Here is a 67,246-nt window from a genome sequence, read left to right as displayed (position 1 = left end):
AAGTTGTAACTGGGTTCAGGTAGAAGCAGCATGGAGTTCCGGCAGAAAATGATCCAGGAGATGTACACTCCCATTAAGAAGTGGAGACAGAAGTCGGGGAGCAGAGAGGACACAAGGAGTCAGTGTTGAGGTGGTGTAATATACCTGTGGGGTACAACTGACTTATTAAATCGGTTGTCTGAGAATCCCAAAAAATTAGGAGCTGGGCTGGGGCGGGCTTTTTAAACAAAATACATGTGTACTCACCTCTTCCGTCGCTACTGATGTCCCGCGCCATGATCCGTCTGAACTGTGCCCCTGTTTGTTTACAGGGACATGGGAGCTGTGCTTGGGGAGCTTCCAACCAGCCAAGGTTGCCAGCCACTCTCATCCGTCACCATATCCCAGCTCCTGATACAGTGCTTAGTGATAGGGATGGATGGGAGTGGCCGGCCACCTCAGCCAGCTGGGAGCTCCCCAAATACAGCTTCCATGCCCCTATAAACAAACACGGGCACGGATCAGACCTTAGGAGCGATAGAGGCTTTTTTTAAAGCCCAGCCCAGTTCCTAATTCTTGGGAACTCTGGGACAACCCCTTTGAAGAAGGTACCCCTAGACTGGGGGCTGACCTGATTAGTTATAAAAGGGTTAAATATTTGGGTACTATTATACTTTAATAGGATTGATGATCTATGCCTTTAAGTTGTGCTCTAACCCCTCCCCTGTTGCTTAAATCATGACGTCCTCCAATCTTACTGGACGTGTTAGTAATGTTTTTTCTTTGTATTTTATAGTCAATTTCAAGTCACAGCAGGCGGAATGGTGGAAGATGTGAGATAGTGGTTACTCGGATGGCCGACTTTCCAGCTGGGAGTCCAGCTGGGCATATAGCTTCCAGGGCTCAAAAATGTTTGAATATTTTTGAATATTATGGGTTAATATATAAAATAAAGCTGTGACCTAAATTTCTACCCAGAAAGAATTGTCTGTCATATTTTGGAAGTTTCTTATACTGTTAAAGTTTACTGATATTTGTCTTACAGGTAATTTATTCAAGTGCCCTTATAGGTGGATTACATAAGGTGTTCTGCTGCCCTCCAGTCTAAATGTAAAAGAGAGATGACCAGTACTGCAGAGCCAGCCCAACCAAGTCAAGCTTCAGAACCAGATGTTTTTAGGTCCATCATCAGTTCCAACAAGCCGCCTCCATGTCCTGCTGGTCAGTTCTACCTCAATCCTGTGCATCTCACCTGCAGCCCCATATAAAACTACAAACAAATTACATGTCACAAAGTCCACTACATCAATATTTTCTGCTTAAAACCCAATAAAAAATTAATATAAAATAGACATATGTGAGAATTGGTCTCCATTTCTCAGTTTTCCATATACATTTCTGTTTAGTATTATTAACTTCTCATAATGTGCAAGAAGCATAGAATTTTTATTGAGGTATTTATTTCCCCTAATACCGGATTACACTTCCATGACCTCCGCTAAGTCTTGTATTCAGTGTTCAGCTGCCTACACACGGCAGCTAAGTATCCACGGTCAATGCCAGAAGGCAGCGATAAAGCCTACGTATTTAATAGAGCATGAAGATGGAGTCATAGAAGTATCCCAGCTGGACAGGACATGCTCCGCAATCAGGCTTATATCAAAGGAATTACAGAGATGGATTTCATCTTGGTTCATTGTGTTGACCTTTTATTCTTCTCTGGGGTTTAGGATCCGGCATGAAATCTGATGATGAACTGAATATTGTGATTTTTTTTTTCTGTTTCTAAGGAAATTCCATCCACAAGCTTTGTCCGTCCTTTTGGTAAACACCGATTCATAAAAGTAACAATGGTTAGTGCTGTTGATAAAGGGAATGTTGAACGTTATTCCTTGAGGACACACTGCAAGGGTGCAGTCATATTATTGCTCCGCCTGTGCAAAGTCACAGGTCATAAGCCTGTTGCTTTATTTGCCATTGTGGGGCAATGTGACTAGTTTATACTGTGTAGTTCCTGTTACTACATTGACTACTGTGGAGGCACTGTTACTGTAGTGGCTACTGTTGGGGCACTTTGACTATACTGGTAAAATAGGTGGGCACTGTGACTATATTGGCTACTGTCGGGGCACTTTGACTACATTGGTTATTGTGGGGGCCTTGTTACTTAATTGTCTAATGTGGGGGCATTGTTACTATGGTGGCTACTGTGGGGGCACTTTGACTATATTGGTAAAATGGGCGGGCACTGTGACTATATTGGCTACTGTGGGTGCACTTTTACTATATTGGTTATTGTGGGGGTACTGTTACTTTATTGGCTACTGTGGGACACTGTGAATGTTTGCTACTGTGGGGCCCTGTTACTAGATTGGCTATTGTGGGGACTCTTTGACTATTTGCCCCCATAATAGAGACCTACGATAATCAATAATAATAATAATAAATTATGATACTTTATGATAATTTGATCATGTATAATGTGGCAAATTCTGCAATAGCCATAATTTTTGATTATGGGGGTTAATTTATGGGGTAAAATATATAAATTATAGAAGGTAAGTTTATTCTGTTTATTATGGGAAGAAAATAAATAATTGTTTAATATGTTGGTCTCTTTTTATACAATTTTTTGAATAATTATGTAGGGGGAGTTGTGTTGTGAAGAGTATATGTTATTTAGGAGCACAGTGTTGTTATAGATGTTGGGTAGCATAATCCAGAGAGTGACATATTTTTTGTTGCACCGTGTGGGGGATACACTGTACTGAGCTGACCACATATGAAGTTGAATACAGCAGTAATAAGCCAGGACTAGAGATGAGCGAGCACTAAAATGCTCGGGTACTCGTTATTCGAGACGAACTTTTCCCGATGCTCGAGTGCTCGTCTCGAATAACGAGCCTCATTAAAGTCAATGGGAGACTCGAGCATTTTTCAAGGGGACCAAGGCTCTGCACAGGGAAGCTTGGCCAAACACCTGGGAACCTCAGAAAAGGATGGAAACACCACGGAAATGGACAGGAAACAGCAGGGGCAGCATGCATGGATGCCTCTGAGGCTGCTTAATTGCACCATTATGCCAAAATTATGGGCAACAACATGGCCATGACAGAGTGACCGAATGAGGCTAGATAGCATCTAAAACATCCAATAATTGACCCTGACACTATAGGGGACGGCATGCAGAGGCAGCGGCAGCAGCGGCAGGCTAGAGAGTGTCATGGCGACATACCCTAAATGGACTCAGGCTTCACCAAAGGAGGTGAGCAAGAAGCGCTGAAATGATTTCCTATGTGAACAAAAGGTTGAGGGTATATTTAGTCGATAACACAGCATGGTGACGACATAGTGACCAAGTTCCATAACGTATCTGGTGAAACACCCGAAAAATGAGCCTGACACAGCTCTTTTGATAAGGGGACGACATGTGGAGGCAGCCATGGAGACGACTTCCATGATTAAGAGCGACAGTATGGGGCATTCATATTGCGCTGCTATGATTGCAACTTCAGGTCTCCAGCATGGCGGCGACAGATGGGCCGAGTTCCACTATGTATCTGGTGAAACACCTGAAAATTCTGCCTGACACAGCTCGTTTGATAAGGGGATGATGTGCTGCATATCCTCTCGTGCTCCAGCGTCTGGGGTATAGAGAGTTGAAATGAGACATTGGTGGACGCTGTGGAGGATCGTGGAGGCAAAATGGACAGGAAACAGCAGGGGCAGCATGCATGGATGCCTCTGAGGCTGCCTAATCTTGGGATGGAGCTGGCGGTCCACTGCCAGGCGAGCTTTCGCCTGTCCAAGCCCCTGTCTCTCGGCTCCTCCCCACCCAAAATGGGCCTGGGGGCCAGAAGCGTTTACTTTGAAAAAATTATAATTTTCAAAGCAGGCCGGGTCGTTTGAATATTTCACTTAGGAATAATGGAATAGCATAGCGGTTCTATTTTTAATTGTTTTTACGGAAATGGTTCCATGATTAAGAGCAACAGTATGGGGCATCCATATTGCGCTGCTATGATTGCAACTTCAGGTCTCCAGCATGGCGGCGACAGATGGGCCGAGTTCCACTATGTATCTGGTGAAACACCTGAAAATTCTGCCTGACACAGCTCGTTTGATAAGGGGACGATGTATGGAGGCAGTGAACTAGTAGTAGATTAAAGTTGCTGCAGTTAAAACTATGTTGGTTGGATCTTGAGATGGAGCTGGCGCTCCGCTGCCAGGCGAGCTTTCGCCTATCCAAGCCCCTGTCTCTAGGCTACTCCCCAAACAGCACTTCTAAGAACCTTTTGTATAAGATCAAGTGTAGTAGCGTTCTTATAAGTTTGGGTTATGGCGGGTGAGGGGAATGTAAACAGATGCGCAAGAAGCGCTGAAATAATATCGGTAAATGATAAAAGTTTGCCAGTATATTTTGTGGATTACACAGCAGGGTGGCGACAAAGTTAACAAGTTTGATGTGGAATCCATGAAAACAACCCAAAATTCTGCCTGACACAGTTCGTTTGATAAGGAGACCATGTATGGAGGCAGCTATATGGACGACTTTTGGAGGCAGCTATGGCGATGACGTGTGGAGTTAGCAATGGAGACAACGTGTGGAGCCAGCTAAAAAGACGACATGTGGAGGCTGCTATGGAGACAATTTAATTTGGATAGTGCCTGTATGTGGCAGTCCAAAAAAGTTTTCAAACCAGAGGAGCAGGTAGGTGGTCCTCCAGAAAAATTAAATAAATTGAGTGCCTGTATGTGGCAGTCCAAAAAAGTTTTCAAACCAGAGGAGCAGGTAGGTGGTCCTCCAGAAAAATTAAATAAATTGAGTGCCTGTATGTGGCAGTCCAAAAAAGTTTTCAAACCAGAGGAGCAGGTAGGTGGTCCTCCAGAAAAATTAAATAAATTGAGTGCCTGTATCTGGCACTCCCAAAATTTGCTTAAAACAGAGGACCGGGTAGGTGGCCCTCCAGAAAAATTAAATACATAGAGTACTATAGCTAGAGCCAGTTGGCCCTGGCAAAAAATAGCCAGTTTCCTCTGCTTTAGTTTACAAAGAGGAAGAGAAGGAGGACAATGAGGAGGAGGAGTGCATACATTATTCAGGTTGAGCTTCTTTCACCTGGTGGAGAATGAAAATCCGGAGAAATCCAGGCTTTATTCATCTCAGTTGACAGGCGTGTACGCTTATCGGTGATGATGCCACCAGTTGCACTGAAAACCCGCTCGGACAACACGCTAGCGGCAGGGCAGGCAAGAACCTCCAAGGCGTACAGCGCCAGTTCGTGCCACATGTCCAGCTTTGAAACCCAGTAGTTGTAGGGAGCTGTGTGATCATTTAGGACGATGGTATGGTCAGCTACGTACTCCCTCACCATCTTTCTGTAAAGATCAGCCCTACTCTGCCGAGACTGGGGACAGGTGACAGTGTCATGCTGGGGTGACATAAAACTGGCAAAGGCCTTGTAAAGCGTACCCCTGCCAGTGCTGGACAAGCTGCCTGCTCGCCTACTCTCCCTCGCTACTTGTCCCGCAGAAGTACGCACTCTGCCGCTAGCGCTGTCAGAAGGGAAATACTGTTCCAGCTTGTGCACCAGGGCCTGCTGGTATTCATGCATTCTCACACTCCTTTCCTCTCCAGGGATGAGAGTGGAAAGATTTTGCTTGTACCGTGGGTCCAGGAGAGTGAATACCCAGTAATCGGTGCTGGAATAAATTCTTTGAACGCGAGGGTCACGGGATAGGCAGCCTAGCATGAAATCTGCCATATGCGCCAGAGTCCCAACGCGCAAGAATTCACTCCCCTCACTGGCCTGACTGCCCATTTCCTCCTCCTCCAACTCCTCCAACTCCTCTTCTTCTGCCCATACACGCTGAACAGTGAAGGACTCAACAATGGTCCCCTCTTCTGTCTCGCCGACATTCTCCTCCTCTTCCTCCTCATCCTCATCCTCCTCCACCTCCTCCGATATGCGCTGAGAAACAGACCTGAGGGTGCTTTGGCTATCAACAAGGGAATCTTCTTCCCCCGTCTCTTGTGACGAGCTCAAAGCTTCCGACTTCATGCTGACCAGAGAGTTTTTCAACAGGCCAAGCAGCGGGATGGTGAGGTTGATGATGGCGGCATCGCCACTGACCATCTGTGTTGACTCCTCAAAGTTACTCAGCACCTGACAGATATCAGACATCCACGTCCACTCCTCATTGTAGACTTGAGGAAGCTGACTGACCTGACTACCAGTTCTGGTGGAAGTTGACATTTGGCAGTCTACAATCGCTCTGCGCTGCTGGTAAACTCTGGAAAACATGGTTAATGTTGAATTCCACCTCGTGGGCACGTCGAACAACAGTCGGTGAGCGGGCAGTTGGAGGTGGCGCTGCGCTGCCCTGAGAGTGGCAGCATCTGTGCTGGACTTCCAGAAATGCGCACAGATGCGGCGCACCTTCGTGAGCAAATCAGACAGATTGGGGTATGTCTTAAGGAAACGCTGAACTATGAGATTTAACAAATGGGCCAGGCATGGCACATGTGTCAGTCTGCCGAGTTGCAGAGCCGCCACCAGGTTACGGCTGTTGTCACACACAACCATGCCTGGCTTCAGGTTCAGTGGTGCCAGCCACAGATCAGTCTGCGCCGTGATGCCCTGTAATAGTTCTTGGGCGGTGTGCCTTTTATCGCCTAGGCTCAGCAGTTTGAGCACCGCCTGCTTAAACGGGCTTGGTGCCATTGAGTGGGATGTTTAGCATTCATATGCCTGCGCATACTGGTGGTAGTTAAGCTAGTAGTGGTGGAACCCCTGCTGATCCTGGTTTGGCAAAGGTTGCACACCACAGTCCGTCGGTCATCCGGTGTTTCTTTAAAGAACCTCCAGACTTCTGAAAATCTAGCCCTCAACACGGGAGCTTGACTACGGGCAACATTTGGCGCTGATGCACCAGCTCTGGCCCTGCCTCTCTGTCTGGCCCCACCACTGCCTCTTCCAACCTGTTCTGTTATAGGACTCGCCTCCGTCTCAGAAGCACTGTGTTCACCCGGCCTATCAACCCAGCTTGGGTCTGTCACCTCATCATCCTCCGATCCCTCAGTCTGCTCCCCCCTCGGACTTCCTGCCCTGACAACAACTTCACCACTGTCTGACAACCGTGTCTCCTCATCGTCCGACACCTCTTTACACACTTCTTCCACTACGTCAATAATGTCATCATCACCCAGAGACTGCGACCGGTGGAAAACCTGGGCATCGGAAAATTGCTCAGCAGCAACCGGACAAATGGTTTGTGACTGTGGGAAGGGTCCAGAAAACAGTTCCTCAGAGTATGCCGGTTCAAATGCCAAATTTTGCTGGGAGGGGGCAGACTGGGGGGAAGGAGGCTGAGGTGGAGGAGCTGGAGGAGTGCTGATTTCGGTGACATGGGTGGACTGCGTGGAAGACTGACTGGTGGACAAATGGCTAGAAGCATTGTCCGCAATCCACGACATCTCCTCTTTGCACTGTTCTGGCCTCAACAGTGCTCTACCACGAGTCCCAGTAACTTGAGACATGATGAACCTAGGGAGTGTAGCTCTGCGGCGTTCCCCTGCTCCCTCATCAGCAGGTGGTGTCTCACCCCACCCAGGACCATGGCCTCTGACCCCTGCAGTAGTTGGACGCCCACGTCCACGCCCTCGTCCACTACCCCTAGCCCTCGGGTTAAACATTTTCAAAATTAAAGTGTAAACTTCAAATTTTTTTTTTTGTGTTTTTTTTTAAACAAAACGATGCTATCCTATTGCTATGGCTAGTTTCTAACCTACACTGACAGCATACAACTGGATTTTGTGCTGTGCCTGATGACTTTGAGTTATAAGATAAATAAACGTAAAAAATAAATAAATCAGCAGACTCTGCCTAATTCTACTCAAGCCCCTAATAAATTGTCCCACTTCGGTGTTTGAGGTGGATATGTGTGTCACTAAGAGCTAAACACAAGTCTCCCAGCAAATTCCTCACAATATGGTACTAGCTGCACTACTAATGCCAGCAAGCCCAGCCACAAGCAAACAAAAAAAAGTAAAATATAACGCTATTGTAGGCCTAAATAAGCTGTTGGGGTTCTCCTATGGCTATTTTCTAGCCCACACTCATAGCACACTGCTTTGGCAGATTACTGTGAGTTCTAAAAAGAAATAAACGTAAAAAAAAATAAATCAGCAGACTCGGTGTAATTCAAATCAAACCCCTATTAACTTGTCCCACTTCGGTGTTTGAGGTGGATATGGGTGTCACTAAGAGCTAAACACAACGGTAGCAAGTCTCCCTGCAAATTCCTCACAATATGGTACTAGCTGCACTACTAGTGCCAGCAAGCCCAGCCACAAGCAAACAAAAAAAAAAGAAAAAATAACGTTATTGTAGGCCTAAGAAGGGCTGTTGGGTTCTTGTAGAATCACTCCTGCCTAACAGTAAGCTAATAGAACACCCTAACGCTTTCCCTGACCAGCAGCAGCTCTCTCCCTAGCGGCATCCAGACAGAGAATGATCCGAGCAGCGCGGGCAGGGGCTAGTCTATTCCAGGGTCACCTGATCAGGCCAGCCAACCACTGCTATCGACGTGTAAGGGTACCACATCATGCTGGGTGGAGTGCAGAGTCTCCTGGCTTGTGATTGGCTCTGTTTCTGGCCACCAAAAAGCAAAACGGCGGGAGATGCCATTTTCTCGAGCGGGCGAAGTATTCGTCCGAGCAACGAGCAGTTTCGAGTACGCTAATGCTCGAACGAGCATCAAGCTCGGACGAGTATGTTTGCTCATCTCTAGCCAGGACACATCATCATGGCCATGAGAAGTCACCATGAAGTTCTGTACTGAAAGGGGCAGATCTTCACTTTTAAGATACTAGATGTCACTTCTACCGTAGTCACAGTGGTAGACTGTAATGTGAGCAATGGGATAGTGGGGGTAGGGCTAATTTGCTGGTCTGTTGCAGATGTTGAGGTGCATTGCTACAAAGTAGGAAGATCACAATCATTGGTGGAGGAGAAGCAATGACTTGGGAAGACCTGAATGAATTTCTTAACATGTCAAGGAGCATTACTTTAGTTTGAACATAATTATTTTTGGACAAGGGACAATATCTTCTGAGGACTACAACGATCATTTTAAGAAACCAAGTGGGTTTCCAGAGGAAAAATAGAATAATCATTTTAGAGGTCCAAAATTAGGAGTAGGAGTCTTAGTATGAGAAAGAATATTTGGTAGGAAACCAAATCCCTATAGACCAGTGATGGCAAACCTTTTAGAGGCCAAGTGCAGTGGCGTAACAACCGCCATAGCAGCCGTAGCGGTTGCTACGGGGCCCGGGAGGTTAAGGGGCCCGGGATGCACGGACTCCGTGTGTCCCTGCAGTGTCGTTGCCTACCGGATCGTGCCCCCAGGCCCCTACCTCTGTGTCCATTCCTAAACTGACCCCCTCCGGAAGCCGCCGCCCCCTCCGTGAGCTGTCCGCCCCCTGCACAGGAGACTGTCTGCCCCCCAGCCATCCCCCTGCGTGCTGGCAGGGATGCCCCTCCTCCCCACTCTACCGCCCAATCTAAAACCCCATCCTGCGGTCAAACAAGCAACCGCCCCACTAACACACCCCCCGCCCCGGCGGACTTACAAGCACCCGCCCGAACAACCCCCCGTGCGCGGTCGAACAAGCGCACGTCCAACTACCCCCCCAGGGCCGAACAAGCAAAGGCCCCACGCGCCGTGGAACAGGCACCCGCCCGACTCCCCCAAAGTGTGTGACCCCCTCCCGGCCGATCAAGCCCCCGTCCGAACCCCACTCCTTCCAGTGCACGTCCATCTACCCCTCCCCCCCAGGGCCGAACAAGCAAAGGCCCCCCGCGCCGCGGAACAGGCACCCGCCCGACTCCCCCAGAGTGTGTGACCCCCTCCCGGCCGATCAAGCCCCCGTCCGAACCCCACTCCTTCCCTGCGGACGAACAAGCACTGATCCGATCACCCACCTACACGCCAGAACACCTGCCTATTTATCTGTGTGTATATGTGTATATACTATGTATATGTGTATATACTGTGTATATATGCATATACTGTGTATAAATGTATATATGTGTATATATATATATATATATATATATATATATGTATATCTACTGTGTATGTACTGTGTATATACTGTGTATGTATGTATATACTGTGTATATATGTATATACTGTGTATATACTGTGTATGTATGTATATACAGTGTATATACTGTGTATGTATGTATATACTGTGTATATACTGTGTATGTATGTATATACTGTGTATATACTGTGTATGTATGTATATACTGTGTATGTATGTATATACTGTGTATATACTGTGTATATACTGTGTATGTATGTATATACTATGTATATACTGTGTATATACTGTGTATGTATGTATATACTGTGTATGTATGTATATACTGTGTATAGACTGTGTATATATGTATATATGGTGTATATACTGTGTATATATGTATATACTGTGTGTATATACTGTTTATGTATGTATATACTGTGTATATACAGTGTATATGTGTATATACTGTGTATGTATGTATATACTGTGTATATACTGTGTATATGTGTATATACTGTGTATGTATGTATATACTGTGTATATACTGTGTATATGTGTATATACTGTGTATATATGTATATACTGTGTACATACTGTGTATATATGTATATACTGTGTGTATATACTGTGTATATATGTATATACTGTGTGTATATACTGTGTATGTATGTATATACTGTGTGTATATACTGTGTATGTATGTATATACTGTGTATATACTGTGTATGTATGTATATACTGTGTATAGACTGTGTATATATGTATATATGGTGTATATACTGTGTATATATGTATATACTGTGTGTATATACTGTTTATGTATGTATATACTGTGTATATACTGTGTATATGTGTATATACTGTGTATGTATGTATATACTGTGTATATACTGTGTGTATGTGTATATACTGTGTATGTATGTATATACTGTGTATATACTGTGTATATGTGTATATACTGTGTATATGTGTATATACTGTGTATATATGTATATACTGTATGTATATACTGTGTATATGTGTATATACTGTGTGTATATACTGTGTATGTATGTATATACTGTGTGTATATACTGTGTATGTATGTATATACTGTGTATAATCACCAAAATAGGCAGCACTCCAGCATTAGCTGAAAAAAATGTTCTTCTTTATTCCACGTTTAAAAAATACAACAAAGTACGGCGACGTTTCGGCTCACTAGGAGCCTTTTTCAATCATGGAATAAAGAAGAACATCTTTTTCACCTAAAGCTGGACGTCTTGGAGTGCTGCCTGTTTTCGTGATTATATATTGAAGGAACTAGGACCTGGTCCTATTGAGCTTGCACCCGCTACTCTCTACTTTTGTGTGCTGTTTGTATTTTCCTTGAGTATATACTGTGTATATGTGTACATATGCATCTACTGTATTTATAGACGCACATATTTATATAAGCATATATATGTGCACATTTAAATATATGCACATACATGATGTATGTGTGTTTTTGCATATGCTGTGTATATGGTATGCATGTATATGTTCTATATACTGAATGTGTGTGTATTTCCCGCATGTGTGTGCTTATGCTGTATATACTGAATGTGTGTGTATTTCCCGTATGTGTGTGCTTATGCTGTATGTACTGAATGTGTGTGTATTTGCTGTATGTGTGTATAGTCTGTATGTATATGCAGAAGTGTATGGTACAGTGTATACTGCATAAATGTGTGTGTATAAGTGTATACTTGTATGTATACAGGTGCAAGTATACGAGTGTAGAAATGTATGTGTTTGTATATAAGTATATAAATGTACATAAATAGGAGTGTATTAATGTGTGTAATTGTATAAACATGTCTGTATAAAGATACATTCATAGGAACGCATGAGGGATGTATATCTGACTGCAAATTTGCTGCCGGATATACTTCCCCCATAGGCGTCTATAGCGCCTGGGCTCGGTACAGTGAGCACAACGAGTACTCACTGTTTCGAGCTGTGGCTGCAAAATAGATAGAGCCTGAACTATCTATGGCCATAAGAACGACCATGCGGCTCCATTCTCTATGGAGAGGGGAGGGGTGAGCCGCTATCGCCTCTCCTCCTCTCCAGCGTGCCAGACTTGTGCCTGCCAGGCTATAGCCGGGCGGACACACGGTTATGTGAATGCTGCCTAAATATGTATATATTTTTATGGGGAAGGGGGGCCCCGTATAGAAATCTGCTATGGGGCCCAGCCTCTCCTAGTTACGCCCCTGGCCAAGTGCCCAAACTACAACAAAGACCCGCTTACTTATCGCAAAGTGCCAGCACAGAAATTTAATTTGTGATTTATACTTCCTTTTCTGTCACAGTTTTCATTGATGCCAGCCCCTGAGGACACCAATAAAGCAGAAAATAGTCCCAGGTACAGCTGTCACTTTAAAATATCTCTGTGCACAGCAAGTCCTGGGCTGTCTGGGACTGCAGGAAGATACCTGGAGTCATCTCTGGTGATGGCCTGAGTGCCCACAGAAAGGGCTCCGAGTGCCACCCCTGGCACCAGTGCCATAGGTTAGCCATCACTGCTATAGACTAAACAAAGAATCAAAGTTGACACGTAAATCAAGGTCATCATCTTGGGTCATCAACTTTTCAGGTGCAACTTTCTATCAGATGACCACATCCAAAAGTTTAGAAGCTTCTCTTAAGAAGACCAGGATGATGTTTTGAAAACTGTTTGATGTTCCTCAGAATCTTGTCACATGGTCTTTGTGAAATGCCAGTAGTAATTTTACAGTACAGCTAGGACCAGGTTACCACAGTGAAGGTCCTCTGCAGATGTTCAACATTATCTTAAAAGAAGCGTTGGGTTTCCATGATGAGTAGGTCCATGAGGAGTGTCACGGGTGGTCCTGCGACCCATATCGCGGGTCGCGGGCTCACCCGTGCTGCCCAGCCCCCGCCAGCGCGCCGCCAGCGCGTCTCACCTGGCCCGGCTCCCGGCTCGCTTCCCTCCGCGGTCCTAGCAGTCGGGGACGCGCGCGGCTCCTTCTCAAGATTTAAAGGGCCAGCACGCCATTAATTGGCGCTGGCCATATTGCCCAAATCTATGTAAGCCTGCCTCTTCCTGCAAGCCCTGCCAGATCTTTGTGCCTCACAGCCTGAGAGAAAGCTTTACTGCGATTAGCCTGCGTTCCTGTGTCTCCTGCGTTCCTGTGTCTCCTGCGTTCCTGTGTCTCCTGCCTTCCTGTTTCCCTCCGTGTTCCTGTGTTACCTGAGCTCCTCCGTGTTTCCGTATACCTGTGTTCCTCCGTGCTGCTGTTCTGTGTTCCCGTACCCCCTGCTTGGACCTCCTGTTGCTGACCTCGGATTGAACCCTGACGTTGCATCCCTGCCGCCTGCCTTGACCTTGACGAGATTGATTGCCGTTCTTGTACCTCAACCTTGGCCGCCACTGCAGACAAGTCACGCCTGAGGAACGACCTGGTGGTACCACGCCGCAGCTTGTCTAACCCGCTTTGCGGAGGGCTCTGGTGAAAACCGGGTACCACTTAGACTCCGGTCCCAGGTAGTGGCTTGAGTCATCGTCTGCAGTGGTCCAGTGGATCCACAACCCGCAAGCCTGACAAGGAGTAAGTTAGGAGGACATGGAACATGGACTATGATGAGGACTATGATATCTGCTCCACCATAGTTAAACCCTTCCACCACGATTTTTTTGGTTTTATCATAAGAACCACAGGACAATAATATATAAAAAAATATCATGATTTTATTTATGTAGAAGACGCTCATCTGTAGAGACAATATATCACCAGTATGTCCGGCCTGGCCCCAGAGGGTCCGTCAGTGCATTCACTCATGATTCCCGTTTCCGTATGTGTGCCCAGATCCTATTACAAAAAAAGTATCTCCAATATATTTTTGGAGTGTGGGTGCTTAAGAGTCACTGTGCGTATAGTAATGTATAATACTCTCAAGTGTTAAAAGGGCTTTTCCAGCTTAATGCCATGGAACTATCCTTGGGCTGGGCCAATAATAGTAGATCGACAGGAGTCACAAACACAGGACCCCCTTATATCAACTACATGTGGTGTCTGAATAGCCATAAAGATACCAGGAAAAACAGCTCCATTCTATGTGTAGTGGCTAAGCTGTGTTACTGCAGCTCAGCTCCTATTCGTTCCTGAGTGTTGTGCCTCCGCAGATTTTAGGTGTTTTTAAGATAGAAATCCTCTTTAAGTGTAAATATAATACATAGCAAATAATATATTTTTTGTTCACAATATGTAATGATGTGTAATGGCCTAATACCGTATTTTTCTGACTATAAGGCGCACCAAAAATCCTTTGATTTTCTTAGAAATCAAAGGTGCGCCTTAACGTCCAGTGTGCCTTATATATGAACCATACTTACAGACAAAAGCTGCCTTGAACTGTGCACAGGTCTGCCACCTGCTGGTCATTCATCCTTATAATCAGGTGCATCTTATATATGAACCTAAACGTTTTAGCAGGCATTTATTGATGGTGCGTCTTATAATCCGGTGCGCCTTATAGTCTGAAAACTACGGTAAATGTCACAGCTGAACACTTTATTAACCAACACTGTACCGAATACACTTCAAGTGATTGGCCCTGTGTTCCTGATCGTTATGATGTTTGTTTTATCAAAATCCGTCTTGTCGTTCACAAGATATGACCTCTGGAACTTTCAGTGAATTAGTGTAATATACTCAGGGGGAGGCCACCTTTTATTTTCTCTAGGGCGGGTGACTCAGCATGCTGTACCGCCCCCTTGGCTAACAAGAGATGATTCTAGTTTGAACTTCCGATGGCTCTATCTTGTGAACAGATTGTTCGATTTTTAAGTAACAGACACCAAAACGATCAGGAGCACAGCGACAATCAAGTCATTTAGGATTTTTTATCCCTTTTGTGTAGAGAAAGGGGATCAAAAGTTTAGTACAAATAAGGAAAAATACACATATCCCCCATGTACCGTATCAAGATTTCCTGGTAAAAAAAAAAACAACACATTACAATAACTTAAATTATTAAAAAATTCTAAGAAAAAAATATTTACAAACTATTAAAAGTGTATGTTTTTAACTTTTTTTTTTACCTTTTACCCATTAGTATAACTATAAATAATACATTTCTCATAATCATAAAAAATTGTCACATCAAACATAAAAAAGCGGGTACAAAAATGATTTAGAGACTGTAGCACAAGAAAATAAAAAGCTAGGACCTTTAAACCATCGGACTGGAAACAGAGTGAAACGTTATAAGGCTTCAAGGGGTTTTCAGAGAGATTGAAAAATCTAATAAAATCTTATGGATTATTAGACATTTCATATATTTAGCAGTTAGGAGAACACATAAAAATAAAAGTCATATAGAAAATTGGAAACCGTCATCACGCTGCTTGTTCCTCGGTTTTGTGCTCTTTTGACCTTTTTTTTTTTTACCTTTGTCTCGTCTGCTGGTACCATGTGACAAAGCACAACTAATGCCCCTATACCCCACCATAAAACTGATCACAACTACTGGGAAGAGTATCGTAGACATCATCTAAAGTTTCCATTGCCGTTTACGAAAATTTGCACTGTAACCGTGTGCTTTACGCATGAATAAAGGGGCCCATTGTACCAACCTTTGCTCAGGCTCCCCATTCCCGATACGCCTGATATCTGGCAGCTCAGCCATAAATGTGTGGGGCTCACAGGACCCGGTTCCGTGGGCTCCGTGGGCTCCTTGGACCACCGGACGTCACTTGTTACCAGTAATAGATTATAATATAGACGGTTTGGGTGGTAGCCTAGGGCCTAAGCCTTCTTGGCCACCAAGACCCCCCACCAAATTTTATACTAAGAAGGGCCTTTCCCCATTAAATCCTCCTACATCTGTCCCTGCTCTGAATACACAAGAGTCATCTCATGACCTTTGAAGGCTCTCAAAGGTCCTGAAACCACAGACGGAAAGCAGAAGAAGGGACACGTCCTCCATTCCATAAGAAGCTTCTAGTTCCAGTTGTAGTGCGTTCTGTTCAGTGCCGTTTCTATTTTGTAGCGACAATTGGCTTTTATCTACATGACACAGAAAACTATTTCTGTTCACCAATTTCTGTTAGACTCCACCCTCTTATCCTATTTTCCTAAATGGACACCATGTGGATAGTCGATACAGTCATGTGACAATTAAACTCCACCCAGTGTAGGATGGACTTGGCATGTGGAATTAAGGCCTTATAACGAATAGTTAATATAAAAATATTAGGATGTCCTTTCTAGATACTCCAATCTCCTTGATGTCCTCCTGGGAGTCACCTATAAAAAATTTACGAGATGACTGTAGTGCAATTTCAAGAAGCCAGTAAAGGCACAACACATCTTGAGATCAAGTTCTAAACTGAGGTCCGATTTCTTAATCCCAGGTAATACCCATAGGGCAAAATAAAAAAGATGACAGTCAACACTTTTCATCTTCAGTTCGCTCCATCGCTTCCCAATATAATACAATTTGTTGCGGTGGGATCTGATGGGACGTTACCAAATTTCGGTACGCACATACCGAGAATTGAGGTCTGTCGGGATGGAAAGTTATCTTGCTATGAAGTTCTTGCAAGGGGATTTTAAGTCGGTCAAGGCACATACCTACGTAGACATCCTCCAGCTTGAAGTAGGGAACCGTTGAAGATATGTTGTATATCTTCTTTGCCACATCTACTGAGAAAACGTAGCCTGTCCCTGAACAAAATGGTGGGTAATTCTGTTCTTGGTACTCGTCTTTACTGACGTACCACTTGCTGAAGATGTAGCGGATAGGTCTATCATTGGGTTTAACGAAGCCAGTGAAGAAGTTAGAAGTCTGATTTTTCTTCAGAAGAAGTTCCACCAGATAGAACGGATTAACAAACATATCCGAGTCTGTCTTCATGGCATAAGTGGCCTGGGGGCAAAAGTGGGTAATCCACTCTAAGCCCATTAAAGTTTTTATGGTCAAGTTATGATACGTATCCTGGAACTCCTGTTGGATGATGTCTTTGTGGAGATCACTTTCTCGGAGCAGGTCTTGCTCATCTTTGGCATTGCCATCTGTTTTTATTCCAAGAAGAAAGTAGGTGACCACCTTCTGCCCTTGGATCACTCTCTCCTTACCCCAGGTTTGCCGAATGGCTTCTCGAGCCTCCCTTCTGTCATGGGTGTTAGTAACAAGAAGAACCAGGAATGGAGGGTCTTCTGCGCAGTGTACTTTTGGAAGGATCCTGAAGTCATTCTTACTATAATCATATGTGTAATGTACTGGACGGACAATGCAGCCGGGACACATGTACCATAGTTTTGGATCCTGCACCTTGATGAAAAGCCCAAACAGGAATATGACAGGAATAATCAGCAAAGATAAGAAGATTACCTTTTTACGAGTCATCTGCAATGAAAATAGAAAGATATGGTCAATGGTCTCAATAAGCATGTATGATGGACCTTGATATCAAGGCATAACAATACCCCCTGTCCTGTACTGCCCTCTACCTGTATTACATGTATTGTACTGCCCTATACCTGTACTACATGTACTGTACTGCCCACTACCTGTACTACATGTACTGTACTGCCCACTACCTGTATTACATGTACTGTACTGCCCTCTACCTGTACTACATGTACTGTACTGCCCCCTACCTGTACTACATGTCCTGTACTGCTCTCTACCTGTACTACATGTACTGCCAACTACCTGTACTACATGTACTGTACTGTCCCCTACCTGTACTACATGTACTGCACTGCCCAATACCTGTATTACATGTCCTGCACTGCCCTCTACCTGTACTACCTGTACTGTACTGCTCTCTATCTGTACTACATGTCCTGTACTTCCCCCTACCTGTACTACATGTCCTGCACTGCCCTCTACTTGTACTACATGTACTGTACTGCCCTCTAACTGTACAACATGTACTGTACTGCCCTCTACCTGTACTACATGTATTGTACTGCCCTCTACCTGTACTACATGTACTGTACTGCCATCTACCTGTACTACATGTTCTGTACTGCCCTCTACTTGTACTACATGTACTGTACTGCCCTCTAACTGTACAACATGTACTGTACTGCCCCCTACCTGTACTACATGTACTGTACTGCCCTCTACCTGTACTGTACTGCTCTCTACATGTTCTACATGTACTGTACTGCCCTCTACCTGTACTACATGTACTGCACTGCTCTCTACATGTACTACATGTACTGTACTGCCCTCTACCTGTACTACATGTCCTGTACTGCCCCCTACCTGTACTACATGTCCTGTACTGCCCTCTACCTGTACTTCATGTCCCGTACTGCCCTCTACCTGTACTACAAGTCCTGTACTGCCCTCTACCTGTACTACATGTATTGTACTGCTCTCTACCTGTACTGCATGTCCTGTACTGCTCTCTACCTGTACTACATGTCCTGTACTGCCCTCTACCTGTACTACAAGTCCTGAACTGCCCTCTACCTGTACTACATGTCCTGTACTGCCCTCTACCTGTACCACATGTACTGTACAGCTCTCTACCTGTACCACATGTACTGTACTGCCCTCTGCCTGTATTACATGTACTGCACTGCTCTCTACCTGTACTACGTGTATTGTACTGCCCTCTACCTGTACTACATGTCCTGTACTGCTCTCTACCTGTACTACATGTCCTGTACTGCCCTCTACCTGTACTACAAGTCCTGTACTGCCCTCTACCTGTACTACATGCATTGTACTGCCCTCTACCTGTACTACATGTACTGTACTCCTCTCTACTTGTACTACATGTACTGTACTGCCCTCTACCTGTACTACATGTCCTGTACTGCCCCCTACCTGTACTACATGTCCTGTACTGCCCTCTACCTGTATTACATGTACTGTACTGCCCCCTACCTGTACTACATGTACTGTACTCCTCTCTACTTGTACTACATGTCCTGTACTGCCCCCTACCTGTACTACATGTCCTGTACTGCCCTCTACCTGTACTACATGTCCTGTACTGCCCCCTACCTGTACTACATGTACTGTACTGCCCCCTACCTGTACTACATGTACTGTACTGCCCTCTACCTGTACTACATGTCCTGTACTGCCCTCTACCTGTACTTCATGTCCTGTACTTCCCTCTACCTGTACTACAAGTCCTGTACTGCCCTCTACCTGTACTACATGTATTGTACTGCTCTCTACCTGTACTACATGTCCTGTACTGCCCTCTACCTGTACTACATGTATTGTACTGCCCTCTACCTGTACTGCATGTACTGTACTGCTCTCTACATGTACTACATATACTGTACTGCCCTCTACCTGTACTACATTTACTGTACTGCTCTCTACATGTACTACATGTACTGTACTGCCCTCTACCTGTACTACATGTCCTGTACTGCCCTCTACCTGTACTTCATGTCCTGTACTGCCCTCTACCTGTATTACATGTCCTGTACTGCTCTCTACCTGTACTACATGTACTGTACTGCCCTCTACCTGTACTACATGTACTGTACAGCCCTCTACCTGTATTACATGTCCTGTACTGCCCTCTACCTGTACTACATGTCCTGTACTGCCCCCTACCTGTATTAGATGTGCTGTACTGCCCTCTACCTGTACTACATGTACTGTACTGCACTCTACCTGTACTACATGTACTGTACTGCCCTCTACCTGTATTACATGTCCTGTACTGCCCTCTACCTGTACTACATGTCCTGTACTGCCCCCTACCTGTACTACATGTGCTGTACTGCCCTCTACCTGTACTACATGTATTGTACTGCCCTCTACCTGTACTACATGTACTGTACTGCCCTCTACCTGTACTACATGTCCTGTGCTGCCCTCTACCTGTACCACATGTTCTGTACTGCCCTCTACCTGTATTACATGTACTGTACTGCCCCCTACCTGTACTACATGTATTGTACTGCCCTCTACCTGTACTACATGTACTGTACTCCTCTCTACTTGTACTACATGTACTGTACTGCCCTCTACCTGTACTACATGTCCTGTACTGCCCCCTACCTGTACTACATGTCCTGTACTGCCCTCTACCTGTATTACATGTACTGTACTGCCCCCTACCTGTACTACATGTACTGTACTCCTCTCTACTTGTACTACATGTCCTGTACTGCCCCCTACCTGTACTACATGTCCTGTACTGCCCTCTACCTGTACTACATGTCCTGTACTGCCCCCTACCTGTACTACATGTACTGTACTGCCCCCTACCTGTACTACATGTACTGTACTGCCCTCTACCTGTACTACATGTCCTGTACTGCCCTCTACCTGTACTTCATGTCCTGTACTTCCCTCTACCTGTACTACAAGTCCTGTACTGCCCTCTACCTGTACTACATGTATTGTACTGCTCTCTACCTGTACTACATGTCCTGTACTGCCCTCTACCTGTACTACATGTATTGTACTGCCCTCTACCTGTACTGCATGTACTGTACTGCTCTCTACATGTACTACATATACTGTACTGCCCTCTACCTGTACTACATTTACTGTACTGCTCTCTACATGTACTACATGTACTGTACTGCCCTCTACCTGTACTACATGTCCTGTACTGCCCTCTACCTGTACTTCATGTCCTGTACTGCCCTCTACCTGTATTACATGTCCTGTACTGCTCTCTACCTGTACTACATGTACTGTACTGCCCTCTACCTGTACTACATGTACTGTACAGCCCTCTACCTGTATTACATGTCCTGTACTGCCCTCTACCTGTACTACATGTCCTGTACTGCCCCCTACCTGTATTAGATGTGCTGTACTGCCCTCTACCTGTACTACATGTACTGTACTGCACTCTACCTGTACTACATGTACTGTACTGCCCTCTACCTGTATTACATGTCCTGTACTGCCCTCTACCTGTACTACATGTCCTGTACTGCCCCCTACCTGTACTACATGTGCTGTACTGCCCTCTACCTGTACTACATGTATTGTACTGCCCTCTACCTGTACTACATGTACTGTACTGCCCTCTACCTGTACTACATGTCCTGTACTGCCCCCTACCTGTACTACATGTGCTGTACTGCCCTCTACCTGTACTACATGTATTGTACTGCCCTCTACCTGTACTACATGTACTGTACTGCCCTCTACCTGTATTACATGTACTGTACTGCCCCCTACCTGTACTACATGTATTGTACTGCCCTCTACCTGTACTACATGTACTGTACTCCTCTCTACTTGTACTACATGTACTGTACTGCCCTCTACCTGTACTACATGTCCTGTACTGCCCCCTACCTGTACTACATGTCCTGTACTGCCCTCTACCTGTATTACATGTACTGTACTGCCCCCTACCTGTACTACATGTACTGTACTCCTCTCTACTTGTACTACATGTCCTGTACTGCCCCCTACCTGTACTACATGTCCTGTACTGCCCTCTACCTGTACTACATGTCCTGTACTGCCCCCTACCTGTACTACATGTACTGTACTGCCCCCTACCTGTACTACATGTACTGTACTGCCCTCTACCTGTACTACATGTCCTGTACTGCCCTCTACCTGTACTTCATGTCCTGTACTTCCCTCTACCTGTACTACAAGTCCTGTACTGCCCTCTACCTGTACTACATGTATTGTACTGCTCTCTACCTGTACTACATGTCCTGTACTGCCCTCTACCTGTACTACATGTATTGTACTGCCCTCTACCTGTACTGCATGTACTGTACTGCTCTCTACATGTACTACATATACTGTACTGCCCTCTACCTGTACTACATTTACTGTACTGCTCTCTACATGTACTACATGTACTGTACTGCCCTCTACCTGTACTACATGTCCTGTACTGCCCTCTACCTGTACTTCATGTCCTGTACTGCCCTCTACCTGTATTACATGTCCTGTACTGCTCTCTACCTGTACTACATGTACTGTACTGCCCTCTACCTGTACTACATGTACTGTACAGCCCTCTACCTGTATTACATGTCCTGTACTGCCCTCTACCTGTACTACATGTCCTGTACTGCCCCCTACCTGTATTAGATGTGCTGTACTGCCCTCTACCTGTACTACATGTACTGTACTGCACTCTACCTGTACTACATGTACTGTACTGCCCTCTACCTGTATTACATGTCCTGTACTGCCCTCTACCTGTACTACATGTCCTGTACTGCCCCCTACCTGTACTACATGTGCTGTACTGCCCTCTACCTGTACTACATGTATTGTACTGCCCTCTACCTGTACTACATGTACTGTACTGCCCTCTACCTGTACTACATGTCCTGTGCTGCCCTCTACCTGTACCACATGTTCTGTACTGCCCTCTACCTGTATTACATGTACTGTACTGCCCCCTACCTGTACTACATGTCCTGTACTGCCCTCTACCTGTACTACATGTACTGTACTGCCCTCTACCTGTACTACATGTCCTGTACTGCCCTCTACCTGTACATACAGATTTGTGCAGATTTGATGCATATTCTCACATGCCCATAGATTTCAATGTAAAAAAATGCATTCAAACATCTACAAGGAGGCCCACAATAGCGACATGATTCATATTTTATTCTCTGAACTGAGCAACAATTTCTTGGCAGAAATAAAACACATCGTCTACTTCAATTTTTCCAAATCACATTCACTTTAATTTCACTGCATTAAGCTGCGGATTTTCCTGCGCCACAACCTGTACATAAAATCTGCAGTCACCTGCATCTACCCTCTACCTGTACTACATCATAGTTACTTAGAGTTTCCATAACTAATTATTATGATGAGTTACGGGATGAATGAATATACAAGCGGAATAATAAGTGGAAAAAGAAGAAGAACTGGATAAGTAAATAAAAAAAATGAATAAAACAAATACAATAATCCTCCCGGTTCCGGATTGTTGGTTCTGATTCATGTTCTTGCTTTAATCCTCCTTGTGGGATTATGCAGAGAATCCTGATACTGTTATAATGATCTGTTATGGAAATGTATCGCACAATAATAGTGAAAGATACATGAGGGTTATTAGAGGTCACTGGCTGCAGATCCAAGGAAATTCATACTAAAATAATCTATGTCTAAATTAACATTTTACCAGCCATATAATCGACCCCGGCCGCACAAGTAGACGAGAACTCTATATTATATATATATTACAGTAGCTATTATAACACTAACTGTTGTTTACAATTCAGTTATTGTGGCGCTGAAGAAGTTAAAAGGACAAATGTATCCAGTGTCAGTGATCGTCACACTCCCCGGAGGATCACGTACACACAGAAGCGTCTTCTATTACAAAGAGAGCGCCACCGCTGCCCTCAGGCTGTGTCTGGTATTGCAGCTCAACTCCATTTACATTGATGGAGGCGCAATCCCAGAGCCAACCCAGACACAATTCTGCAGCACCGAAAAATAATGGTGCCCACTGAAGATTCATGAAGACCCCTGCGTCACAATTTTATGAATCTGGCGCCCCCTGCACACTACACAGGACACTGCACATACTGCAGACCTCACTAATGTGACCCAAGGTTTCTATGAACAACCTGACTGCACAAAAAAGTACTAATATCTCCACCGCAATGTAATATAGGTTCCAAATATGTTCTGCTGCTTCCTGCTTTCTCCAATAGGGGGCAGTGTTGTCACCGTTCTGCCAGACGCATTGTCCACATGAAGGTTAATGGATCTTGGCAAGTAATTAATCGGCATGCAATTAAAAATGAACTAATTGTTAGTCACAGCGGCCCCTCACACCCACACTAATCATGTTCTAATCCAGCGCAGAGTTATGTCATCAGGAGACAGCGACATGTGACCCGGGAACAGACAACATCACCCCCAAACCTTGCGAAAAAGTTTCTCATACCAGAGCCAGAGCATGGGAAATGTGCCCAATTATACACTAATATTCAGTATTGCTTGTTTCTGCACTAATTCTGAGTTATCCTCTGGAGTATAATACAGGATGTAATTCCGGATCAGTACAGGATAAGTAATGTCATGTATGTACACAGTGACTGCACCAGCAGCAGAATAGTGAGTGCAGCTCTGGGGTATAATACAGGATGTAACTCAGGATCAGTACAGGATAAGTAATGTCATGTATGTACACAGTGACTGCACCAGCAGCAGAATAGTGAGTGTAGCTCTGGGGTATAATACAGGATGTAACTCAGGATCAGTACAGGATAAGTAATGTCATGTATGTACACAGTGACTGCACCAGCAGCAGAATAGTGAGTGCAGCTCTGGAGTATAATACAGGATGTAACTCAGGATCAGTACAGGATAAGTAATGTCATGTATGTACACAGTGACTGCACCAGCAGCAGAATAGTGAGTGCAGCTCTGGGGTATAATACAGGATGTAACTCAGGATCAGTACAGGATAAGTAATGTCATGTATGTACACAGTGACTGCACCAGCAGCAGAATAGTGAGTGTAGCTCTGGGGTATAATACAGGATGTAACTCAGGATCAGTACAGGATAAGTAATGTCATGTATGTACACAGTGACTGCACCAGCAGCAGAATAGTGAGTGCAGCTCTGGAGTATAATACAGGATGTAACTCAGGATCAGTACAGGATAAGTAATGTCATGTATGTACACAGTGACTGCACCAGCAGCAGAATAGTGAGTGCAGCTCTGGGGTATAATACAGGATGTAACTCAGGATCAGTACAGGATAAGTAATGTCATGTATGTACACAGTGACTGCACCAGCAGCAGAATAGTGAGTGCAGCTCTGGGGTATAATACAGGATGTAACTCAGGATCAGTACAGGATAAGTAATGTCATGTATGTACACAGTGACTGCACCAGCAGCAGAATAGTGAGTGCAGCTCTGGGGTATAATACAGGATGTAACTCAGGATCAGTACAGGATAAGTAATGTCATGTATGTACACAGTGACTGCACCAGCAGCAGAATAGTGAGTGCAGCTCTGCAGTATAATACAGGATGTAACCCAGGATCAGTACAGAATAAGTAATGTCATGTATGTACACAGTGACTGCACCAGCAGCAGAATAGTGAGTGCAGCTCTGGAGTATAATACAGGATGTAACTCAGGATCAGTACAGGATAAGTAATGTCATGTATGTACACAGTGACTGCACCAGCAGCAGAATAGTGAGTGCAGCTCTGGGGTATAATACAGGATGTAACTCAGGATCAGTACAGGATAAGTAATGTCATGTATGTACACAGTGACTACTCCAGCAGCAGAATAGTGAGTGCGCTCTGGGGTATAATACAGGATGTAACTCAGGATCAGTACAGGATAAGTAATGTCATGTATGTACACAGTGACTGCACCAGCAGCAGAATAGTGAGCGCAGCTCTGGAGTATAATACAGGATGTAACTTAGGATCAGTACAGGATAAGTAATGTCATGTATGTACACAGTGACTGCACCAGCAGCAGAATAGTGAGCGCAGCTCTGGAGTATAATACAGGATGTAACTTAGGATCAGTACAGGATAAGTAATGTCATGTATGTACACAGTGACTGCACCAGCAGCAGAATAGCTCGTGCTGACTCATTTTGCTGTGAACTGCTGTGGGTGTGGTTGTGTGCTGCTGAGCTCCTGCACCACCTGGAGCAATCTCCATCCACCCAGGCCTGCTCTCTCCTCCCCAGGGAGGGAGTGGGTTTTCTGGGATGAATCAAGCAGGAAAGTCCCAGGCTCCTGTCTCCCGGACCAGGCCGGCGGGGGGCAGGAGAAACAAGTTACCGGCCAAAGCAGAAGGGGTGAGAAGATCTGCCCGGAGCCAAGGACGCAGCGATGTGACCTCGGCTGCCACCCCCAAGACCCAGGGAAGCCGCAAGGTCTCCAGTTCACAGAAGATCAAGGCAAGTAACATCAGCCTGAGTGCTCCTCCTGGAAAGCTGAGTGACTGTGCGGGAAAGCTGGGTGGTTCAGCTGAAAAGCTGGGTGCTCACGGAGGTGTGCAAAAAGCATGGGGTGATCTTAAGGCCCGGGAGTCTGCTTCCATCTATGGCTCCCGGATTGCTGAGCACCTCCGTGAGTACGAGGAAGCTGGCAAGGCGATGAATAGGCTCCAGGAGGAGATAAGGGAGACCTTGGCCCTAGCGGGGGTGGCCACTAAGAAGAAAAAGTCTGATCTTCTTACTACCATAGACAGACTAAAAGCCGAGGTCACCGCTCTGCAGGAAAAGCGTCATCTTATCCGTGAGCACAGCGGTCCGTTTCGTGAAAAACTTGAAAACGACGCCAGGTTTGATGACATGCGCCAGGAGCAGCTGAGAAAGCTGAAGGGGCTTCAGATCCAGGCGGATGATGGCGATGATGAGGAGGATGAGGAAGACCTGCCGTGTCCGTCTGGTGGCCTGCGCCAACACCAGCAGGCCTCGCACGACAGGCTGCCTGCAGAGCAAGCGCCATTACCATCAGGCTGCGGCTCTGCCAACCTGGAGGAGGAAAGTGATGACAGCGGCCAGGGGGGGGCGCTAATGGCTCAGATCCGTCAGCTTGAGTCCCCAGTTCACCTCCAAAACTTCTCCTTCGGCGATGATATGCCAGGTGACGACCTAAAGAGAAAGAAGAGAGCCAAGAAGATCAAGGCGTCTCAGGAGGTGAATCTGGTGTTTCGTCCCCTCCCTGTTCCCTCCGGGCGGGCAGCAGTGCCAGCCTGTCGTGTAGGCCCCGTTACCCAGCCCAGCACGAATCCTGCAGTGGACTCGGTGCCAGGGTGCGGGGAGATTGCAAAGCCACGTTCCATCATGGCGCAGAGCACCAGCCTTGTTTGCAGTAGCAAGGATGGTGCAGGGAAGGCATCGGCCGAAAGGCCGGACAGTGAGGGCGATCCAGCAGGTCCTGGTACTGTGCGCTGCCCCCCAGTGGGAGGGGGGGGTGGCCCTGTGCCAGGGGCAGTGGCGGTGGCTCCTGTGGCTCCTAGCGCTGTGGCTGCATTTAGCTCCGGTGAGCAGCGGCAGTGTGATGGGGCTGCTGGGGCTTGTGGTGCGGCGCCTCCCAAGCGTCCTGTGCAGCCTGCGGGAAAGAGCGCAGGAAAAATGTTATTTTGTATCGGTGCATCAGACCCTGGAAATGGCGATAAGAGACTCTCTGGAATTAATAAAGATAAGAGACTTCTTGCATCCAGCGAGCAGCGGTGGACAAATATTAAAAGAAAAGCAGGACAACAAGGGGTTAATGCCAATGAGGCAGAGGGCACAAGTAAGATCGGGGTTGGAGCTGCCTCTTCTCAGGCTGAATCAGCTATGGAGGTGGCTCTATCCCCAGTGCCCAGTGACGCCGAGGCAACCCCAGGTCCTCCTGGCCCAGCTGGTGTGAGTGATGCAAGGAAGCGAGGCAGTAATGCACATAGTGTGGTGAATGTGGGGTTGGTGAATGGTGCTCAGGGGGATCCTGGTGTGAGTGCTGGACCTTCTGCACCCCCAGTGGTGGCCGCTCCCATAAGGAGCTATGCGAGTGTCACCGCTGGGGCAAGTGGGGTTAACTCCTTGTCTCCTGACTCTGGGAATAGCGTTTTGCAAAGGCGTCTTCTGGAGGCTCTCAGGAGAGGGGAAAAGTCAATCACTGTAGAGGGGAGAGAGGTTGATCTGTCCTTCTGGACAGACAGGCATGGCCTGGCAGCCTTCCAAGAGAAAAGGGGGGGAGAGACTGTATGGTCTTTACCCACAACCGGGCCCGGAGCTGCCCGTAGGAATGTGGTTCGTCTTCGCTGGAGGGGCAGTGACGCATGCCCACCCAGGTCAAGGGTGGTGGAGCTCCTCCTGAAGATGAACTTCAAGGCTAGTGACATCTTTGCCCTGATACATCCTTATGGTACTCCGGAGTTCGATGTCAGCTTTGTTCGGCCGGAGGGCTTAGAGCTCTTCTGGTCGAATTATGAGCTGGCAAAGAACGAGCCCGCATGGCGAGACTTTGCTGTGCAAGCAGTGTCTCGCCAAAACGCAGTCAAGAAAGTGACCGTTTTGACCCGTAACGAGTCACTTTCTTGCATGGACATCATGACTTGGCTAAGTCGTTATGGTGAAGTTGTACAGGTACCTCAGAAAAACCGCGATGAATTTGGCATTTGGTCTGGAGCCTGGACCTTCATGATGAAGTTGAAGTGTTCAGGCGGCACAGTCGCCCACATTCCCTCTTCAGCCTTTCTTGGGCGGGACAGAATCCTGATTTTCTACCAGGGGCAGCCGAAGGTCTGTCACAGGTGCGGTGACCCCACACACTTCAGCGCCAGCTGCCAAGTGCAGAAGTGCGCTTTGTGTGGTGGGCTAGGTCATCTCACTGCATCCTGTAAGGACATTAGGTGTAACCTGTGTGGTGAGCTCGGTCACCCTTTCAGCCGTTGTCCTCGCTCCTTTGCCAATGCGGTTGTGACCCCAGTGGAGGAGAGCCATGAGGTTGCTTCTGCTGAGGAAGGTACCAGCAGAGGTGGAGGAGCTGAGGGGCCTGTGAAGAAAAGCAAGAAGAAGTCGCCTTCTCAGTTGAGGCGGCTTGAAGCCAGACAAAAAGGGAGAGAACTGGGGAAGCCTCAGTCTGCTGGGGTGACCCTTGGTCCTTCCTCAGAGGCTGGTCATGCTACTGAGGCCCTGAGGGATGATGAGTTGGATGAGGAGGTCAGGAGGATGGGGCGCGAGAAAGGTGCCATGTCCTCCACGTCCTCCCATTATGAGAGTATGGATGAGGATAACAGGATTTGGCTAGAAAATAAGCGCAAGCAGAAAAAGAAAAAACGCGGCCTATCTAAGGTACCTAAGGAAGGGAAAACTTCCTCCCCTCTGGTTGAGCTTTCCAACCGGTTCCTCACCCTCGATGAGACCGCCTCCTCGGGAAGAGAGGCTGAGGGTGGGGTTCTGGAGGTGGCGGCGGAGCAGCCTGCAGGGGGCGCCGAGTCTCTATCCTCTGGGGATGCTGGGTCCTCAGAGTGGGAGACTGACTCAGAGTCAGGAGACAAGGACGAAGGAGAGGGTGGTCCGGGTGGGTCCTTGGGGGCCAGTAATAACATGGACACCTCGATTTCATTAAAGAGAAGTTGCCCCAATTCTGAAGGGAAAAGGCAAAAGGGTTCATCTTCAGAGGACAGTAGAGGGAAGGGAGGTAGTAAGAAAAAAGCCGTCTAACTCAATCACTCATGATGGCGGCACCCACTCCGTTGACGCTGGCGTCCATTAATGTCGCCAGCATTAAGTCTGATGCGGCTAGATTTGCGGCCTTTGATTTTCTCGGCCGTGTTGAAGCCGACATTTTATTTTTGCAGGAGACCAGGCTGCCAGATTTGGCGGCCGTGTTTAAAGCTAAGAGGGAATGGAGACACGGGCCTTCCTATTGGTCTCTTGCGGCCGAGCCGTATAGCGGAGTGGCGGTCCTTTTTACCGCACCGGTAGAATGCCGACGAGTTATTGAGTTAGAAATGGGGAGGTGCCTGATCCTGGATGTCCTCATGAAGGGACAAGAACTTCGTCTTATTAACATCTATGGTCCCCAGTCCAAGTGGGACAGGAAGTGTCTCTTTATGAGGATCAAGCCCTACCTTTTTACAAGTCGGCAGGTGGTCTTTGGAGGGGACTTCAATGCTGTCACGAGGTCCCAGGATAGGGGAGGTTCCAGAGACAAGCTGACTTATGATAGCGTCGCTCTTAATAGCATAGCCAGTGAGGCTCGCCTGGTGGATGTCCACATCCGGCACACCCCAGGCCACGCGGGGTTCACCTATTATAGGGGTAGCTGCAGGTCTAGAATAGACAGGTTTTATTTAAAGGAGGAAGCCATCTCTTCAGCAGTGTCCGTTGTTGAGGTGGAGTTCTCCGACCACTGTTTAATTTTGTTTTCTCTGAATGTTACAGAGACCCCCCGGATGGGAAGAGGCTACTGGAAGCTCAATTCGTCTCTCCTGGAAGAAGCAGAGATCAGACAATCCTTTGAGGACTTTCTTCAGAGCCAGGTACCATTGCTGGGCCTTTGTAGCAGTAAGTCAGAGTGGTGGGAGATGCTCAAGAAAAGGGTGGCGAGATTCTTCCGCCAGCTCTCGAGCCTCAGGAGCCCGGACAGGTACCGCCTGTATCAGGGCCTGAGGAGGAAACTCGAGCATCTCGTCTCGACTGGAGGTAGTCGCGAGGACATCTCCAGAGTGAAATCCTTGCTGAAGAGGTGTCAGTACGATAGACACGCATCTTTGGTTTTTGAGAGGGATTACGGGAAATACCGCTCGCCCGACCCTTACAGAAACTGCAAGATGTCAGTGAATGGTAAAGTTGTCACGGGACTGGTTGACAGTACGGGATCCCTGAAAAGGTCCAGATCAGGGATTCTGGAGGTCGTCAGATCCTTCTACTCACACCTCTTGGGCAGGAAGGATCTAGATCGGGATGTGATGTCGGCTTTCCTGGCTGAAACTGTCCCTGAGCCAGGAGTAGACCCCTCTCTTGATGTTTTGACAGAGATGATCAGGGAAGAGGAAGTCAGCCGGGCGATTGAAGGGCTCGCCCTCAAGAAATCGCCGGGTCCGGATGGCTTAACATCTGAGTTTTATAAGACCTTTAAGGACGCCTTGGTTCCCCTCTTGACTGAGGTATTCAATGAGTGTCTTTCCTCGGGCGCTCTGCCGAAGTCAATGAGAAGGTCAGCCCTGATCATCCTGTCAAAGGGTAAGGACCGATCTCGTATTGAGAACTGGCGTCCCATAGCGCTTCTCAATACGGACAGAAAGGTTTTGGCAAAGGTGCTGTTTAATCGGCTGGTGCAGTTTGCGCCCCGGCTCCTTTCGGGGACCCAGCACTGCTCTGTTCCAGGCCGCAGTACATTTAGTGCTGTGCTTTGTGTCCGGGAGGCAGTGGAGCAGGGCAGGGCTGGTAACTGGAAGGGGTACTTGCTGTCCTTGGATCAGGCAAAAGCGTTTGATCGGGTTAACCACGAGTACCTCTGGTCTGTCCTTCTGAGGTATGGCCTGCCTGGGGAGTTTGTCAATTGGCTAAAGGTTTTGTACGCAGGGGCAGAGAGTTTCCCGCTTGTGAACGGTTGGATTGGCCGCTCTTTTGAGGTTGGGTCTGGTGTTCGCCAGGGTTGTCCTCTGAGCCCACTTCTATACGTGTTTGCGATTGACCCATTCCTTAGGAGGGTTGATCGTGGGCCGTTAGTGGGAGTCGGGATGGACCAGGCGGCACCGGAAGCCACTCTAAGGGTGGTAGCGTATGCTGATGATGTCACCGTTTTTGTGTCCTCGAGAGGGGAGGCGCAATGGGTGATGTCAGAGGTTGACCGCTACTCAGAGGCTTCTGGGTCCAAGATCAACCGGGATAAGTGTGAGAGTCTCTGGCTGGGAGAGGGGGATCCAGGGTTTGATCTCCCGGACACTCTTCCAGGGCCCCAAGACTCTGCCAAAGTTCTCGGCATCGAATTTGGCCAGGGGGATTACCCCATGCAAAACTGGGACGGCAGGCTTAAGATCGCCGCCCAGAAGGTGGACCAGTGGAAGGGTTGGTCTTTGACCCTCAGGGAAAGGGTGAACTTGATTAAAACTTACCTGCTCCCATTGCTGATATATCTGGGCAGTGTGTGCATGTTGCCAGAACCCCTCTGGACTCGGGTGTACAGTCTGTTCTTCCAGCTGTTATGGGGGAATAGGCTGAACCTAATCAAGAGGGAGGTTACTTACCGCACGAGGAGACAAGGAGGGTTGTGTATGGTCAACCCTGTGGTGTTCCTAGTGAATACCTTTCTTAAGATCAATGTAGCAAACCTCTGGAAAGAGAGGGCTCCTCCGTGGGTATACTCCTGCAGGGGATGGTTTCGGCCTTTCTTCCAGGAATGGGAGACAGGAGGGCAAGTGAAGGATCTCCGTACACCACATGGGCATCTTCCGGCTTATGCTACCCCGGTTCTGAAGGTGATTCGCCGGTGGGGTCTGGGAATGTGGGAGATCAGGACCATGTCGAGGAAAGTCCTTGACAAAAGGGTTCTGTTGACCCATTTCCAGAAGCCTCTGGCCCTCAGGGATTGCCCAAGTCGGGATCTTGGGGTGGGTTTAGGTCTTTTGAATTCCATCAGGATCCCCTTGAAGTTTTGGGACTTGACTTGGCGCTGCTTCCATGGAAAGCTGTGTGTGAGGGACAATCTGAAGTGTAGGAGCTCTGAGGAAAGGGGTTGTCCCCGGGAGGAGTGCGGTGGCCTGCTGGAGAGCATGGACCACTTCCTGCTTCATTGCCCCTTTAACACAGAGGTGTACAACCGGGTGGGCGCTTCCATCCATTGGCCCGGGTTGGCCGGTCTCTCCTATGCGGAGTGGGCCTATGGAGCATTCAGAGGCCTGGGTGGCCGGGACCGCTGCACGTTATTCTTAGTCAGTCTAGTGGTCAGGTACCACACGTGGAACGCACGGTGTTTAGTATCGACGCAGCGTAAAATCCTCCCGGTGGTTGAGGTGGTTAGGAACATTCTGGGTGACCTGGTGAAGGTGCGCTCTCTGGAGTATGAGAGGCTGGGCACGGGGAGGGCCTCTCTCCTTTGGAGGGGGTTCTCCTTTAGTGTCCCTTAGTCTGTCATCTCCGCTCCTGGTGTTGGGCTGAAGCTGACACTGTAGATTTTTGTTTTGTGTTATGAACATATAGAGATGTAGGGGCTTGCAGGCGCCGAACCTGGGCTTTATGTGGTTGGTTTGTTATATGTTGATATGTTTAATGTGTTTGTATCTTGTGTACAGTGTGTATTTATGTAGTTATAGTTAATGTGTATATAGCTTGGTTGGTTTTTGGGGTGTTGGTGTTAGGGTGTTAGGTTGGGAGGGGGGTGGACGGGATTTGGACAATATGATCCTGGGCACTGGTCTGGACTATATAGCGCGAACTTTGGACGTTAGACCAGTGTCTGGGTGGGAGGGTGATGGGCGTGGGATTTAGTTAGTTATATTTAATGTTTTTATTTCCTGTTTGTCTTTTTTTTTCTTTTTTTTTTTTTGCTGTGTATTCTTTAGTTATTTATGGGAAAAAAAAAAAATTATTATAAAAAATTATATAAAAAAAAAAAAAAAAATTAGGTGGTGGGATTGGGTGAAGGTTTTGTTTTATAATGCTGATTGTGTGGTGTGTGTGTGGCTGGGCCAGGAGATTTTCGTAAGTCTCTTTTAGTTTGTATTATTGTTTTGTTATTATTATTATTGTTTTGTTTTGCCAGAAGTTATGGCTTGATTTATGTTTATTGTTGTAATATTTTTCATTTTTATATATAAAATAAAAGATTTACAGGATGTAACTCAGGATCAGTACAGGATAAGTAATGTCATGTATGTACACAGTGACTGCACCAGCAGCAGAATAGTGAGTGCAGCTCTGCAGTATAATACAGGATGTAACCCAGGATCAGTACAGAATAAGTAATGTCATGTATGTACACAGTGACTGCACCAGCAGCAGAATAGTGAGTGCAGCTCTGGAGTATAATACAGGATGTAACTCAGGATCAGTACAGGATAAGTAATGTCATGTATGTACACAGTGACTGCACCAGCAGCAGAATAGTGAGTGCAGCTCTGGGGTATAATACAGGATGTAACTCAGGATCAGTACAGGATAAGTAATGTCATGTATGTACACAGTGACTACTCCAGCAGCAGAATAGTGAGTGCGCTCTGGGGTATAATACAGGATGTAACTCAGGATCAGTACAGGATAAGTAATGTCATGTATGTACACAGTGACTGCACCAGCAGCAGAATAGTGAGCGCAGCTCTGGAGTATAATACAGGATGTAACTTAGGATCAGTACAGGATAAGTAATGTCACTTATCCTGTACTGATCCAGAAGAGGACGTACCCACAGCGTTGGGGGAGGCCGGCATGACGCGGTCCAGGGGGAGGAAGCCGTTGTTAAGGGGAGGGGTAATTAGTGGCGGGAGTAGTTAGGGGGAGGTATTAAATTTGATAGGAGTAGTGAGGGGATCAGCCATTTTAGGTTTACCAGGCAAAGGAGTAACAGCATTGAGAGAACTGATGGCAGATGTGGCGGCGCTTCTATCACAGCTTCGGGCGCTGGCAGCAACAGGCGGTCCGGAGCTGCGCCAGCAAGTGATGGAGGCGATGGAGCTGCCGGGCGTTGGAGGAGTACAGACGGATGCTGGGAGAGGAGCGAGGACGGCGGCTCAGGAGACGGGAGGTCAGGAGCAGGGAGTACGGCGCTCCAGGAGATCGCGACCGCCCGATCGCCTTAGTCCGGAGGCTACTCCCCGCACCCGCCGTCGGGTTAGGAGCCCCTCTAGGGACCCTCCAGCGCGGAGCGCAGGATCAGGCGCAGGTAACTGTCGCTCCCGCGCTGAGAGGAATCCAGGTACCCGGGCGGGTGGCACGGACAGCGCTCCACGGCCTGGTCAGAGTCGCAGGCCGGGAGCAGGTGGTTCAGGACGCCGTGGGAGCTCTTTAATGGCGATCGCGGGGCCCCCTACTGGCGATGTTCCGGTCGGGGGGGGCGCCCGTTTGTCGACTACTACAGCAGTGGAACCTGGAGATACTCGTGGGCCCCGTGCGGGGGCTGCATGGTCGGTGATGGTGGGGGAGGAGACGGAAGGCGGAAGGGGAGAAGGCGGCGCCGCTCCAGCGGTGGCAGCATCATCAGTGGCACAGTCCCCCAGTGCGGCTTGCCTGTCCTGCTGTGGTTGTTCAGGAGCCAGCAGCCATCTGTCTGCAGGAAACAGCGAGAGGAGCGTGCAACGGGTGGAGAACGTCCTGGCCGCTGGTGGGCACACAGCACCCACGCAGCATGGTGAGTCAGTTTCTGTGTCTGTTCAGTCGGGGGGTTTGGGGTCTCCAAGGAGTGGAGTGAGTGATGGGGGGACTGTGGAGGAGATGAGGTCATTGATGGGGAGTATGCGTGAGTTGTTAACGAGGTGTGAGGGATCGATAGCAGGGGCGTCTCCAGTGGCAGCATGGGTACCGTGGTCTGGGCAGGGGACGGGGGGCGTTTGGCGAAGGGATTCGGGGGTGACGGTGTCTGTTCAGACGGAAAAGGAGAAGGATGAGAGGGTTCGGTTGGACGACAGGGCAAAAGGGGAGGTGTATGTGTGTTTTGAGGGGCAGCTGGGGTCTCATTTGAAGAAAGAAGTAAAAGAGAAGATTTGGAGGGACGAATATGTGGAGATTTTCTCGCTTCTGCCGCTGTCTAAATTTAATTTGGACAAGGGGAAGAAGGAGGAATCAAAGAAGGAGGAGGAGGAGAAAAAGCGGTGGCGAATGATTCCCCAGACCTTTCAAAACTGGTTCCAGGCGTATTCTATACTAGCAAGTGTAATTGGGGAAAAGGCTCCTGAGAACTGTTCGGGGTTATTTTGCTATCAAAACGCGATTGGGGAGGCTTACAGGTCGTATGGGGGGCAGACGTGGCTCAGATACGACGAGGATTTTAGGCAGAGGAAGGCCGTGCGGCCTAGTATCAGGTGGGATCAGAAGGATATAGGACTGTGGCTGCAGGTGATGGCGCCGGTAAAATTTGGGCAGTCCTTTCGAGGGGGGAGGGAGGAAGCCGGAACTAGTAGTTCCAGTTCCTCGGGCCAGCAGAAAGAGAGTTCAAGCGGCACCAAGGGGGGGGCTTGCTGGCAGTTTAATGATGGGTTGTGCAAGTACGGGTCAAACTGTAAATTCAGGCATGTGTGCTCCACTTGCGGAGGGTCGTCACATGGGACGGCAAAATGTTTCAAAAAGAACAAAGGGCGTAGCGGAGGCAACGCTGGTCATGGGGGAGACTCCGGTGAGGCTTCTAGAGATGGAGCCTTATCTAAATAGATACCCGGAAGTGGAAAAAGCGGCGTTATTGAGGGGGGGTTTTGGGGAGGGTTTTCGGATTCCGGCGCCGGGGCACGCAGTTCCATTTACTACTAGGAACTTGAGGTCAGCATATCAATATCCTGGGGTAGTACGTGAAAAATTGGCTAAAGAAGTGGAGTTAGGGAGGATGGCGGGCCCATTTGCAAGGATACCGATTGAAGGATTGATTGTGTCTCCGCTAGGGGTGGTCCCAAAGAAAGAAGCGAACAAATTTCGTTTAATTCATCATCTTTCTTACCCGAAGGGGTTGTCAGTGAATGATGGTATTTCACCAGAGGTTTGCACGGTGGCGTATACATCATTTGATAAGGCGGTGGAATGGGTGAGGAAGTATGGACGGGGGGCTCTGCTGGCGAAGACGGATATCGAATCCGCTTTTCGGTTATTGCCGGTGCATCAAGATAGCCTGCGGCTGCTTGGGTGTTTTTGGGAGTCAGCTTTTTATGTCGACCGCTGCCTTCCAATGGGGTGTTCGGTGTCGTGCGCATACTTTGAGGCATTCAGCTCGTTTTTGGAATGGGCGGTGAAGCAAGAGGCGAGGGTGGACTCCCTAATTCACTATTTAGATGATTTTTTGTGCATTGGACCTGGAAATTCCAGGGTATGTCACGCTCTACTGGCTACTATAGAGTGGGTAATGAGGAAGTTTGGAGTCCCACTGGCTCAGGAAAAGACTGAAGGGCCTACTTCTTGTCTGGTTTTCCTGGGGATCACGCTGGATACTGAAAAAATGGAGTGCAGGTTACCTGAGGATAAGTTGGTGGCTTTAAGGGAGGAGGTAAGAAGGAGTTGCAGGGTTAAAAAGTTGAGGTTGAAGGAAGTTCAATCATTGTTAGGTAAGTTGAATTTCGCGTGCAAAATTATACCAATGGGCAGGGTTTTCTGCAGACGATTGGCGGCAGCAACGGCGGGAATAAAGGCGGCGCATCATTTTGTTCGTTTGAGCGGGGAAATAAGAGAGGATTTGGTTGTATGGGATGGGTTTTTGGAAAATTACAACGGGCGTTCGTTGATGCTGGAGGAGGTAGTGGACAGCTACGATTGGGAATTGTTTACTGATGCGGCCGGGTCGGTGGGTTTTGGCGCTTACTGTGGGGGGCAGTGGTGTGCGGGAGAATGGCCGAAAGAGTGGTTGGAGGCTGGGTTAACAAAGAACCTGGCGTGTCTGGAGATGTTCCCGATTGTGGCAGCGGTGGAGATTTGGGGGGAATGTTTTCGAAATAAGAAAGTGAGATTTCACTGCGACAACCAGGCGGTAGTTCAAGCGATCAATGGAGTATCGGCATCGTCTCCACCGGTGGTGCGGCTGTTGCGGCATTTGGTATTATTGTGCTTGGGGCTGAATTCATGGGTGGTTGCTGTTCATGTTCCGGGAATTGAGAACTCCATTGCTGATGCATTGTCTCGGTTGCAGTGGGATCGGTTTCGGCAGCTGGCTCCGGTCGCGGAGGAAGAAGGGATTCCCTGCCCGCCGCATCTGTGGGAGATAGCCTTCGAACGGCGGAGGCGTTGATAAGAGCGTCTCTGGCTGAGGGCACTTGGTCGGCGTACAAGGAGGTATTGGATAGTTGGGACAGATTACTGGGGGAATTGGGAGGTGGAGGGACCGATGATGAGCGATTGACAGGATTGTTGGTTTGGATTGGGAGAGCGGCTAGCTTGGGATGGTCTAGGGCAAAAGTGAGCAGAGGGGTTGCCGCGTTAGCTTTTGGATTTAATTTGCAAGGAGTGACGGATATGACTAAGAGTTTTCTGTTTAAGAAGGCGTTGCGGGGTTTTAAAAAGGGGGTAGGAGTAAGTAAGGATGGGAGAATGCCAGTGTCGTTCGGTTTGTTGGAACGTTTGGGGGAGGAGTTGCAGTTGGTTTGTGAGTCGGCTTATGAAAGGAAGTTGTTTCGTTTGGCTTTTTCATGGGCGTTTTATGGGGCCCTGAGAATCGGGGAGTTAATAGCGCCAAACAAAAAAGCTAAAGGGGGTATTCTGAGGGAGGATGTGGTATTGGGAACTGATTGGGTGGAGTTTGGCATACGAAAATCAAAAACTGATTTGTTTGGTATGGGTCGCAGAGTGACGTTGTATGAGGTACGAGGGACAGTGATGTGTCCTTGGGGGTGTTTGAAGGAATTCTTGGAGGACCGGGGAGAGAAAACGGGCCCATTGTTGTGTCATGCGGATGGGTCCTTTCTTTCCCGTTTTCAGTTTACAGCGGTGTTCCGGAAAAGCTTGGTTCGGCTGGGGTTGGATGCGAGTTCGTTCGCATCACATTCGTTTAGAATCGGTGCAGCAACGGAGGCTGTAGGTAGAGGGCTGGGTCCCGAAGCAGTGAAACGTATTGGGAGATGGAGTTCGGGGAGATATAAGTCTTATGTGCGACCGCAGCTGTTGGAAGAGTAATAGTGCTCCTTAGTTGGATTAAGTTCAGTCAAGGTTGTTTGTTGTTAATTCTATTTTTGTATTTACAGGTAGCACCCCTTTATTGGTATGGATTCTCGGACACTCCTACGTATATTGGGGGTCTCAGAGAGCAGCCAGGCGACCTGATGGGAGGCAATTGGGTTTTGATCGGACGAAGGTAACAGTGCGCTGGCTGGGTTTTCGGGGGATGAAATGGGGTAAGGTGCTATCGGAGTTTCGGAAGTTTGTGGAATTGGATAAGTGTCCAGAGGTAGTCGTTTTCCATGTTGGGGGGAATGACTTGGGTGGACAACCGGTGAGAGAGCTGATTAGAGATATACAACATGATTTGTTGAAGTTAATGGTGGAATTCCCGTCTTTGGTGATTGTTTGGTCGGATGTGGTTTATAGACGGGTTTGGAGACATGCGAGGTCTGTTAGCCGTTTGAACAGGGCCCGGGTGAAGCTGAATAGAGCAGTGGGCGGTTTTGTGGTAAGGAACGGGGGTTTGGCGATTCGCCACAAGGAATTGGAGGATGGCAGCGCTGAATATTGGCTGGCTGATGGTGTTCACCTTAATGCGGTTGGCATTGACTTATGGGCTCTTGGCATTCAAGGGGGAATGGAACGAGCACTGTCAATGGTGGGGGCTGCGCAGTCTTAAGGTGGGTTAAGGCCTGCTTGCTGTGGCAGGGGGAAGGGAAAAGTCCTTGGAGTTGGTGGAGCTACAAGGGGGAGCGGGGGAGAACATGGCGGATAGTTTTCCCCTGAATTCGGGGCCATGCCTAGGGGTATGGCAGTATGGACTCCTGCTGGGTGGTGTCCCGGGGAGTGGAAAATTGGGAAAGCCATCTGCGAGATATGGTGCCCTTGAACCGGAGGTGGCGGTTGGGGGTAATAACGATAAGAGCAGAATGGCATTTGTAATTTGGAGCTCCAAGGACCTTTCTTCTTATTAGGATCAGGATTATGAGGGGGGGAAATGTTTATTGATGTTTCAATATTTGTTGTATGTTATAATAAAATTGGCTGCTGTGGCCAGATTATTCCAAAAAGGCGGTGTCAGAGTGTTTCTTTAGGTACAACGTCTGGATCTGGTTACAGTAGAAGAAGGAAACGGCGACCAGGACTCCCCAGTGCCGTGTCAAGAAGAGGACGTACCCACAGCGTTGGGGGAGGCCGGCATGACGCGGTCCAGGGGGAGGAAGCCGTTGTTAAGGGGAGGGGTAATTAGTGGCGGGAGTAGTTAGGGGGAGGTATTAAATTTGATAGGAGTAGTGAGGGGATCAGCCATTTTAGGTTTACCAGGCAAAGGAGTCCCGCCCACCCGCCCTTAAATTAGCAGGGTTGGTTTAGAGGCTTATATATTGTTACGGCAGTTTAGGGCAGGGGGAAGGGAAAAGTCCTTGGAGTTGGTGGAGCTACAAGGGGGAGCGGGGGAGAACATGGCGGATAGTTTTCCCCTGAATTCGGGGCCATGCCTAGGGGTATGGCAGTATGGACTCCTGCTGGGTGGTGTCCCGGGGAGTGGAAAATTGGGAAAGCCATCTGCGAGATATGGTGCCCTTGAACCGGAGGTGGCGGTTGGGGGTAATAACGATAAGAGCAGAATGGCATTTGTAATTTGGAGCTCCAAGGACCTTTCTTCTTATTAGGATCAGGATTATGAGGGGGGGAAATGTTTATTGATGTTTCAATATTTGTTGTATGTTATAATAAAATTGGCTGCTGTGGCCAGATTATTCCAAAAAGGCGGTGTCAGAGTGTTTCTTTAGGTACAACGTCTGGATCTGGTTACAGTAGAAGAAGGAAACGGCGACCAGGACTCCCCAGTGCCGTGTCATGAGTTACATCCTGTATTATACTCCAGAGCTGCACTCACTATTCTGCTGCTGGTGCAGTCACTGTGTACATACATGACATTACTTATCCTGTACTGATCCTGGACATGTTTCTGCCTTGGCCCATTACTTTCAGAGCTGTGAACCGCAGGTGTTTGTGCCATTGTGTGAGTATAATCCCCTGTTTGATAAGCAGTTGTTGGCTTCTTTGTGCACAGATTTCTTAAATATTTGACTACATTCTGGTTGCGGTTGGCACATATTATATTACTCCCCCTCCTTCCCTCCTCATTCATTTGTCCTATCTTTATCCATTTTCTGCAATTGCATTCAAAATCCTTCCTGCATTGTACTTGCAGACGGGTTCAGTTTTCTTTTTCTGCCAATGCAGCCAAATTATACAAAATATCACACAAACCCCAAAGCCTTTTATATTATACTTATACTTAGTTATTACAGTCTTTGCAAAAACGGAAACCAAATCCCCATAGTGAAATCTGATGTGTCCTGCACCGGAGACTCTATGAATGTATAGACCCTCTCACGCTCTTTTAATCATAGAGCAAATAGTAGATGAGGTAATACTCGAGGCATGTGCAACACCCCTGCCGACGTATAGGCAAGGGAGGGCTTGCGAATAAGGCCCTCTACCTGTAGGACCCCTTTAGGGGAGTCTGATCAACTCACCTTAAGGGTGATGGCACATGTGGTGTTGTGAACGCGTTTTTGGCCACTTTTTTAAGCAGTCCGTCAAAAAACGCATCCTTTTTTTTTGACTAGTTTGAATTAAGATAATTGTTCAAACCTGTGAAAAACGGATGCTTTTTTTTTTTTTGACAGACTGCTTAAAAACAGGCCAAAAACGTGTTCAAAACGTCACGTGTGTCCCCACCCTTAGGGTAATGCAGTCAATTAAGGTAATTAGCAGCTGTAGATACTGCCTGTGCAGGCAAGGGTTACGTTTTCTAAAGTTATTGTCCAATTGTATTCCTTCATGTGAACTGGAGTGTGATTGGAGAGTGAGCACCACCTGACCAGGGTTTAATATAACCCCTGGACAGGAAGGGACCCCAGGCCCTTCTACAGAGCAGAGAGTCTGTCTTAGCTCTCAGCTCTTAGGCCCCAGCTCTCCTAGAGAGCTCATGTTCCAGAACACACACTGAGTGACCAGAGACACAGTGTCAGTGCACCTCTAGCACAGACACACAGAACACCCAGGACAAAGCTACAGCTTCCATATCTAGACACAGCTACATCCCAGCCTATATCTACTACCAGGCTGGTGACCAAACTCCTGAGGATCTCCATGACCACTCCAGTAATCCGTAATCATCCTGTAATCCAGAACCTGTAACAAGACCATTTGGCCCGTTGCCTGCATTTGTTCCAATAAAGAACCGTGAGTTCTTCTGCACAACGTTGCCTCCGTCTGATCCCTGGATACAGCTTCTACCACCACGGGCTCCCCATCCATTACCCAGGGATATATACTACAGACACTCAGGGGTTTCCCCAGAGAGATTCAGTACATCAGCTTCTCCCGCCATATTTCTTGCACACACCACTCGCTGGAGAGCTGCCAGGACAGTCCTCCAGTCCCTATACCAAGCACCGTGACACTAGCGTGCCTAGGCCGCAACCGCCAGCCACCCCGGTATTCTGGGCCCCGGGAAAAATCTAGGCCCGGTGGGGAATGTTGCACATGTACTATGCTGTTCTGCAGCAGCTGTGGTGTGTATTATGATGTTCTGCAGCAGCCGTGGTGTGTATTATGCTGTTCTGCAGCAGCTGTGGTGTGTATTATGATGTTCTGCAGCAGCCGTGGTGTGTATTATGCTGTTCTGCAGCAGCTGTGGTGTGTATTATGAAGTTCTGCAGCAGCCTTGGTGTGTATTATGCTGTTCTGCAGCAGCTGCGGTGTGTATTATGCTGTTCTGCAGCAGCTGTGGTGTGTATTATGCTGTTCTGCAGCAGCAGTGGTGTGTATTATGCTTTTCTGCAGCAGCTGTGGTGTGTATTATGCTGTTCTGCAGCAGCAGTGGTGTGTATTATGCTGTTCTGCAGCAGCTGTGGTGTGTATTATGCTGTTCTGCAGCAGCAGTGGTGTGTATTATGCTGTTCTGCAGCAGCAGTGGTGTGTATTATGCTGTTCTGCAGCAGCTGTGGTGTGTATTATGCTGTTCTGCAGCAGCAGTGGTGTGTATTATGCTGTTCTGCAGCAGCAGTGGTGTGTATTATGCTGTTCTGCAGCAGCTGAGGTGTGTTATGATGTTCTGAAAGATTTTGAGATGTGTATTATGATGTTATGCAGCAGCTGAGATGTGTATTATGATGTTCTGCAGCAGCTGACATGTGTATAATGATGTTCTGCAGCAGATGACATGTGTATTATGATGTTCTGCAGCAGATGACATGTGTATTATGATAATCATTTAGTTTTTTAAACTGAGCCTATATACATGTTTCTTTCCCCTTTTTTTACAGCCAAGTTTACAAAACCTTTATCATTGCGGCATCAGGGTTGTCACTTTGTGGCTTCTTACGAGACAGCGGCAGCTTTCCATTTATTACTTTGGTTTTTATTTACTTCATGTGTTTGAAGCAGTAAAATATAGTGAGGATTGCTGTAGATTGTACTTTAAAGGAAATCATTAACAACTCCTAAAATATTGGGGCACATTTACTAAGAGCAGTGCAGTGTGTACTATGTGCAGTGTCCTGTGTAGTGTGCAGGGGGCACCAGATTCAGGATTTCTGGTGCACGTTCTGCATGAATCTGGCGCCACCTGCTCTGCTCCGACAGAGTGCACCACTTTTTTTTTTGGTGCACAATTCCATCGGACTTTGCATGTTAAATCTGGTGCACGGTCCAACTGAGCACCGGAACGTCCCATTTCGGGGCAGAAAATTTGTGTTGCATGAAGAATAGTGCAGCAGCGACAAAAAAGGGTCACGTGAGACACAAATGTGGTGCGGTCACGTCTTAAATCCCTGGGCAAGGAGTTTGCACTAGAAAGAACCTGCAAAGTCCGACATAAAACTGGCGCAAGGACCTAAGTACATGTAATCTATATCCTATCCTAACAGCCGTGTAATACACAATCCCTGCCTGCAGGGGGCGGCTAGGAGTGGGGCAGCCCTGAAGAATCGGCAATCACAGGTTATTTCAGGTGAACAATCAGCAATAAATAAAGTCATTTCACTTGTAAGTGCCCGAGGGGAACAAAGTCTAAAGGAAATGCAATAACAATCAGCTCTATGGACCCGAAGTCAACTTTGATCTCACATAAATTAATAAATCAACAAAAAAATGAAAAACTTTTTAATATTTTAATCCCTTTAATCCCCTTTTTTTTCTCTCCTCCTTCCGATCGCCATAACTTTTTTTTATTTTTCCATGTTCAGAGTTGTGTGAGGGCTTGTTTTCTGCGTAACAAACTCTACTTCCTACTGCCACCATGTAATGGTCTGTGCAATGTACTGGGAAGGTGGTGGGGGAATTTATGAAAAAACACAGCTGCGCCATTTTATCATGCACTCTGTTACGGGGGGGGGAGAGGACCTACCCTCCCAGGGGTGAAAGACGCCCCCCACCTCTTAGTACAATATTGATATATAGTCAGTAAGGGTCCCAATTTCTTGTTTTAAAAAATGTTGTTCACTCAATACTGCAGGAAATTTTTGTAGGATGGGCTCAAATAATGTAACATTTTATTGGTTTCTGTATATTATGGATTTTCCTGGATTTTCATAGATTTCCCAATTGCTGCTTATAGCCCTCTGGGTACAATAAGTGTGGGGGGCGCCCTGTGACTCCCACTGACAATAATAGCAGTGATGTCATCAGGGAGCGACTCTCCGCCCCTAAAATCTGTCATTTCTGCACCGGCACATTGTAACAGATCTTATACAAAAATGCCATATACTGCTGTGCCTATATACATCAGTATATCATAATATCATAGTATCATAGTAACATAACCATCAATGTTATTTAGGTGTAAAAAGGCATCTAGACCCTTCTTGAAGCTCTCTGCTGTCCCTGCTGTGACCAGCGCCTGAGGCAGGCTATTCCACAGATTGACAGTTCTCATAGTATAGAATCCCTGTCGCCTCTGGTGATTAAACCTTGTTTCCTCCAGACGGAGACAGTGCCCCCAAATATATATAGCAGGATGCACCAGACATATTAGGGTAAAAGTACCCTAGGGAGTATGTAAAATAGTGGAAAAAAGTTTAAAAGAACGGAAAAAAATAATCAATAAAAATCATAAACATATAGGGGCATATTTATCAGGACCTCTGCGACACGTCAGTCTGAAAAACTCACAAATGCCAGCTTACTGCTTATTGCTAGCACTTGCCATTATTTGCCCCAATTTGCCACCTTCATGTCAGTGGGGCGGGAAGTGGCCCAAACAATAAAGGAGACGCGTCATTTGAAACACTAAATGGAAGCCGTAATACCAGGTCCCAAAAGAAAATGATGAAAATGTGGGGGGGGTTCAATTTCACCACATTTGAATTTATTTCTCCAGCTTCCCAGTATATATCCATGAATAAAATCCTAAAATTCTATGAAATTTCATATGGGTTAATAAAGGATACCAGGAAGGACAAGCAGTTCTGGATTGAAGGATCTTATTTAGGCCTTGGCCTGGGCACTTTCCTGCCTTTGTTCCCAGGACATGGCCTAAAATATTAAAAACCATCATGAGGAAGTACAATGTGTTATGCAGAAAACAAGCCCACACACAGCTCTGTACATGTGTGTTAATGTGTGAATAAATGGACAACTGGGTGTTCTCCAAAATCATCCTAAATTTACAGGAGGTATAACAGAGGAGTAGCACAGTATAGAGTCATATGAGAACATACTCCATAAATGCTATATTATAGGGCAGTGGTGGCGAACCTATGGCACGGGTGCCAGAGGTGGCACTCGGAGCCCTCTCTGTGGGCACCCAGTGCCAGTTCAGCAGACGTGAAAGAATTCACCTGCAGGCAAAGACAATGTAGATGGTGCTCTCAGCATTATTTTAAAGCAACACATCCTTGGCTTCTTCGGACTGTAGAAAGAGTAAGAAGGTACGGACAAGGGTAGTTTAACGATAGAGGTCCTTCTATTTAATTTGTGGTAGAACAGAGAGCAATAAGTTACTGCCTAAATTTCCGTGTTGGCACTTTGCAATAAATAAATGGGATTTAGTTGTAATTTGGGCACTTGGTCTCAAAAAGGTTTGCCATCACTGTTATAGGGAATGAAGCGATTTACTAGGAGGTCAGAAGAGGCGAGAGGTCCATGTCTTTACTTACTTTGTGCAATTTGACGTCTCCTCTGCCTCCAGATTTTTAGATTTTTCTTGCTTTCACTTCCTTTCCCCTTTGCTATCAGTCCCATGATGCCTCAGAGCAGCATCACATTTATGTCAGTAGCTGGAGTTGTCCTGTGAGAATCCTCTTCCTCTATATTCACTATAGCATAAGTATACAGTCAGGGAGGATGGTCTGTGAACTCGCAATTTACAACTGTGTGACAGGAACCTGTCTAATCTATATTAGTAACTATGATGTGAGTTTCTGACTCCTTGTGGAGAGTCAGTGCGGTACAGTCCATCTTACAGGATCTGTGATGGTGACACATAGATCTCCATAGACTCCACCGTCCCGAAATGATATATAGTGAGAGAAACAACAAAGAAAAGAACAGAGAACAGACCGACACATGAAATACCGGAATGGAGCACAAGTCAAACTTTAGTATTAGGTGGAATGTCCCTTTAAGGGACACTGAACTCAATTTGCTATATCTGTACCAACATCTACACCTTAAACAAACTCTCATGAGATTTAGGATTTTAAAGCAAATTTCAAAAACATGTTGGGGCAGAAAAACCAGAAATTCTGCAGGACGTCTTAATCATATTACGGGCGCAGCCTCGGTTACTTTATTTTTTCATCTTTGCATCTTAATAGCCATAATTTTACATTACATTTCATGATCATTCATGATAAATTGTGGGGGAAAAAAAAAATTTTTAAGGGCAATTTTGAAATGTTAACCATAATTTTTGAATAGAATTTAAAAAAATAAAATGTATGGGTTGTTGGATGTTTTGAGTAGAAACAATGTAGCTGTAGACCTGATCCATGTCTGGCTGTATATCTATACTTTCTTTATAGAAGTTTATCAGTTTAGTATAATAACCTACTAGATACTTATCTTTTTGTTCCCAACATAAATCGGCCCAGTATGACTAATAGTCGTATCAATAGAGTGTAAGAAATGAGAAGATAAGACCCTGGAGAACACACAGTTGGGATAGCACAACGTGAGACGACGGCTGCCTTATCTATCCTGGCTGTGTGCCCGGTGCCATTGCAATGTACATAACACAGATGAGAACGGTACCCCCTCACATGGCTCCCCTCCAGCTGCCATGAACAGATACCTTCAACCTGGGAAATAAGTGGTTTGTAAGATTCTATACTTCTCTTATATTTCTAGATCCCAAACAATACCAGAAGAAAGTCCAGAAGTCCAGCAAAAACAACCTGGAATCCAGAATACTGATCCAGCAGAAGACAACCCAACACTAAAGCCCAGAGGTCCAGTAAAACACAACCAAATTTAGTGGCCACTAGATTTCATTTTCCAGGCATCTTCTCATGTGTATCTGTTCCTCCATGATGGCAACCCAATTCCAAGGTGTAACCCAATACAAGATCCCTGAGGTCCAGCACAAGACAACCCAACACTGGACTTCAGATACCCAACACAAGATAACCCAACACTGGACTTCAGTTGTCCAGCACAAGACAACCCAACACTGGACTTCAGAGGTCCAGCACAAGACAACCCAACACTGGACTTCAGAGGTCCCATCCAGCACAAGATAACCCAACACTGGACTTCAGATACCCAACACAAGATAACCCAACACTGGACTTCAGAGGTCCAGCACAAGATAACCCAGCACTGGACTTCAGATACCTAACACAAGATAACCCAACACTGGACTTCAGATACCCAACACAAGATAACCCAACACTGGACTTCAGATACCCAACACAAGATAACCCAACACTGGACTTCAGAGGGCCAGCACAAGATAACCCAACACTGGACTTCAGAGGTCCAGCACAAGATAACCCAACACTGGACTTCAGAGGTCCAGCACAAGACAACCAAACACTGGAACCTGGAAGTCTAGCACAAGGCAAAACAACACTAGACCCCAGAGGTCCAGAAAAACACAACCCAATTTAGTGGCCACTAGATTTTATTTTCCAGGCATCTTCTCATATGTATCTTTTCCTATATATAAGGCCAAAGTAGAGGGTCCTCCATTGTTTCTCTATAATGGAGTACATGCTCCTTCCAGTTCACATTGGTCACTTATAGCTCTCCCTTAAACTTGAGGAATCAGTTATTTTACATGTAATCAATAGATGTGTGCGGTTGCACCTCGAATATTATGGGTGCTAGGTAGGATTAGGGTTCCCGCCCCAATACTTCAAAATTAAATACCTGAGCCCATGTGATCAACCATTTTGCATGAAGGAAACCTACCAAGTCCACACTGGGAATATTATTACCACATCCAGTTACCTATTAAGTGTGTGACAATCCCATATCCCCCCGGTGTTTATTGGGGAGTTAAGTTATAACTTAGAATTTCCGAATGGTGTATTTGATAATGGTGTCATGTAAACTAGATAACCCCTTTAACTTCTCAAATAAATAGCCATGCTTCTGAGATAAAAAAAAAATCTTAATGACTCAAGTAACCAGCAGCAAAAATAATAAAGAATATATAACAAAAATGTCGCTCAAAGAAAATAGATAAATAGCTAAAAAGTCAAATAATGCTCAAAATATTTGAAACATGTACAATAAATTATAATATCATTAAAATATTAATAATTAATATATAATATCAATTAATATATTAATTACTATTAATTAATATTTTAATATTATTAATTAATTCATAATAATTATAAAAATATAATATTAATTAGATAACATCAGTCATTATTATGACTAAAATCAAAACGAAGAACAAATAAAAATGCATTTATTTTGCAATAATGCAAAGATGCATTAATTCAAATAATAATTTCTAACAAAAATCTTAATCTTCATTGTAAAAACAGAAGAAATATTAATATAAAAAATAAATTGGTCTAAAAAAAAAAAATTAAAAATTAATCTAATTTAAAAAAAAATTAAGATTTACGCTCAATTATGGGGTTCTACAAGACCACCCTTCATGTTTTGAAAATTCTTTCAATTTTATATATTATTATTATGTATATTATAATATATATAATATATAATAAATATATATATATGATAATATAATATATATAATTATATATATATATAATATATATATATATATATATATATATATATATATATATATATATAATATTTAAAGAATTTTCAAAACATGAAGAGTGGACTGTATATATATATATATATACATACACATATATTGTATGTTGCCTTCCTTTTATAAACGTTGATTAAACATAACAAAAGATGAAATAAAGAAAACAATCAAAAAAATGAATGAAATAAAGAAAAATCCTCCAAAAAAATTGTAAAAAAAAATGTATAAAAATATTCAGAAAAGGAGAAATGCTATGATATAAAAATGTAAAACACGTCATTAATTCATCATGAAAAAAAATATATACTGTATATATCTTAAAGAAATGTCTCTCTGTGGGTACAGATATTTTGGGAGCACAGGATAAACGAGCGTCTCATTAATAATTAATAATTATTTCCACTCCCTGTGCTGTTTACTAGGAATATTCAGCACCCGCTATGTACAGTATTGTTTTTTTTTCTATTATTTCCAAAAGCAAAATAGCAAATGCATAAATTGTCTGTTTGCATTGGGCTTCCCCATGCTGCCACAATCTATTTGATGCATTATGATCTCACAATTATCATTATGATAATTATTGAGATTCTACTTATGTAACGAGGTGCAGTATCCCCTACCTTAGAAATTCTCCGGCCCTCCGGCTCCATGACGGAGGATAAAAACCAGCTATAAATTTGTTTGCAGTCACTGACAATGAGGATTAGAAACAAACACAGCTAAATGCTGCAGACAGACCTTCCCCTGGAGAGGGAAAGCATGATCTGCTCATTTCTACCAAGGGAAGGAGGTAAGGGACCGTGTATAAAGAGCCACAGCCCATAGAAGCCGTGCCAGGGGGAGGGAGGGGTCACACTGCACTCTATGATCCACAGAACAATCAGTGAGCTAATCCACATTCACCAGCTCTAATCACTAATTTCTCGGTAAATTTAACCCAGTTCATAAAAGAAATTCTTTACAGCATCTGTCACCTCAATACACATCCCTTAGGGCAGTGATGGGGAACCTTTTGGAGACTAAGTGCCCAGACTACAACCAAAACCCACTCATTTATCACAGAGTGCCTATAAAAGTAATGATTTATTTATTTATGTGTTGAACTGTTCTCCCAAAACTTTCTATCATACCCGCCTCCTGAGGACACCAATACAATTGAAAGCTGGAGGGCAAATCCGGACTATCACTGTAGCTTCTCTCCGGGGTCCCACTGTATAGGAAGAGTAATGGGGCCAGCAGGAGGACCTTCAAAGATAATCCGGTCTTCTCCACACCTTCTCACTTTTCATTCAGTCCCAAGCTGCCAAGAGATTCTAGGTGCCAGGGATCCAAAGTTATGGCTCCTATAATCCAGGATGTATCTCATACTTGCTTGGTGCCACCCTCTAAGGACATATGAGACACTTCCTTGGCGATTAAAGGGATAAAATAGCACTGAGATTAGTAAATCATTACTTCTTCTGTTTGGTGAACTCTGTCCTGAGCTGGAGTGCCACAGAGAGCACTCTGAGTGCCACCTCTGGTACCCGTGCCATAGGTTCGCCACCACTGCCTTAGGGGTTATCACCCAACTATCCCATAAAGTCCTGGAAAGCAAATCCTGTTTTATGACAAGTACAAGCCCAATTTCCGTTCAGTCAAATTTGGTCCATGAAATACAGACCAGGACTATCATCATCGTATTCATCTTTGGTGCTAAGAGATGAAATGTTCCCACGCCAGTCATCATAGATAACCACAATGCTGGGAATCTTGGTCAGCATATTTCATGGACAACCATGTAAAATTTCTCAACGAGTAGAATAAAAAGTGATCAAAAAATTCATATCTACCCCAAAATGGTGCCATCTAAACCTAGAGCTCATCCAACAAAAAACAAGCCCTCACACAGCTCAGTTGATGGGAAAAATAACAAATAATCGCTCTAAAATGCGGCAGTATGGTACTAGAATAATTTTTTTATATTTTTTATAGCAAAATTTAAAATACCAAAAAAGAAACTTGTATTGTGACAATTTATACCCACAAGTCAAAGATAACGGGGCTCATTTACTAAGGGCCCTACGGACCGCACTTTCGTCGAACATCCCAATGATTTTTGATTTGCGCTGCTTAGACAGGGATTTAAAAGGGGTTTTTCGCGCCCCGATTGGAATTCTGCGCAATCGCGCTGGCTTTCATGTGACACAAATCGGGGGATGATTCGACGGATTCGGATTTAACTTCAAAAATGTGTCGCAAGCCAAGCACTTACATGCACCAGGAAGAAGTAAGTGAACTCTGTCGTACCTGATCAGGGGAAGCAACACATCCAGGATATCAGGCGCACAACCTACGTGAATCGCTGCAGAGATCATCCTCGTGGGACAGTCCGGATCGGTAAAGATATGTTACATAAAAGTCCAGATGTGTAAAGACAAGACCCCCAAAATTATTGTTTTTAATACTTAAATCTCCCACCCCTTCCAAAAAATGGTAACATTTTTACAATTATGTGCAACTCAAAAAAGCCCCATTGAAAAATACACCTCATCCTAGTAAAACAATCCCTCCGTAGTATAACGCTCAAGAAGCTGGATTATATTGTATGGTTGACACATGGCGTTGTAGTTTATAGGATAGAAAGCATAGGGATCCTCAACAAATTATTATATTGCAACATCAGGAAAATGCTAGGTAAGTACCAGCCAGTCCCCGGGATATGTACAGGATCGGTTCTTTAGGTTTGTACTTAAGTTGAATTTGTAAGTCGGAACAGCATATATACGTTTTTTGCTCCTGTGACAAAAGGATATTCAAAATTTTGTGCTGTCATAGGAATAAGGAAGATCAATAAAGCTTCATTACAGACACCTTACTAAAAGTACTAAAAGAACAAAAGCAACATCCAGAGATTTCACCAGTGGTCACAGGGGGCGGCGCAGGCCTGTCTGTAACTAGGGGTTGAGAGCTTCACCAGAGGTCATATTGGGCTGGGGGGTCCGTCTGTAACTAGGGGTCGAGAGCTTCATCAGAGGTCACACTGGGCAGAGAGGTCCATCTGAAACTAGGGGTCGAGAGCTTCACCAGAGGTCACAGTAGACAGGGAGGTCTGTCTATAACTAGGGGTTGAGAGCTTCACCACAAGTCACAGTAGGCAGGGAGGTCTGTCTGTAACTAGGGATCGAGAGCTTCACCAGTGGTCACAGTAGACAGGGAGGTCTGTCTATAACTAGGGGTTGAGAGCTTCACCAAAAGTCACAGTAGGCAGGGAGGTCTATCTGAAACTAGGGGTCGAGAGCTTCACCAGAGGTCACAGTAGGCAGGGAGGTCTGTCTGTAACTAGGGATCGAGAGCTTCACCAGAAGTCACAGTAGGCAGGGAGGTCTATCTGAAACTAGGGGTCGAGAGCTTCACCAGAGGTCACAGTAGGCAGGGAGGTCTGTCTGTAACTAGGGATCGAGAGCTTCACCAGAAGTCACAGTAGGCAGGGAGGTCTATCTGAAACTAGGGGTCGAGAGCTTCACCAGAGGTCACAGTAGGCAGGGAGGTCTGCCTATAACTAGGGGTTGAGTGCTTCACCAGAAGTCAAAGTAGGCAGGGAGGTCTGTCTATAACTAGGGATAGAGAGCTTCACCAGTGGTCACAGTAGGCAGGGAGGTCTGTCTGTAACTAGGGGTCGAGAGCTTCCCCAGAGGTCACAGTAGGCAGGGAGGTCTGTCTGTAACTAGGGGTCGAGAGCTTCACCAGAGGTCACAGGGGGCAGGGAGGTCTGTCTGTAACTTGGGGTCAAGAGCTTCACCGGAGGTCACAGTAGGCAGGGAGGTCTGTCTGTAACTAGGGATCGAGAGCTTCACCAGAAGTCACAGTAGGCAGGGAGGTCTGTCTGTAACTAGGGATCGAGAGCTTCACCAGTGGTCACAGTAGACAGGGAGGTCTGTCTATAACTAGGGGTTGAGAGCTTCACCAGAAGTCACAGTAGGCAGGGAGGTCTATCTGAAACTAGGGGTCGAGAGCTTCACCAGAGGTCACAGTAGGCAGGGAGGTCTGTCTGTAACTAGGGATCGAGAGCTTCACCAGAAGTCACAGTAGGCAGGGAGGTCTATCTGAAACTAGGGGTCGAGAGCTTCACCAGAGGTCACAGTAGGCAGGGAGGTCTGTCTGTAACTAGGGATCCAGAGCTTCACCAGAAGTCACAGTAGGCAGGGAGGTCTGTCTGTAACTAGGGATAGAGAGCTTCACCAGAGGTCACAGTAGGCAGGGAGGTCTGTCTGTAACTAGGGGTCGAGAACTTCACCAGAGGTCACAGTAGGCAGAGAGGTCCATCTGAAACTAGGGGTCGAGAGCTTCACCAGAAGTCACAGTAGGCAGGGAGGTCTGTCTGTAACTAGGGATCGAGAGCTTCACCAGAGGTCACAGTAGGCAGGGAGGTCTGTCTGTAACTAGGGGTCAAGAGCTTCACCAGAGGTCACAAGGGGCAGGGAGGTCTGTCTGTAACTTGGGGTCGAGAGCTTCACCGGAGTTCACAGGGGCAAGGGAGGTCTGTCTATAACTAGGGATTGAGAGCTTCACCAGAGGACACAGTGGGCAGGGAGGTCTGTCTGTAACTAGGGATCGAGAGCTTCACCAGAGGTCACAGTAGGCAGGGAGGTCTGTCTGTAACTAGGGGTCGAGAGCTTCATCAGAGGTCACAGTAGGCAGGGAGGTCTGTCTGTAACTAGGGGTCAAGAGCTTCACCAGAGGTCACAAGGGGCAGGGAGGTCTGTCTGTAACTTGGGGTCGAGAGCTTCACCGGAGTTCACAGGGGCAAGGGAGGTCTGTCTATAACTAGGGATTGAGAGCTTCACCAGAGGTCACAGTGGGCAGAGAGGTCCATCTGAAACTAGGGGTCATCTGAAAGTTGGGTGTCGTTAGGTTGAGGACCACCTGTATAACAAGTCTCATATCCACTAATATTCACTTACCTTTCACTGAAATTGTAAAAACGAAACGCGAGGAGATGGCGACCGTCCTCCGGCACCTGGGCTTCTCCCACTAGTTCCTCATTGTGTCTTCAGGCACTTCAGTCTGAATTGCTAAAAAAATATGATTGTAAAAGTAAGACAAAAGAAAAACGAGAACCAGCAAAACCCGTATTCATCCAGAACGCAATGGTAACAGGACAAAAAGCAGCAAAACCCGTATTCAACCAGAACGCAATGGTAACAGGACAAAAACCAGCAAAACCCGTATTCATCCAGAACAAAGTGATATAAGGACAAACTCCTCCCGTATGGAGATGCCAAACTCATAAAGTTTGTGTAACTATAAAAACTTTGCCTATAAAATTGTCCTTCTGTTCCCCCTCTCCGTATTCTGACACTTTTTTATACTCATTGAGCTGTACAACACTGCTTCTAATTTTTTTGGGGGGTGATTTGGATGGGTTTTTTGTTGACCACACGGAATAATTTTTGTTAGAGTTTGGGGACATTTACTAAGGGTCCGCAGACGCGAATCCGTAGTGGTTTTTCCAAATAATTCTGATTTGCGCTGATTTGCCTGGGTTTTTTGGCGCACGCGATCGGATTGTGGCGCAATCGTGCCGGCTATTAAGCCCTGAAAAGGCTCTGGTGGCCGGGCATTTTTAGCGCTGGTTTAAGGGCCATAACTTTTTTTTTTGCCATGCTACCTTATAATTTTTTCGGGACACATAGAGCTAGCTAAAAAGATAATAAAAGTGTAAACATTTTATTTAAATTTTATTTGGGGTTAAAAGTGGAAAAAAGGCTTTTTTTGTAATTATTTTTTTTAGTTTTCAAATTAACTCAAAATGAACATTATTAATTTTGTTTTGGTAGTTTTGATATATTATGGGGCACATTTAATTTACCCGTCTGGAGGAATTCAAGTGCATTGTCCGTGTATAATGCACATCTACCGTGAATAACTAAGATCGTGCGCCCGATATCCTGCATGTGTAACTTCCCCGCTCAGGTCCCCGGAGTTCACCTTCTTCTTCCTGGTGCATGTAAGTGCATTGTCCGTGTATAATACGCTGTGCGGGGAGTCACTAAGATCCTGCACCCGATATCCTGCACGTGTCGCTTCCCCCGCTCAGGTCCCCGGAGTTCACCTTCTTCTTCCTGGTGCATGTAAGTGCATTGTCCGTGTATAATGCGCTGTGTGGGGAGTCACTAAGATTGTGCGGCCGATATCCTGCATGTGTCGCTTCCCCGCTCAGGTCCCCGGAGTTCACCTTCTTCTTCCCAGTGCATGTAAGTGCATTGTCCATGTATAATGCGCTGTGCGGAGAGTCACTAAGATTCTGCGCCCGATATCCTGCATGTGTCACTTCCCCGCTCAGGTCCCCGGAGTTCACCTTCTTCTTCCTGGTGCATGTAAGTGCATTGTCCGTGTATAATGCGCTGTGCGGGGAGTCACTAAGATCCTGCCCCCGATATCCTGCATGTGTCACTTCCCCGCTCAGGTCCCCGGAGTTCACCTTCTTCTTCCTGGTGCATGTAAGTGCATTGTCCGTGTATAATGCGCTGTGCGGGGAGTCACTAAGATCCTGCGCCTGATATCCTGCATGTGTCGCTTCCCCGCTCAGGTCGCCGGAGTTCACCTTCTTCTTCCCAGTGCATGTAAGTGCATTGTCCGTGTATAATGTGCTGTGCGGGGAGTCACTAAGATCCTGCGCCTGATATCCTGCATGTGTCGCTTCCCCCGCTCAGGTCCCCGGAGTTCACCTTCTTCTTCCTGGTGCATGTAAGTGCATTGTCCGTGTATAATGCGCTGTGTGGGGAGTCACTAAGATCGTGCGCCCAATATCCAGCATGTGTCGCTTCCCCGCTCAGGTCCCCGGAGTTCACCTTCTTCTTCCTGGTGCATGTAAGTGCATTGTCTTGCAACACAATTTGAATGTTAAATCCCGCGCTCAGTCCGAATCAGTCAAATCATGTGATGGCACGCGTGCCACACAATCCCCTGTTAAATACCTGTCACAGCCGTGCAAATCCCAAAAATGTTGGAAAATCCGACTAAAGTGTGACAGCGGACCCTTAGTAAATAAGCCCCAATACTTATAGTGTTGGGCAAATGGGGCGACTATGGTGATGCTTTTTGTCAATGTATTTTTATGAATATTTATGAATACTTTGTTTGTTTTTACTTTTTATGTCCCACATGTGGTCATAAAAGACCCCCGAGGACATTTTCTTTTACAAGTTTTCCCCTCTAACTGAGGCATCTATAAGGGTGATGTCACACATGGCGTTTTTGCTCCGCTTTTAAACAACGGTTTTCAGTCCGTTTTTGGCCATTTACCATACATTTGGCTGCTTACAACCTGTTTATCTATTAAGATAATTGGGAAAAACGGACCAAAACGCCATGTGTGGCATCACCCTAAGAGCCTCAGTTACAGGGGAAATGACCTGTCACTTGTGGTGCTGATCAGAGCTGGACTGGGTCTAATTAGATCCAGCAGCTCTGTTTAACCCCTTTAGATCCGACTCCTTCAGTGCGATGCTGGAGGAGCGGAAAAGGGAGAAGGGATACTAAATCGCATCTCTCGTCTCCCTAGGGTCTCGGGGTGCCTCTGACACCCGGAGGCCGAGTCCTGCTCTCGCGGCTAGCCACAGGGCAGTAGAAAACTGCATCAATGTCTAAAGACGTCCCAACAGACTCGGGACTTTAGACGTCAGTAGGCGGTCCCAGACGAGTTAAGCCTGGAACCCCTCAGGCTCATTTGCATAATTTTAAAAACCTTTTCTTTAGTAAAAACAGCGGCTAAAGAAACTAAAAGAAGAGCAGATCCTGGCAGAGGGGGCGCACACCAGTATGTCAGTGTGCTTGGTTTACAATCCTTCATCCTGGTCGTAGATGCCCTTGAAACCTCACATTTCAGAGGAGCGGAGGAGGAGGAGGAGGAGGAGGAGGGAGGAGCTGAAGAGGTACAGTTCTATAAAATGACTTTACTTTTCAATCTGTTTACACAAGTGAGTACAATATGTCACCCAGTTACCATCTATTATTTATTTATCAAGATTAACAGCAGTACTTAATGGTAAGAAGCTGCTGCATAAACAATCATTGTTTGTAATGAAGGAGGAGAACAAAAATGTAAATAAATCATTAAACAGATTACTGATGTAAAACCAGGACACAGATACTGGATGTCGTGTTTCTATATGCAAGGATCATGTAAAAGGCTCTTTGATTCTCTTCACTCCAGGGGAAACATTAATCATAGTCAGTTAGACTGTTTTGAGTGGGTTTTTTTGCGCAAAAATCTGGCACATCTCGTTAATTTGTCGCATTTATGCACCATTTTCTGGCGCACGGCTAAGTCCGGCACTTAGTGGTTCTGAGGCCCTGCGCCTTATCTGACATAGTGAGTGCCTCCTATACAGATGTTTGCTCGGCATCTATCACTAATTTGCGCCTAAAAAGGTGCAAAAAAAGGCGCAGAAATGCACCTACTTGGAGCAGGTGCACTTCCAAAAAAAATCACTTTTCATTACTAAAAACATAGATATTCGTTTGCCAAATGAAAAATTCCCTCTATGCAACATGGAAAATCCTTCGGAGCAGATTTAAAATGTAAAATTTCTCCAGTAACGACTCCATCATTGTCTATGGGATCATCTCTGGGAGTGATTATTGTCTTATTGTACATATCTGAAAATATTATCAGTCTCCGTTTTCAGACTCATTTCAGCAAGAATTTTTTTTTTTTTACATCTCTGTAACTTTTGGTCCCTGCAGTTACATCACAATGATAGTTTTTGTGCAGAGATGACGCCCTGAACGTTCCGTCACATTTTCTCAGTCTCCTTTCATTATTGCTCACAAATGAGATCTAACAATGTGAGACAAATTTGGCGCTAATTTAGGCGCAAATGAATCGGACATGCGACAATTCCAAAGTGCATTTACTAAGGCAGAACTAGATCCATCATAGATCAGGAGCCAAAAAGAAGAGCAAACCAGGTGCAAAAACAGGCGAACCTGAGACCCCACTATGATTAATGTCCCCCCAGATCTTAACCTGTCACAGACCTTGGGGCTGAAGATCTGGCCTCCTACTTTAAAGACAAAATTGATTGCATTCGCCAGGAAATAATTTATCAATCCTCTTACTCCACTAATCCACTTCCCTCACTTTCCTACCCCTTACCCTATTCTCTCTCGTCCTTGGAGCCGGTCACATAAGAAGAAGTGTCCAGGCTCCTCTCCTGTGCTCGTCCCACTACCTGCACTAGTGACCCCATCCCCTCACATCTGGTACAGTCTCTCTCCCCAGCAGTCACTTCTCACCTCACTAAAACCTTTAACCTCTCTCTCTATCTTCTGGTGTCATCCCCTCTTCTTTCAAGCATGTGGTTGTTATACAATTACTAAAGAAACCTTCACTGGACCCATCCAATGCTACTAACTACAGACCAGTTTCTAATCTTCCTTTCACCTCCAAACTCCTGGAACGCCCGGTCTATTCTCCATAACCCGCTATCTCTCAGCTAACTCCCTCCTTGTCCTCCTACAATCTGGTTTCTGCTCTTTGTTCTCCACTGATACTGCTCTTACTAAAGTCCCCAATGATCTTCTCACTGCTAAATCCAAAGGTGACTATTCTCTCCTCATTCTCCTGGATCTATCGGCAGCGTTCGATACTGTGGACCACCAGCTCCTCCTCAGGAGGCTTTGCTCCATTGGCCTAAAAGGCTATGCACTCTCTTAGTTTTCTTCCTATCTCTCTGACCAGTGTCTCCTTTTCTCTTCTCCTCTTCCTCTCAGTGTCAGGGTCCTCAGGGCTCTGTCCTCTTCTCTTCTCCCTCTATACTGCCCCCAACAGCAGATTTGTTTTCCAGTATCTTTATGCTGATGACCCCCAGCTATATACTGTACGTAACATCACCCCGGCCTTACTCCAGAACACTAGTGACTGTCTCTCTGCTGTCCCTAATATCATGTCCTCTCTCTACCTGAAACTCAATCTTTCTAAATCTGAACTTCTTGTCTTTCCACCATCTACTAACCGACCCAACCCTGACCTCTCCATCTCGGTCTGTGGGATCACTATATCACCAAGGCAGTAGGCCGCTGTCTTGGGGTTGTGCTGGACTGTGACTCTCTTTTGCACCATATATTCAATTTCTTGCTCGCTCTTGCCGTATGAATCTCAGAAACATCTCCAGAATCTGGCCATTTATGATAATTGAAACTTCTAAAATGCTAATTGTTGCGCTGATTCACTCTGGTCTAGACTACTGTAATTCCCTACAAACTCTACACGGATGCCTCCAGTCTGTGCCAATCACTTTACTGGCTGCCTGTCTCCTTCAAATTCAGTTTAAATAAAAACCCTCATCCACAAAGCTCTGTATAATGCTGCACCTCCCTACCTCTCATCTCAGTCTTTTGCCCTTCCCGTGCTCTTTGATCTGCCAGTGATATTAGATTAATCTCTACCTTAATTTGAATCTCTCATGCACGTCACCAGGACTTCTCCTGAGCTGCACCAATTCTCTGGAATGTCCTTCCTTGGACTATCAGACTAATACCCGACCTCCAATGCTTCAAACATGCTCTTAAATCCATCTCTTTAGGAAAGCCTATCACACTTGCTAACTACATGAAACGTCAACTCTCTCTTTACTAATCCATCCTATGTACTTGACCGTTGCTTATCCAGCAAACAACAGATATATACCAAGCCCCAGGCTTCTCTACAGTTACCTTCACCCTGGACCTTGTATATAAGACGCAGCTGATGGCTGGTTCAAACAGCAGAATTTTTATTTATTTATTATATTATATGATTAAATTTTATATTGTTCTCCTATAAAGAATGGCTGGACCATTATATAAGCTCTTATACATCTTGTGTCACCCCCTCATCCCCATAGACTGTAAGCTCTTGTGTCACCCCTTCATCCTCATAGACTGTAAGCTCTTGTGTCACCCCCTCCTCCTCATAGACTGTAAGCTCTTGTGTCACCCCCTCCTCCTCATAGACTGTAAGCTCTTGTGTCATCCCCTCATCCTCATAGACTGTAAGCTCTTGTGTCACCCCCTCATCCCCAGAGACTGTAAGCTCTTGTGTCACCCCCTCATCCTCATAGACTGTAAGCTCTTGTGTCACCCCCTCCTCCTCATAGACTGTAAGCTCTTGTGTCATCCCCTCATCCTCATAGACTGTAAGCTCTTGTGTCGCCTCCTCATCCTCATAGACTGTCAGCTCTTGTGTCACCCCCTCATCCTCATAGACTGTAAGCTCTTGTGTCACCCCTCATCCTCATAGACTGTAATCTCTTGTGTCACCCCCTCATCCTCATAGACTGTAAGCTCTTGTGTCACCCCCTCATCCTCAGACTATAAGCCCTTGTGTCACCCTTTCATCCTCATAGACTGTAAGCTCTTGTGTCACCCCCTCATCCTCATAGAATGTAAGCTCTTGTGTCACCCCCTCCTCCTCATAGACTGTAAGCTCTTGTGTCACCCTCTCATCCTCATAGACTGTAAGCTCTTGTGTCACCCCCTCCTCCTCATAGACTGTAAGCTCTTGTGTCACCCTCTCATCCTCATAGACTGTAAGCTCTTGTGTCACCCCCTCATCCTCATAGACTGTAAGCTCTTGTGTGACCCTCTCATCCTCATAGACTGTAAGCTCTTGTGTCACCCCCTCATCCTCATAGTCTGTAAGCTCCTGTGTCACCCCTCATCCTCATAGACTGTAAGCTCTTGTGTCATCCCCTCATCCTCATAGACTGTAAGCTCTTGTGTCACCCCCTCATCCTCATAGACTGTAAGCTCTTGTGTCACCCCCTTATCCTCATAGACTGTAAGCTCTTGTGTCACCCCCTTATCCTCATAGACTGTAAGCTCTTGTGTCACCCCCTTATCCTCATAGACTGTCAGCTCTTGTGTCACCCCCTCATCCTCATAGACTGTAAGCTCTTGTGTCACCCCTCATCCTCATAGACTGTAAGCTCTTGTGTCACCCCCTTATCCTCATAGACTGTAAGCTCTTGTGTCACCCCTCATCCTCATAGACTGTAAGCTCTTGTGTCACCCCCTTATCCTCATAGACTGTAAGCTCTTGTGTCACCCCCTTATCCTCATAGACTGTAAGCTCTTGTGTCACCCCCTTATCCTCATAGACTGTCAGCTCTTGTGTCACCCCCTCATCCTCATAGACTTTAAGCTCTTGAGAACAGGGACCTCACTCTTATTCTATTCTGTAATTCAGCATTATATTTGTGTATGTCCCTTATGATTTCTAAAGCGCTACGGAATATGATGGTGCTATATACTGGTAAATAAAGATTATTATTATTATTAGATACACAGCAGAATCCACCGTGACATTCTAAGGTTCCCAAAAAGCCGAATTGTGTACAAAATGAAACATTTTGTTTATAAATACTAATGGAATTAAGGTAATTAGCAGTCTAATTCCCTTGATTTATTGATCATCAGCAAGTGTGACCATCTTTGTGAAAGCAGAAGTTTTGTCAGTTTGCTGGTCTGAAGCATTCAGCCGTATGTTAACATGTTACTGCCCATCAGTATTATAGTAGTTATATTCCTGTACATAGGGGGCAGTATTATTGTAGTTATATTCTTGTACATAGGGGGCAGTATTATAGTAGTTATATTCTTGTACATAGGGGGCAGTATTATAGTAGTTATATTCTTGTACATAGGGGGCAGTATTATAGTAGTTATATTCCTGTACATAGGGGGCAGTATTATAGTAGTTATATTCTTGTACATAGGGGGCAGTATTATAGTAGTTATATTCCTGTACATAGGGGGCAGTATTATAGTAGTTATATTCTTGTACATAGGGGGCAGTATTATAGTAGTTATATTCTTGTACATAGGGGGCAGTATTATAGTAGTTATATTCTTGTACATAGGGGGCAGTATTATTGTAGTTATATTCCTGTACATAGGGGGCAGTATTATAGTAGTTATATTCCTGTACATAGGGGGCAGTATTATAGTAGTTATATTCTTGTACATAGGAGGCAGTATTATAGTAGTTATATTCTTGTACATAGGGGGCGGTATTATAGTGTTATATTCTTGTACATAGGGGGCAGTATTATGTATTATGGAGTAGTAAGGTGTTGGAATATAAGGGAAAGTCTGATTAACGAGCTCCAAACAGGTGGACGCTGGCCCTTTAAATCTTAAAGAGCCGGCGCGTGCACCCTAGCAGCGGGAGAGTGCGGCCTAGCAGGAGTACAGCCAGGAGCGTGGAGAGGTTAGTCCAGGCTGAGATCAGGACAGCGGCAGTGGGGACCGCGGCACATAGAGGGGCAGGAGTGTGCACACGATCGAGGATTGCGGGTGCATCTGTGACACCCATCAACATAGAATAAAAACCTTGGTCCAACCAGAAAAATGGCCTCTCGATCTCGGAGAAACAAAGTGTAAGAAAATAAAGGTTTGAGATGGTAGAAGAAGTGGACCCCAGTAGATGACGAGTTTCCCGTCTTTCCCGGTTAGTGCTGTGAGTAATAAAAACATTCTAAATTCACTGATTAAGTAATAATTCCCACAGCCAAGAAATGTCTGGAGAAACTTGAGTCCCACAGGTTGCAGACAGTTGAGAACTGCCTAGACTTTGTTTTTTAGGCCCTCAGGAGAGTTAATGAAACGTAACAAAGGAAGCGCTTGTGTCTCTAACAGGCGCTTCCCCAGCTCGGCCTAAGGGATTTCTCATAGCAACAAAGGGAAGGGAGCAGTTGATAAATCTTTATATTATTGATGTTAAGAAATTGTTAAATTAGACTCAATTTTGATATTGGAGAACATTCCATTTCTTTGAATTCCTAAAAAATTCGGGATTGCTCTGGTTGGTTTCCAGGGATATTCTCTCTCCACATCCCACTATAGAGTTTTACGTGAAGTAACCTTTCATGCATCACAAAATACCAACTGGTTAAGTGGCCATGGCTCCAGCTTGGGCGAAACTCACTAGAGTATCTGGTACTTTACACCAGCTCTGGCCCTTGGTTACTTTGTTGAGTATATATCTATCTTGTGCTCTGGTCTATCTCATCCTGACCACTCTCCTGGTAGCCTTGGCTACCATCCTGACCACTCTCCTGGTAAAGAGCCTTGGCTACCATCCTGACCACTCTCCCCTTGACATTAGCTACTTTCCTACTTGTATCTATCTTGTTTTCTAATCTATCTCATCCCATCCACTCTCCTGGTAAAGAGCCTTGCCTACCATCCTGACCACTCTCCTGGTAAAGAGCCTTGCCTACCATCCTGACCACTCTCTTCTTGACATTGGCTACTTTCCTACTTGTATCTATCTTGTTCTCGAGTCTATCTCCTGGTAAAGAGCCTTGGCTACCATCCTGACCATGCTTTCTTCTTGTTTTCTAGTCTGTTGCCTCCTGACCACCCTCCTGGTAAAGATCCTTGGCTTCCGTTCTGACCATGCCTCCTCTTCATTAGCATTAGTACCAGTGCCACCAATGAGTAACTAACTAGTCAGACCAGTGTCAATCCAAATGTGACATGGCAAATCTACATAGAAACTTACATTCCTGTGTACTGCTAGGTTCTGCTACCTATTGCTGTAGGTTCCCACCACCGAAAGACTTTTTGAATGACCTATTGTGAAGTGAGCCTTTAAAATAAGTAGGGATTGTCATGTCCAACCAGGGACAACCTTCACGCCTCACTGAAATGGCAGAACTTTAGTTATTTAGAACAAAAGAATTCCGGAAACAAAACCTACAACCAGCGCTAGATGACTCCTGAGATATATTCTTAGAATCCGTTCACAAAGGTTACGCGGTTTTCACAAAATGTGAGGCCTTTTCTTTCTTCTGGAGATGACATTGCAGTTTGTTCTGCTTACATCATTCTGCTAGACATCATCCCATCCAAATCACAGGGGAAAAGTCTCATAGGAGCCGAAGACCAGGATACATTGAGATATCTCCTCACTATCACAGCAGTCATCTGTGTAGATGTGACGGAGCATGCCCACAATACTCTCCCGTAGAAGTCATATTATTATAACCACAAGGCCGGATACGTATATTACTAAGATAAAGGCAGATACAGCAGAGCAAAGATAGAATTCCCTCTCTGAATGCAGTAGTGGAGAGTTGTACCGTGTCGGCCATTGGAAGCTATCGCCTGATTTCTTCACTCTTCTCTGCTGAATGCAGATAGAGTTGAGCACAGTGGTGATGCAGGGAGCCATCGACCCCCCGCCCTCATCACCATAAAGCCTCTCCCAGCAGGAGCAATGTGATGATGAGGTGAGTAAATGTGTTTTTATACAACCACAAGGAGAGGGATGTAGGGGGCCTCAATGTGAGGAGGAGGTGGGGGCCTCAATGTGAGGAGGAGGTGGGGGCCTCAATGTGAGGAGGAGGTGGGGGCCTCAATGTGAGGAGGAGGTGGGGGCCACAATGTGAGGAGGAGGTGGGGGCCACAATGTGAGGAGGAGGTGTGGCCTCAATGTGAGGAGGAGGTGGGGGCCAAAATGTGAGGAGGAGGTGGGGGCCACAATGTGAGAAGGAGGTAGGTGGCCTCAATGTGAGGAGGAGGTGGGGGCCACAATGTGAGGAGGAGGTGGGGCCACAATGTGAGGAGGAGGTGAGGGCCACAATGTGAGGAGGAGGTGGGGGCCTCAATGTAAGGAGGAGGTGGGGCCTCAATGTGAGGAGGAGGTGGGGGCCACAATGTGAGGAGGAGGTGGGGCCACAATGATGTGAGGAGGTGGGGCCACAATGTGAGGAGGAATTGGGGCCTCAATGTGAGGAGGAGGTGGGGCCTCAATGTGAGGAGGAGGTGGGGGCCACAATGTGAGGAGGAGGTGGGGGCCTCAATGTGAGGAGGAGGTGGGGGCCACAATGTAAGGAGGAGGTGGGGGTAACAATGTGAGAAGGCGGTGGGAGCCTCAATGTGAGGAGGCGGTGGGGGCCTCAATGTAAGGAGGAGGTGGGGCCTCAATGTGAGGAGGAGGTGGGGGCCACAATGTGAGGAGGAGGTGGGGGCCACAATGTAAGGAGGAGGTGGGGGCCACAATGTGAGGAGGAGGTGGGGGCCACAATGTAAGGAGGAGGTGGGGCCACAATGTGAGGAGGAGGTGGGGCCACAATGTGAGGAGGAGGTGGGGCCACAATGTAAGGAGGAGGTGGGAGCCACAATGTGAGGAGGAGGTGGGGCCTCAATGTGAGGAGGAGGTGGGAGCCACAATGTGAGGAGGAGGTATGGGCCACAATGTAAGGAGGAGGTGGGGGCCACAATGTGAGGAGGAGGTGGGGGCCACAATGTGAGGTGGAGATGAGAGGTCACAATATGAGGAGGAGATGGGGGCACATTTTGAGGACAAAGTCGGTGGCCAAAATATAAAGAGTATGGGCACAATTTGAAAAGGATGTGGAGCCACAATACAGGCAGTCCCCGGGTTACATACAAGATAGGGTCTGGAGGTTTGTTCTTAAGTTGAATTTGTATGCAAGTCGAAACTGTATATTTTATAATGGAAGTTTTAGACAATTTTTTTTCTTTTGCCCCAGTGACAATTGGAGTTTCAAAATTTTTGGTGTAATTGGACCAAGAATTATCAATAAAGCTTCATTACAGACACTTTACAGCTGATCATTGCAGTCTGGGACTATAGTAAAGCATCCAGAGAGCTTCACCAGAGGTCAGAGGGGTCTGTCTGTAACTATGGGTTGTCTGTAAGTCGGGTGTCCTTAAGTAGGGGACCCACTGTATCAGGAGGAGCTGGGGCATCAATATGAGATGGGGGGAAAATTTGAGGAGGAGTGGACCACACTGTGAGGAGGAAAAGGGGGTAAAATGTTAAGGAGAGAGGCTGCCATAATGTGCTGAAGACAGAACCAGCCCAATCCGTAGCCCCTGTCTATATCACAGCAGAGTCATCTCTATACATGTGACAGAGCATGCCCACAACACTCTCCCAAAGAAGTCATTTTATAATAATCGCAGGGTAAGAGTCTTATCACGACATGTAACGCTTCTATTGTAACGCTGCAGGTAGATAGGACCAGAGCAAACACAGATCAGAGCATTGGGAATACTTCTCCATCCTCCTTTCCGCAGCACATTCCTCCCTGTAACAGAGCACGCTCACAACATCTCCCATAGAAGTCAATGGAGTGTAGACATATACAAAGAGCATCTGTAATGGAGACATAGAACAATAGTGCGGTGCTGTATGGTCTCACCTGTTATAGGTACAGCTCCTGTTAGTGACCTGGTCCATGCAGCGGGTAGGGTGTAACATGTGCGCCCATAGGCTAAGCACAGAGGAGAGCGAGACGAGACTAAGAAGCCCCCTGTGGTGGAAAACCTGCCGGAGAACGGATCTTCTGCTTACTGTCTATATACGAGTATGGACTTGTAGGAAGAAACTCCCACTCAAACCTGCAGATACAAGATGTGTAGTAAACCTGTTCTCACGCTGGGGTTATTACCGCCAGTACTTATATACAAGGGCGTCACCTCTCCCTCTTCCCGTTTTTTAAGCCTAAGGAACCAATAAACCTCAGAGCATCATGTTCGGTGTCAGGTTATATGAGACACATCATTGCAGCGTCATATGTAAATCTTTGCCGCTTCTTAGATTATACATTGTCACTCATTGGGGCACAGTGACTTAGGTTTTGCGACACACTTTTTTCGGACTGTGCCCTATCTTTAAAGGGAAAATGGCTTGCACAGGCATTTAAGTAGCGAGTGGGTTGCCTTTTTTTTGGCGCAGCTGCACTGGCTTCCATGCGACACAAATCAGGGGGGGACGCCATTGGACAATCCGACTGATTCGGACTGAGCGCGGGATTTAATTTTCAGAGGGCACGGCTGGCCGAGAGTATGCCGTCGCGGCGCGTTTCGGTACCTGCGCCGGCGCACTCGTTGATGTATGCCACTGCAAATATGCATATGATAAATGTCCCCCATCGTCTTTATCTTTGTACATTTTCACCATATTATGGACCCTGTCCATATTATAGACTTCATCCTAAACACATCTATAAAGTTGTGGTATTTTGGAGCGAGTATTTATATAAAACCCTCCTGCACCCCTTGTAAGGTTAGTGTAGCCTTGAGAAAAAAGTGTTTGCCAGCAGAAAGCAGCTCTGTCATCAGCTGCAAGAGCAGGAGAGATCTACCAGCTGTCACTAGAGCAGTGATGGGGAACCTTTTAGATGTCAAGTGCCCAAACTACAACCAAAACTCACATATTTTTCGCAAAGTGCCAATTTGACAATTTAAGCAGTAACGTATTACTCCCTGCTCTGTTACATGTTTAAATTGTGTAGGCACCTGAGGACACCAATACAGTAGAAATAAGGAGAAGAAGTTTGGATTATATTGTAGCTTACTTCTAGGGTCCTGGGCTTCCTGGGACTGCAGTGGGCATTGAGTCCTGTCTGGCAAACTCTACCCTGGGGTGATGGTGCGGGTGCCCATAGAGAGGGCTCTGAGTGCCAACTCTGGCACGCGTGCCATAGGTTCGCCACCACTGCACTAGAGTCTCACACTGCCAATACCAGCTAACAGGGGGTACCACCACCATCCTGCTGGCCTCAAGTGTTAGGGACCAAGAAACCATCACCCCACAGACTTGTCCCTGGGAGCTGGTGGGTGAAAGCCTTGGATATCATTAGTGTTTAGAGGGGCAAGAGTATATTGTAGCAGAGCCAAGTAAGTCCAGATTACAGGGAGAGCACCT

At 46.2% G+C, this 67,246-nt stretch overlaps 1 protein-coding gene across 2 annotated transcripts; it reads right to left on the bottom strand.

Annotated features, from left to right (window-relative positions):
* Positions 1 to 15,461: 15,461 nt before the first annotated feature.
* B3GALT5 (beta-1,3-galactosyltransferase 5) lies at positions 15,462 to 65,958 on the bottom strand. 2 transcript variants are annotated; one of them, XM_072138787.1, is made up of 3 exons: positions 65,739 to 65,958; positions 53,478 to 53,588; positions 15,462 to 17,473 (listed from the first exon to the last, which is right to left on the bottom strand). In XM_072138787.1, exon 3 carries the CDS (start codon positions 17,471 to 17,473, stop codon positions 16,514 to 16,516), a length of 960 nt encoding a protein of 319 aa, XP_071994888.1. In that variant the 5' UTR covers positions 53,478 to 53,588; positions 65,739 to 65,958; the 3' UTR covers positions 15,462 to 16,513. The 2 variants fall into 2 exon arrangements, with proteins under 2 accessions (XP_071994888.1, XP_071994887.1); XM_072138786.1 differs by lacking the exons at positions 53,478 to 53,588; positions 65,739 to 65,958 and adding an exon at positions 49,155 to 49,330.
* Positions 65,959 to 67,246: the final 1,288 nt, after the last annotated feature.

Source organism: Engystomops pustulosus, chromosome 2, assembly GCF_040894005.1.
Source record: "Engystomops pustulosus chromosome 2, aEngPut4.maternal, whole genome shotgun sequence".
In the NCBI taxonomy this organism is placed as follows: Eukaryota; Metazoa; Chordata; class Amphibia; order Anura; family Leptodactylidae; genus Engystomops; species Engystomops pustulosus.
Note: the sequence above shows the minus strand (reverse complement) of the source record. Positions and strands in the feature narration are given on the sequence as shown.

Bases quoted from the DNA above. Each gene is read 5' to 3' on its own strand.
- B3GALT5 (XM_072138786.1), bottom strand. From the start codon at position 49,184: ATGGAGCCGGAGGGCCGGAGAATTTCTAAG. The intron at 17,474-49,154 runs GTAGGGGATACT...TTTTCATTGCAG, and splicing joins AGGGCCGGAGAATTTCTAAG to ATGACTCGTAAAAAGGTAAT.